The sequence below is a fragment of the Chrysochloris asiatica genome, unplaced genomic scaffold (genome assembly GCF_000296735.1).
Source record: "Chrysochloris asiatica unplaced genomic scaffold, ChrAsi1.0 scaffold00090, whole genome shotgun sequence".
NCBI classification, from domain to species: Eukaryota; Metazoa; Chordata; class Mammalia; order Afrosoricida; family Chrysochloridae; genus Chrysochloris; species Chrysochloris asiatica.
In genome coordinates, this window is record NW_006408608.1 from 9,999,446 (window position 1) to 10,059,701 (window position 60,256).

At 50.9% G+C, this 60,256-nt stretch overlaps 5 protein-coding genes across 5 annotated transcripts; 2 read left to right on the forward strand and 3 right to left on the reverse strand.

Annotated features, from left to right (window-relative positions):
- Positions 1-7,345: 7,345 nt before the first annotated feature.
- LOC102825628 (basic proline-rich protein-like) lies at positions 7,346-14,685 on the reverse strand. The gene is made up of 4 exons (XM_006866432.1): positions 14,676-14,685; positions 8,629-8,849; positions 7,577-8,494; positions 7,346-7,495 (listed from the first exon to the last, which is right to left on the reverse strand). The coding sequence occupies exons 1-4, from the start codon at positions 14,683-14,685 to the stop codon at positions 7,346-7,348; spliced, it is 1,299 nt and encodes a 432-aa protein (XP_006866494.1).
- On the forward strand, positions 7,939-24,433 carry MAD2L2 (MAD2 mitotic arrest deficient-like 2 (yeast)). Its single transcript, XM_006866384.1, has 9 exons — positions 7,939-8,146; positions 19,735-19,786; positions 19,868-19,986; positions 21,538-21,609; positions 22,099-22,199; positions 23,029-23,123; positions 23,571-23,644; positions 24,014-24,106; positions 24,343-24,433. Exons 2-9 carry the CDS (start codon positions 19,747-19,749, stop codon positions 24,382-24,384), a joined length of 636 nt encoding a protein of 211 aa, XP_006866446.1. The 5' UTR covers positions 7,939-8,146; positions 19,735-19,746; the 3' UTR covers positions 24,385-24,433.
- Positions 24,434-25,161: 728 nt separating this feature from the next.
- Positions 25,162-29,760, reverse strand: FBXO6 (F-box protein 6). Its single transcript, XM_006866433.1, has 5 exons — positions 29,496-29,760; positions 27,017-27,143; positions 26,344-26,439; positions 25,479-25,614; positions 25,162-25,365 (listed from the first exon to the last, which is right to left on the reverse strand). Exons 1-5 carry the CDS (start codon positions 29,758-29,760, stop codon positions 25,162-25,164), a joined length of 828 nt encoding a protein of 275 aa, XP_006866495.1.
- Positions 29,761-34,197: 4,437 nt separating this feature from the next.
- FBXO44 (F-box protein 44) lies at positions 34,198-39,240 on the reverse strand. Its single transcript, XM_006866385.1, has 5 exons — positions 38,955-39,240; positions 37,167-37,293; positions 36,925-37,020; positions 36,682-36,817; positions 34,198-34,585 (listed from the first exon to the last, which is right to left on the reverse strand). Exons 1-5 carry the CDS (start codon positions 39,217-39,219, stop codon positions 34,442-34,444), a joined length of 768 nt encoding a protein of 255 aa, XP_006866447.1. The 5' UTR covers positions 39,220-39,240; the 3' UTR covers positions 34,198-34,441.
- A 1,529-nt stretch (positions 39,241-40,769) lies between these two features.
- Positions 40,770-46,586, forward strand: FBXO2 (F-box protein 2). The gene is made up of 6 exons (XM_006866386.1): positions 40,770-40,791; positions 44,383-44,745; positions 45,191-45,320; positions 45,388-45,483; positions 46,112-46,250; positions 46,452-46,586. The coding sequence occupies exons 1-6, from the start codon at positions 40,770-40,772 to the stop codon at positions 46,584-46,586; spliced, it is 885 nt and encodes a 294-aa protein (XP_006866448.1).
- Positions 46,587-60,256: the final 13,670 nt, after the last annotated feature.

Sequence of the window (60,256 nt, forward strand, 5' to 3'; positions counted from 1 at the left end):
CTGGGTAAGGTGGAGGGTCAGAGAAAAAGAGGAAGACCCCCAACGAGATGGATCAGCCAGGTGGCATCATTGATGGACTCAGGTGTGGCGACGGTAGTGAGGTTGGCCCAGGATCGAACATTGTTTCTTTCTGCTGTGCATGGGGTCACTATGAGTCGGTTCCAACTCGATGGTACCTGACAACAACAACAGTCAGGTTGAGCTACATATTTGACGTATTTGGGGTGGGGATGGGGCACAACAATTCAGTCCATGACAAAGGGCCTCCCTGTTTTCAGTGTCTCTCTGCTTTACCAAGCATTACGTTCTTCTCTGAAAATACGTCCAGAGTACGTGAGAGAAAGCCTTGCCATCCTTGCATCTAAGGCGTTTTCTGGTTGGACTTCTTCCAAGACAGATGTATTTCTTCTTCTGGTAGTCCATGGCATATTCGATATTCTTTGCCAACATCATTCAAATGCATTGATTCTTCTTCGGTCTTCTTTATTCATTGTTCACCACTTGTCTGTCAGTTTGTTGGGCTGTGGTGGACAACTGGAATTTAAAGCTCTTGAGTAGTAGTGGAACTCAGTGTTTAGGACATATTTTGTTAGATGAAGGCATGACTTCTACTTTTTTTTTTTTTCATGGCTTCTACTTTTATGCTTTCAGACTTCAATGAGGATTTCAGAGAGATTTCAACTTGGACTTGACCCAGTCTCACTCTTCCCACTAGGGTTCTCATCTACCCAAGGACACTTTCTAGAATGGATGGAGTTGGAGATGACTGTCCCAGATCCCCAGTCTGCTCAGGCCACAGTGGGTCTACTCCAAAATCCTCTCCTCAAATCTTGAACTCTTGTTGGGATTTTAGTGTTACTGGCCCCTAAAAACAGTTCGTTGTCTTAATTGGTGGGGTTGATTCCCATAAAGCTAGACAATGGGTAATTCTGTATTCTATTAAAGTAGTTACATCCTAGATGAGAGTGAGGGAGACCACAAGAGGATTCTAAATTCTTCCTGGTCGGTTCCCAAGGCCAGGCCATTTGCGACTAGATTGTCCCTCTACCTACTCCCACCATTACACCTCACCATAAGCCTTAATTTTCTTGTCTAGAAAAGGGATTATTAGTCCACAGTATGCATATGTGTGTGTGTTGTGGACAGAACTCAGGGGACAGTGAAGAGCTCTCTGGTGGGGTGGGTAAGCCCTGCCTTGGTGGGTACTCACTGAGGTATTGATGCCCCAACAACAGTCCTGGACTAGTCCTCCTCATCTCTCTGCCTCCCTGTGGCTCTGTACCCTCAAAGTGCTATCTTCCCTATAGGAAGAGGCCTCTCAGCCCCCTCACCCACTCCTCCTCAGGGGCATCTTTGTCATGGAGACTGCAGACAGAGTCAAACCACTCTCAAACACTTACTAAGCCCCTCTGGAGGCAGGACCTGGAGGTCTACAGGGAACCTGCTCCTGTCTGAAGGTGAAGATTCTGATTCTGCTGCAGGACTCTGCCAGTCCGAGGGAAGAGAGCCTACCCCTCTCCCAGAAACTGCCAGTCAGTAGACACAACAAGCTTTATTCTGGGGAACTCCCAGTCTAATGGGGGTGGGAGGGGGCACGTAAGCCCTTGGTGCTTCATCCTGATGCAGCCCACAGTCTAACAGGGAAGACAGAGCTCCTGCCCCCAGGGATTTCCCAGTTGGACAGGAGAGACACAGCTCTGGCCTTGGGAAGTTTCCTGAACCCCTTTCCTTCTGGAACTTCTGATCTGCCCAAGGTATCCTTGCTCCAACAGAGGAGCCACAGACCTGGAGGGGAGACCATATGCCCATCGAAAGGCTGAGGCACAGACATAACTATTACAAATTCAGACACAGATGTCAGCCCAAACCCATTAAGATGAGCCAGGGGAGAGTCCTATTGAACAGAGTGGAAATAGCTGTGTGACCTTGGGCAAGTCACTTAATTTCTCTGAGTTTGTTTCCTTTTTAGAGGAGATAAAGGCACATAGTAAGTGCTTTATAAAAAGCTGCTGCTGGTTGTTAGCTTCACCCATGGAAACCCCATACACAATGGAATGAAACACTGCCCAGTCTTGTGCCATCCTTAGGATGCCTTGGGGACTGGATTGTTGTGATCTAGAGGGTTTTTACTGGCTGATTTTTGGACATAGATCACCAGGCCTTTCTTCCTAGTCTGGAATGTCTGCTGAAACCTATTCAGCATCATAGCAATGCACGAGCCACAACTGACAGATGAGAGGTGGCTGCACACGAGATGTATTAGCCAGGAACTGAACCCAGGTGTCCTGCATGGAGGTGAGAATTCTACCATTGACCCACCATGTCCTGCAATAAACAGTAGCTGATGCTATTATGAGAAGGGAAAAGACAGAGTAAGGCTTCCGGGGGAGAGGTTTCCTGAAAGCATTTGTGCAGGGGGCAGGTGCAGGTGGCTATATCCTTGGATGGGGTGATGGATGGCTTCAGTGGGTGGGACATGACAGGCTGAGGCGGGCCTAGGCCCTCAGCCACCCTTGACTGGCCAGAGGAGGGAGAAAACCATTGTCTCGGCAGATGAGGTTTGGCTTCCCTACAGGGCTGGCTCCATCTGCTATTATTGTTATGAACAGCAGCCTCCTGAGTTCCCACGCCTAAAGCCTCACACCTCAAAAAAACCTGTGTAGGGCTGTGAGGGAACTCCTCAGAGGCCCCATACTGCTCTCCTCACGCAATATTCCTCATCCTATCTCCTGAGCTTGAGTCTTGCTTGACTCTGTCTGGATTATGAACACCACCACCCTTCTTTCTCCTCTAAGCATTGTGCGGGGAAGGGAGAGACAGCCCTAACCCCCTCCTCTCCAAGCTCCATTATCTTGGTGCCCAGACAGTTTAACATCACTTGCCATTTGGCCAGAGCCACCTCTTAATCATCAAGTGACAAAACAACTGCTGTCAGAGGCTTTGGCAGAGGTCAGGTGTGAGTAGAAAGACACCTGGGATTCAGACATGTCTGAATGTGAAGCCTGGCTCCAACATTTGATAGTTGTGTGACTTTGGGCAAGCCAATCAATCTCTCTGGGCTTAAGATCCTATATTTGAAAAATGAATATGTTTGATTATCACTTATTGTTGTTAAGTGCCGTGAAGTTGATGCCAACTCATGGTGACCTTCTGCAGGGTTTCCAAGGAGCAGCTAGTGGGTCTGAACCGCCGACCTTAAGGTTAGCAGTCTAGTGCTTATCGTACAGTACCAGCTTACAATTCTAGGCCTAGAGCTTTCTATGCATTGTCTAACTTAACCTTTAACCTAACCTAACTTACTGCCACTGAATCGATACGATTCACAGTGACCCTGTATAGGGTTTTCAAGATTGTAAATTTTCACCTTTCTGCTGGGAACTTAGCCCTTAGAAGATATTTTTTTTCCTTCAGATAATCATAGTCACAGTGGTTCACATCTACTTTATGTTTACCATGTGCCAGTTGACGCCAACTCATGGAGACCCTGTGTCTGAGTAGAACTCTGCTCCACAGGGATTTCAATGGTTGGTTTTTTAGAAGTAGCTCATAGGCTTTTCTTCCGAGGCACCCCTGGGTGGACCTGAACACATGGCCATCTGACTCCAAAGCACTCCTCATACTACCACTGGGTAAGGAATACTAGCAAGGCTGCTGTGAAACTCAGGAAGACAGGTGCTGAAGGCCAACCAAGAGCCAAAGAAAGTACCTAAAAACAGGTCCTGCAATTAACTAATCATAGCTGCCCTGGGAAGACACCCTGGTGGTACAATGAATGGTTAAGCATTTGACTGCTAACTACAGGGTCACTGGTTCAAACCCAGCAGTTGCGCCATAGGAAAAAAGACCTGGTAATCTGCTTGTTGTTGTTGTTGTTGTTAGGGTGCCATCGAGTCGGTACCAACTCATACCAACCTTATGCACAACAGAATGAAACACTGCCTGATCCTGGGCCAACCTCACTATCATTGCCACGCTTGAGTCCAATGATGTTGTCACTTGGCCAATCCATCTCATTGGGGGGCTTCCTCTTTTTCTCTGACTCTCCACCTTACCAAACATGATATCCTTCTCCAGCGACTGGTCCCTCCTAACAATATGTCTGAAGTAAGAGAGACAAAGTTTGGCCATCCTGACCTCCAAGGAGCACTCTGGCTGCACTTCTTCCAACACAGATCTGTTGGTTACAGTCTAGAAACTCTATGGGGGCCGTTCTGCCTGGTTGTGGAGGATTACTATGCATCAGAAAGGGCTCAGTGGTAACACAACAAGCACAGCTGCCCTGAGAGGCTTCATTCCAGGAAGTTCTCCTCTCCTGTACCCCCAGGGGAGGTGTATAATGTCAGGCCATGGTATTGAGGTGTGAGAGTGGGCCAGTGAGGCTAGAACCTCTTCATGGTGGACAGAGCCTCCTATGGCTAGGATTCAGCCACCATCCATGTCTTTCCTGGGGAGAGTCTGCTGTCCCATGGGTCACAGACATGTGACCTCCACAAGGGCCCACCTGAGAAGAAGACTGGTGTAGGGGGTCAAACCTCCCCACGTCAGGGCCTGGAGGCAGCAAGAGAGAAAGGCAGGTCCTACCTGAATGATACAGAACAGGGATGCTCTGTGTGACCATCTTTGAGAACATGCCAAGGCCTCTCTCTGGAGAGAGTGCCTACTTGGTCCAGACTGTGGAGTCTGGGAGGACAGGATGAGGATCCCTACTCCCTCACAATCTAAGCTGGGACAAATGAGGGACTCTCCCTAGGTCACACAGATGCTGTTTGAACCGTCTGAACCGTTTGCCCAGCTCTAACCTTAGTGGTGACAAAGGACTTCCCGACCTTTGCGAGTCACATCCCTCTCTGGGTCTGTTTCCTCTTCTAGAAAACAGACATAGGAATCATGCTCATTTCGGTAGGAGCTCCATCTTCCGTCTCTCCTCCTTAGCCAGTTGTCCTTTGCTCTAGGGTAACTCTACCCCTGGCCTAGAGATCTTTGGGGATTCCGTAGCTTGCAGTTTTTCATTCATTTCTGTCTCCTTGACCAACGATTCCATCCAACACACAATGTGCACGCAGAGCACCTTTTGTGAGGCAGGCACTGGGACGATGAGAAGAACAAGACCCAACCCCCATCCAGGGAAGAAGATATCCAATCATGCTGGGAGATGGAGGCAAGTGGAACTGGAGGGCTTCCCATGGAGCAGACATTTGCCCTCAGCCTTCAAGGATGGGCAGGCTGCAACTGGACCCCAGGGCAAGGAAGACATTTCAGATGGAGGGAAGAACCCTAGCAAAGGCTCAGAGGAAAGCAGGGCATGGAGGTGTTTGGAATGGTGACCAAACCCACTGCCAAGGAGACCATTTCAGATCATAGCAAACCAATATGGGGTTTCTGAGAGACTGTAAAATCTTTCCAGGAGCAGACAGCCTCATCTCTCTCCCTCGGGGCACATAGTGAGTTATGAACTGCTGACCTTGTGGTTAGCAGCTCAACACCTAACACACAGCACCGTCTAGGCTCCTTCAGCGTGGCTGATGGAGACATGGTGGGAAGTAGGTGGGGTAGGTCTGAGCCTTGAGGAGTTTTCTAATTTAGAGGCAACAAGAAGCCATTGGGGGCATGGTGGCTACATATGATAAGCACCTGCCAGCCACTCCATGGAAGAAAAATGAGGTTTTTTGCTTCCTCAAAGATTTAAAGCCTTGGAAACCCTCTATACAGGGTCACTATAAGTTGGCACCGACTCCACAGCACTTAACAAGAAGGCATTGATGAGTTTGGGGCTGGAGAGAAGGGATGGATTGAAGGGAGGGGAGGAAGGCAGAGATGGTGCCATCATTTTCTTAGGAGCCAGAGGCAAGGAGGAGCTCAGCAAGGTTGCTAGAGCTTTCCGAGCCATGAAGCTGGCTGTGGGCTGAGAAGGCAGAGGGTCAGAGGTGGCAGGACAGCCTGGGCCATCAAAGCCAGGCCTGTCCACCAGGCAGAATCCTTAGCAGGAGAGTGAATGACATGATGTACAAGCGTGTGTGTGTGTGTGTGTGTGTGTGTGTGTGTGTGTGTGTGGTGTTCCCAGCCCCCTTCTTGCCTTTCTTAAGAGAAAGGCTCCAATTGCCAGCCCTGGCTGTGACTGAAATGAAAACTCAGCCAGGGGAACCTTCCAGGCTGGGACAAGATCCTCCATTTTTGACAGATGCCTCATTAAGCGACTTAGTCCACACCACTGCCAGACTCCCAGAGTCATGGTGTGGCACCTGTTAAGATGACATAGATGATGGTCAGGGGGCGTGGGGTCCAGGGACCACCAAGATAATCCCTTCAGAGGAAAGGATTTGTGAGTTAGTGCTGTTCCAAAAGAAATGAGTGCAAGACAGAGGTTTGGGAACCGGGGCTAAGTCCCACAGACATCTCAGGATGAATGGCTGGATGTTGGCAGTAGCCACACAGCACCCTGGTCTCATTTAGAAAGCAGAGACCTTTTTACCTCAATTTTCTTGACTCTGATTTTAGGGAAGCAGAGAGGAAGAGAGAGAAAAAGTGCTGGTAAGAGGGTAGATGCCCACTTGAACAGAGTGACAGGCAGTGTGATGGGAGAGAAGTCTGCATCTCTCCAGTGCCTCTATGCTTCAAAATTTTCATCCTTTTCTGTGGCGCACCTACCCAAAAGCCCCCCAGGGAATGTTAACACCCATCCTCCATCCCCAGTGCGGGAGCCATCGCTGTGGGCTAGCACTGTGATAGCACTGACATTCCAAAGACCCCTACTCAGTAAGTCCTACTATTGTCCCTGTTTTATGACGGGGACACTGAGGCTCAGAGGGGTGCATTCCTTTGTCCAAAGTCACGCCCAGAGCCAGGGTTTTAACGTCTGTTTGCATGGACCCAGAGCAATGGTGCTGAACCGGTACTAGGACACTTCTTCTTGTGTGACCAAGTCCTGTCTTTCCATGAGTAGGAGAGGCAGTCACACGTAGGCGAAGGCTAGAGAGCACCAAGTGCACGAAGGCAAGGAAGACTTGGCGCGAAACCCAAGCGCTCTCGCATCTTAAACCTCCCACTCGCTGCGGAGACCAAGGGTGAAGAAAAGCGGGCTTCAGGGCGAGCAGGGACTAAGCCGGAGTCCAGAGGAGGACGTCCATCGCCGTCTGGGGTGCTAGGGCGCGGTACTGGCCAGGAGTGCACTGAAATCCCACACACTCAGTCCCCTGGGAAGTCTAGAAAGGGGCAGGTGGGCTCTGCCCAGCTCTACCCAGGGCTCAGTGTATCCTCGAGGCTCCTTCCAACGCTGGTGGCACTGGGGTTCCTGGTCCCAGAGACCACTAAAAGACTCAGAGACACAGAGACAAAGAGAGACGCCGTCCTAGCGGAGAGAAGGTTGGGGCCAAGGAGGAGAGTGGGTGAAAGCAGGGACCCAGAGCGGGCGGCAAGGGCACGTGCGAGGCAGAGTCTGAGAGCGAGGAAAAGTGACTGTCCGGCGGAAGGTGGGCGGACTAGGAGGCTGGAGAGGAGCCTAGAGCCAAGGGGGATACGGTGAGGAGTGGAGGCAACGGACAGACGAGTCCGAGGAAGGGGAAGAAATCAGCATCCTCACCTCAAGCCTCAGTCCCCCACGAGCCCCGCCCCTGAGCGCGCCAGGTAGCCCACCTTTGTCCGGGCGCGCAGCCAGGTGTGGGAGGCGGGAGGGCGGGGCCAGGGGCGGGCAGAGGCCGTGCCTTACCTGTCCGGCCGACGGGGCGGGGGCCCAGGGGTTTGGGACTGTGCGACCGCGGGGACCAAGCGCAGTCGAGGGCCGAGCGGCGGAGCGGAGACGGCGCCGAGAGGTGCGCGGGCGGCAGAGGATGTGCCCAGGCTGAGTGGGGCGGGAGGGAAGGGGGCGGAGAGGGAGAGAGGAAAGGGGGCGGGAGCGCGGGGAGAGGGCGGGGAGGAGCGGCGGGGAGCGGGCCCGTCTGCCCCCCGCCGAGGGGGCAGCCCCAGGCCGGGCCGGGCCCCGCGCGCTCCCGGCCGGCGCGCCCTCACCAGCTGCGCTCGGCGTTCCAGGCCTGCTCCCCAGAGGCCTAGCCGCCTCCACCGCGAGGGCGCGGGGCAGACAAAGGAGGCAGACAAAGGCGGGCGCAGCCGGGCGGCCGTGCGGGTACCGGGCGAGGCCGGCCCACTCCTCCCGGTGCGTGAGAGCCGCCACAGTGCGGCCCGGGGCGCGCGGGACGGGTGGGGCACGGGCAGTGGTGGCGCCTCTGGAGCGGTCCGGCGGGTAGCGGGCGACAAAGGGCCACGGCAGGGGAGGGGGCCCCTGGTGGACCCCAACAATGGATCGAGGCTGCGCGCTCAGCTGCGGCCGCGTCTGGCCGGGCAGGGGCTGGCCTGTCCCCAAAAGGATTATTCCGCCTTGGCTGTCAAATGGGACGGAAGAAATGCCCCGGGCGGGGAAGGCGGGACAGGGCTCGGAGGTGCCTTTGTAGCTTAGGAAAGTGCTCGGAGCTGGAGGCTGGGGTCTCCGAGAGGTCGGTCTTCGCTGTAGGGGGCAGAGGAGGTCTGCAAGGCGTTACCGCCTCACCTGGGGCTCTAACAGCTGCTCCTGTGTTTCCCCACGACACACCCTGGGGGGAAAGTGAGAAAAACAACTCCCCACCCAATACACACACCCACACGCGGTCCGCTGCGCGCCACACCCCGTCCAAAGCCTCCTGCTGGGACAAAGCCCGCGTCCAAGATCGGCTCATCTATCACCGCGCGGGGCGCCTTGTCCCACCGGCCCTGGGAGTCTCGGAATGCTGGATTATGGCTCCCGCGGCCCCCATAACTCTTGGCGGGGTCAGTGGGGCCGCGGGCGTTGCAAAAATCAAAGAGCGATGGGGCGGGACCAGACCCTCGGGAAATGGAGGTCTCGCTGGGTTCTCAAAGCTCGCCCGCTGGCTTTCATTTCGACCGTTTTCTCCTTTTTTCAGAGTATGACAAATTATAGCTCTAAGGTTTACGAACAACGCTCTGGAGTCAGTCTAGATACCTGGATCCTTTTCTGGTGCCGTGTCCGCGTGACCTTGGGCAAGTTGTCCAACCACTCTGAGCACATCCTTATCCCTAACTCGCGCGTCTCCAGGATTAAATGCGATGCTGAGTGTAAATAAATAACTTCCCTATGGGCCTGGTTCATGGGAAATGCTTCAGGAAATTTAACCTCCATTGTTATTGTAACAATCTTAGCTCGATTGGTGAGCAGGCAGGTTCCAGTGATCCATCCCATAAATACCTTCTAAACACCTACTATGTGCCAGCCCTGCTTGGCATAGTAGTGAATAACATGAATAAAAATTCCTCCTCTCTGGGAAGTGCATTCTAGTAAGGGAGACAAGAAGATAGGCATGTGAACAAATAAATATATGTTATGTCCGGTGGTGAGAAGAGTTATGAAAAAAATAAGCCACTTTTGAAGGGGGAGGGGTTATTTTCCATAGCTTGCTAGACAAGGTCGCTTTGGTGAGGTGTTTCTTTTTGGCGAAGAATATGAGTGAATGAGCCATGTGCTTGTGGGAAAGGACTGATGTAGGCAGAGGAAAGAGCTGGTGCAAAGGTCTTGAGGCTTGAGTGTGCTTGGTGTGTTTGAATGAGGCGGGAGCCTAGTGAGTGAGGGGCAGTATTAGAGATGAGGTCAGGGAGGAAGTGGGGAGTATTAGAGATGAGGTCAGGGAGGAAGTTCCAGTAGGACCATGTGAGCTGGAGAAGGTCACAAAAAAGACTTGGGTGTTAGTCTGAGTGAAATGGGAGTCGTTGGAGGGATTTGAGCATAGTAGAGACCTAATCCAAATTTGATTTTAACTGGTTAACTCTGATTTCTAACGCTGAGAATAGACCACCGTAGGGTAAGAGCAAAATCAAGGAGCTCTTTAGGAGCAGAGTTAGTGGCAGAGAAGAGGTGATAGGGGATTGGACCTGAGTAGGGGGCAGTGAGAAGGATCCCTTCCAGATTGAAGCTGTGGCCGTGCAATCACTGAACCAGAACCCAAACATTGCAGGCGAGGGTTCAAATGCTGCTGCAGTGATGTCCTCCAGCTGGGTGATCATGTGACATGCTTGAACTCTCTGTTCACCAGCTTCTCCCAGAATGATGCTAAGGGAGGTCTGGATTCCTCTCTCACATGGATCATGGTGACATTGGGCCTCAGTTTCCCCACCTGTAAAACATGTACATTAAATAGCTAAGATGTGAAAACAACCTAAATATTCATTATCTGATGAATAGATAAACAAAATGAGGTCTAGCTACACAATGGAATTGAGTACTAATACATGTTGCAACCTGGTTGAATCTTGAAGACATTATTTTAAGTGAAAGAAACCAGACACAAAAGACCACATAGTGTATGATTCTATTGATTTTAAATGCCCAACATAGGCAAACACATAGAGACAGAAGGTAGATTAGTGCTGCCAGGGACTGGGGGGTCATGAACATGTTCTGGAATTAGACAGTGGAAATTGCACACCTTTGTGAACGTACTAAAAACCACTGGACTGTGTACTTTAAAGGGGTGAACTTTATGGTTTGTGAATACAGGTTTGTTTGTTTTTTCAATGTGAACATTGAGCTAAATCAAGGATTCTTAGCCTGGTTTCAGAGGTTGTTGTTGTTGTTGTTAAGTGCCATTGAGTCGGTTCCGATCCATAGCAACCCTGTATAGGGTTTTCAAGGAGCAGCTGGTGAGCTTGAACCACCGACCTTGCAGTTCGAACGGCTTTGCAGTCTGGTGCATTAACCCACAGCGCCATACCAGGACTCAGGTTTCAGAGGTTGGAATCCCTAAAATTGTATGAAATTTTTTGTGTCTTTGTGATAGTTCTCAGGGGAGAAGTTCCAAGTTGAAGAGATGATCAGCAAGGTCTCTGACCAGTGAGGTATCAGTGAGACTTGGAGTCAGCAGAATCCCATGGAGGGAATGATTGGAAGCAGCCCCTGGTTAGTAGCCTAAGGTCAGGGCTCCAGCTTGGGTCTGAGATCAGTGGAAGGCCAGACCAGGGAGGAGCTGTTAGTGGGCCATAACCCTTTATCTCTCGCCTTAAAGATGTGTGTCCTCTCCTAGTACACCTTGAGGGCTCTCTGCTGCCTTGAGAAATGGAAATAGTGAAGGGCACAACTAAAGAAGATTTGGGGTTATTGAAAAGCACTGTCCTGGCCCTTTTAGCTAGTCCATTGCGTAATGTGCACTGATTTTCATATATATGTATGAAAGATAAGATTGTGCATATATACGTTGTTGTTGTTAGGTGCTGTCGACTCGGTTCCATTCATAGCAATCCTATATAGGGTTTCTGAGGAATGGCTGGTGAGCTTGAGATGCTGACCCTCTGGTTCAAGCTGACCTTGCAGTCAAGCACATATAATCTTTTATTTTTCAAAAAATATACTCAGCAAAACATGCCAGTTCACTGTTTCCTACATGTACAATTCAGTGACAGTGATCATATTCTTTGAGTTGTATATCCTTTCTCACCCTCTTTCTGAGTATAGATCTGAATTGTTGTTGTTATTGTGAAATGGTAGGAGTAGTGGTATCTATTTGAAATTGTCTAACTTCAGGGGAGATAACGCAAATCAAGATCAGCCCAAGGCTGATTCTTATGAGTGGAGGTCAGACATTTCTCCACTCTGCAAGCTTTTTACAAGTTCTGACGCCAGCTATTCCTTCTCTACTGGGCTTACTAAGGAGCTCTGGTAGCGTAGTGGTTATAAATTGGGCTGCAAACCGCAAGGTCAGCAGTTCGAAACTACCAGCTGTTCCGCGGGAGAAAGATGAGACTTTCTGCTCCCATAAAAATTTACAGCCTCGGAAACCCTGTACAGGGTCACTATGAGTCGGAACTGACTCCACGGCACATAACCACCACCTCCACTGGGTTTACTAATTGTATGGCCTCACAGAACTCACACGCCGTACAGGCACTCAGGTGCTTTACTAGGGAACAGGGCAGAACTCAGGGTCAGGAAGCTTGTAGGCAGAATCTCCTGTCTTCAGTGTAGAACAACTCTCTCAGTTCCTCTCAGCCCCTGCAGGCCTCCTCTCAGCCCCCTGAGGACAGGCTCCCTTTGGCCCCCTAAGGGGGGCATCCCAGGACAGGTTCCTCTGGGCACTGCTGGCTCTGCTGCTGGATCCAATTCTAGGCCTGTCGCTGTCTTCAGTGCTACAGCCCTTGACTTATGCTAGAGTTCTTTTAGGAGGTTCCTTGTTTTTTCTGTCGGTCTGTCTCTGTGTGTATCTCGTCTGTCTGTCTGTCTCTCATCTTTCCAGTTCTCTTCTTGCTTCTTTCTGTCTGAAAAACCTCTTCAGGGTTGTCAATTTCAAGTCACAGCCCCTCTCAGTGAAAGAATGCACCAATTGATCAATTCTGTCTCTGTAGACCTCAGACACTCATTTGCATAATAAGCTACAACTCACATCACTTGTATAGTTCATTTACCAATCCCTTCAAAGTGCATACCAATCACAGGGCAGGCTGTAGTCTAGGATGAAACAAAACTATCAAAGCCAAACTTTGATAGTTGTTAACAGTTTGCCCAGAAAATGCCAGCCAACCTGGACAAAAGTAACAAACCCTCTGGGGTAAAAAACTAGGGCAAAGGTTAATTCCTCAGGGTTTAGGGAGAAAATCTTTCCGTCTGTTTTTCCAAATAACAGAGGCAGAAAGCCACAGAAATGAACTAATGTCACCACTGTAGCTATTAAGTTGGCCCAATTTAAGAACAAAATTTTGCCAAGCCGTATGCCAGGCTCATGCTCATTGCTTTGTTTGAATCCATTGTTGTGGCTTCTGTGTCCATGATCTGTCTCTCTGAGGGTTTCCCTCATTTTCTCTGACCAATCAGGCTGCCCGTTTCTAAGGATTGTTTTTTCCTGATGATCTGTCCAAAGTAAGCAAGATGAAGCCTCACCATCCTCGCTTCTAAGGAACCTTCTGACTGCATTTCTTCTAAGATGGATTTAGTTGTTTGTTATTCTTGCAATCCACTTTGTGTATTCAATAATCTTCACCAACACCACAGTTCAAATGCTTCCTTTTTCATTGTCCAATTTTCACATGCAAATGAGTTAATTATAAAGACCATGACTTTAGTCAAACATACCATTGTCATAATGGCAACAAATTGAGCATTATTATGCCAAGCATTCTGCACTTCATATTTTGCAAACATTATGTCATTGCTTTTAAGTCTATGCAACTGGTGCTTTCATTATCCCCACTTTACAGATAAGAAAAACTGAGGTTTAGAGACGGAGGGGTCTCAAATCTGGTTAAGGGGCAGTACTGGGGATGGAGTCTGTGAGGGAAACAGCAAGTTTTGAGTCTGTGAAGGAAACAGCAGGTTGAACTCATGAACAGGCTCTGGGGGTTGTGGGGAGCATTTCATAGTCCTTGGGTTGTGAAAAAAGCAGATAACTGTTCTTCACACACCCCCACCTGCAGCCCAAGTGCTGAAATTAGAGATCTTTGCACATCATCCATTTATTCAATGGGTGGCGTAAATGGTTTGCCCCAGGGCCTTTGCACTGTCTCTTCCCTCTGCCATGCTGCATCTCTTGTCTCTCACAGCCTCATGGCTTAAGGCCTCATTTTCTTTGCCTCACCACAGAGCCCTTTTCTAATAACCTTATGAGAAATAACACCTTCTCTGTTGTTGTTAGTTGGTATCATCAAGTTGAGTTTCAACTCCTAGTGATCCCATGTGACAGAATACTACTGCCCTATAGGGCTTCCTGGTAGCGTAGTGGTTACGAATTGGGCTGTGAACCTTAAGGTCAGCGGTTCGAAACTACCAGCTGCTCCGCGGGAGAAAGATGAGGTTTTATACTCCCATAAAGATTTACACCCTTGGAAACCCTGTACAGGGTCTCTATGGGTCGGAACCGACTCGATGGCACTTAACAACAACAACAACATAGGGCTTCCTGGACTCCTGGTGTGGGACTGCAGGATATGCAAGGTCGGTTTGAACTGCAAAGTCAGCAGTTCAAACTCACTAGCTGCTCCTCTGAAATTTTATACAGAGTCGCTATGAACCAGAACTGACGGCACTAACAACAACAAAATAGGTTCCTAGACTCAACATAGGGTTTCCTAGGCTGTCATTTTTATAGAAGCAAATGCCTGGTCATTCTCCAGAGGAGTGGCTAGGTGGGTTTCAACCACCTACATTTGACTTTCCTGTTAGCAGTTGAGTATTTAACCCTTGCCCTACCAAGGCTCCTTCTCCTTGTCCTTGTTGTTAGGTGCCATCGAACTGGTACCGACTCACAGTGACCCTATGCACAACAGAATGAAACACTGCCCAGTCCTGTGCCAACCTCACAACCATTGCTAGTTTTTGAGCCCATGGCGCTGCCACTGTGCCAGCCCATCTCATTGAGGGGTCTTCCTCTTTTTCTCCGACTCTCCACTGTACCAAACATGATGTCCTTCTCCAGGGATTGGTGCCTCCTGATAATATGTCTGAAGCATGAGAGATGAAGTCTGGCCATCTTGGCTTATAAGGAACATTTTGGCTGCATTTTTTCCAACACAGATTGCTTTGTTATTTTGGCAGCTCATATGACTTTCAATATTCTCCTCTTTAGTCTGCTGTATTTTTCTTCATAGTCCTTATTATCACCACCTGACGCAGTATATATTTATTTGTTCACGTGTGTATCTTTTGTCTGCCTCACTTGAATGCATGCCGTAAAAGCAGGAATTAGATCCACGTTATTCACAACTGTATTCTCAGTGCCCAGAACAGTGCTGGGGACTGCTAGTAGTCCAGTGCCAACTATTTCCTCCCTTAAACTGTCCTCCATTCCACCTTCCTGGAAGGTGTCTAATGTCACTACTGCAAACTGTGTATTTGCTTCAATCTAAAAGCTCTTTTCTTCCTCTTCTATTCATATTCATTTTGTGCTGCTAATTGGTGGAGGACTTGGAAACCATTCAAACACATTTTCTGTTGTTATTTGAATTGTGTATAAAGAAGGTCCCTGGGTGGTCCAAACAGTTTGACTACTAACTGAAAGTAGTAGTGTGTCAAACCCCCATCTCCACTCCCCCCTCCCCCCAACCATTGGCTCCTTAGTAGTAAGGCCTGATGGTCTGCTTCTGTAAGGTTTGTTGTTGTTGTTGTTGTTATGTGCTGTGGAGTCTTACAGCCAAGAAAACCCTATGGAGCTCACTTCTATTCTGTGACAGATGGAGGTGCCATGAATTGGAATTGACTCATGGCAAGGGGTTTGGTTTTGGTTTGCTCCTTATCCACACTAAATTAGGATTCAAGTCAAGCATGTGGCATGAGCCACTGGTGATAATTTTATTCCACCGCCATTTTTTTTTTTTTCTTTTTCTTTTTGTCATTCATTTAACACACAGTCATGGAGAACCTAAATTGGACCAGATACTAGGAAGGATGTTAGGGTGAAAGAATGAATGAAGCTGACTCCCTGCTCAGGGCGCATCAGGGTACCAGTGGAATTACCACTAGTCTATGTGTGGCTGAAGGAGCTCTGGTAGTGTAGTGGTTACGAATCGGGCTGCGAACCTTAAGGTCAGCAGTTCGACACTACCAGCCACTCCCTGGAAGGAAGATGAGGCTTTCTGCTCCCATAAAGATTTACAGCCTCAGAAACCCTGTACAGGGTCGCTATGGGTCGGAACCGACTCGACGGCACTTAACAACAACAACAACATGTGTGGCTGGTTCTCTGCAACTCTCCCCTCACTCAACAAGTTTGGTGTTCTGGGAACCTCAGACAGGGTTGGGATAGATGATGTGATCAGCCTAGCAGGTGTAGGAGGGGGTTTTGGGTGTCTGTCCAATTCTAGTTCATTGCCTGTGGGTTTGCCTGGTTCACTCCTTGTGTGTTTGTTCAGCCCCAGGAATCCGCTTCTGCCCCTTGGTACTCGCACACTCTGCAGTTTGCCTTCTCAGTTCGCATTTCAATGTCTCTTGGGAGTGATTTTCTTTTCATCCTCATTGCAGACCCTTAGGGACCCACTCCAGTTGGCAAATAAGCTCATGCTCCTCCTAAACATCCATCCTTCCCTCCCAGACGCCCTCCTACATATTGTCATTATGGTGAAAAATATGCAAATAACTTTGAAAAACAGTCTCCCAGCAAACGGGTATTCAAAAATGCAATAAATTAACCCTATAATGTAATCTGGGTGCCAGGACTATCCATCATGCTGATGTGATTAAGATATGAATAAACAGATGCCATAGAACCTGATGGAAATGACAGATGAGTCTTAACGTATTCCCCTGGGGCCCCATACTGACTCAGCCCTCTGCCCCACCCCCAGCTTTTTTGCCCCAATGGACACCCAGGCCCGCAGAGATTTAAGGAACATCTGGTCCTGCCTGTTCCTTTCACAAATGAAGAGGCTGAGTTCTTTTTGGGGTATAGGGGTCAGATCAACTTGAATCCTCCTCATCTGCATCCCAGTCTCACTTGCCCCGTCTGTCACAGGCCCTGAATCCTAAGCCCTAAATTCAGTCGTTTTTATCCACAGATTTCTAGTTGACAAGGTGGGTTCCCTGGTATCAAAAAAAGGCTCTTGGGATCTCAGTCTCAGAAGTGTTGAGTGGTATACTCTCTGAGGTTCTTTGGCTCTGTGTGTCAGGACACCTCTAGGTGGTTTGTCCTTTGACCTCCCCAGGCAGGACTGAGACTGAGGCATCATTGAGGGAGGACCTGGCTTGAGTCTCCCTGTCCCTCACACTGTGCACAGGGGGCCACCCCACAGGAGTAGCTGGGCTTGAATCTTCCCATCCAACCAATCCAAAGGAACTCTTTATAATGAAGTGCCCCCTGCTACTCTCTGTCGCCAATGAAATGCTACTTGAGTCTCCAAAGGGACAAGAAGGACCGTTTTACTCCAAGTGGCCAAAGCTTCATCAATGACTACATCTCAAGGAGCCAGGGGGACACCGCCTATAAGACAGTGAGCCGCTTGATTAGCTCTGTGTGGAAGTGGTCCTCTCTTATAGTGCATGACTTGGATAGGGTCCTGAGTCTTAAGAATGGTCTCTGTCCCCAAGATATGCTGTTAGGTGCTTCAGTTGCTTAAGTAAACCATCCATTCCTTTGGGTTAAGCATTGCAATCTTGTGAAATGCAAACATTCCCTGGGAACAACCTACTGCTGCAGGACTACCCATTGTGGTGATCCTCACATTTTCCTGGGCATCAGAGCCCCTGGAGAACTTATTAAAGGTCAGTGCCTTGCGGTGCATCCTGACTCAGTTCACTTGGCTCAGGGCTCCTCAGGGATTCTGATGTGAATTTCCAACGACTGAATTTTGAGAAATGCTTTGCTAGCATTCCTGGCTTTATTGGTCAGGCTATTTCTTCCCTTCCCATCCTGCTCCCCTTCACAAGTGGGTAAACGCAGGCTCAAATCAGCCGTGTGTGTGTGTGTGTGTGTGTGTGTGTGTGCGTGTGCGTGTGCGTGTGCGCGTGCGCAGGTTTCCAATACTGAGCCGTAAACGGTATTCATTGCTGGCTAGATCTGGGGGTAAATAGATGTGTGTAAATTCTAATTAGAACTGGCATCCCTCGAGGTCAGAGGTCAGAGCCAGGTCTCTTTGGTTTTGGCCATAGTTATGGCCCATCACTCTGTGGGCACGTCTCTGATCCTCGTTCTTTTTCCCCACCTCTCAAATGAGGCCAGCAGTTTGTTGTGGTGATGTGCCATGGCGTCGGTTCCAATTCATAGCGACCCTGTACAGGGTTTCCGAGGCTGTAAATCTTTACGGGAGCAGAAAGCCTCATCTTTCTCCCGCGGAACAGCTGATAGTTTCGAACTGCTGACTTTAAGGTTCGCAGCCTGATTCGTAACCATTACGCTAGAGTAGAAGCCCCATAATCAAAGCTGGATCTGAATTTCAGCTGTGTGATCTTTGTGAATTCCAGAACATCTGTGGGGCTCTTGTATCATTTATAAAGTGGAACTGGGAATGGGTACTTAGCTCCTAGTGCTAATACAGGAATTTAAAAAATCAGTGTTTGACACACAGCAAGAACTCAATTAATGCTAGTTATTACTTTAATATTGTCATCATCACAGAGAGACTTTTTAGCTCTTTCAGATCAGTCCTGACTTCCTGGGACACAAGAGCAGTAAAGAGGATGCACAAGGGCCCTCTACAGCTCCGCCCCTCCCCTCACTAGCTGTGGCCCAGGCAGGGAACTGCACTTCTCTGGACTTTATTTGGCTCATTTGTAAAAGAAACAATCACAACTACTATTTCATGGAACTGTTTTGAGGACTCGATGAGCTAATACTCGGGCACATAGTCCAGTGCCTGGCACACAGCTGGTGCTCTAAAGAGGCCAGCTATTAGTACTATGCATGTCAGCTTGGGGACTAAGGTGAGCCTGACCCAAGCCATGATTTTCAATAACCTCATATACATGGGAGAGCTGGACAGTGAATAAGAAAGACCGTAGAAGAATTGATGCTTATGAGTTATGGTGTTGGAGGAGAATATTTAAAGTGCCATGGGCTGCCAAAAGAACAACAGATCTGTGTTGGAAGAAGTGCAGTCAGAGTGCTCCTTTGAGGCCAGGATGGCCAGACTTTGTCTCTCATATTTCAGAGAGCTTGTCAGGAGACACCAGTCGCTGGAGAAGGGTATCATGTTTGGTAAGGTGGATGATCAGAGAAAAAGAGGAAGACCCCAGCAAGATGGATTGGCAAAGTGGCAACATCAATGGGCTCAAGCATGGCAACAATTGTGAGATTGGCCCAGGACCGGGCAGTGTTTCCTTCCGTTGTGCATAAGGTTGCTATGAGTCGGTACTGACTCGATGGCATTTAACAACACCAATGGGGTTGGTTAGTTGTGCCTTCCGACACCCCTGTCCTCTATGTCTCCACCCCGGAACTCGTGAGTTCGCTTTGTGTTGGGCAGTTGAGAGTCTAGAGATGGTGACTTCAGAGTTTACAATAGATGTTACTGACTTAGTCACCCGGCCCTCACTAGCAACCCATTCCAGTGTCCCTAAAAAGACAGGAATAAGACGTAGAGATCTGTCCTGGAAACCAAAATTGTCTTGTTCCTCTCCACTCGAGGTAGTAAGGAAGTGGCATGATCAGCAAATCAGAGGCCCAGGGATCACTTCTCAGGCTCACCCAAAGCCCCGCCCCCGAGTCTCGGTGGGGCTGGGCGTGGGATGGGCGTGGTCGTATGGGCGGGCACTAGGACCCGCCAGAGCGCCGCCGACGTCAGCGAGCTGCGCCGAGGCCGCAGGTTGAGCCGGAGGCACAAGTGTTGCGGCTGGTGGCTCCCGGCTGCAGGCCGGGCCGTAATCGAGGCCGGAGGCGGTACCGGGGAGGGGAGAGGGGCGGGGTTTCCGCCGGAGAGAGGGCGGGGACTCAGTCTAACCTAGTTTCGCTTTTTGGGTGGCCCGCTGTGAGTCCCAGCCCTGCACTTCCAGCTGTGTCCTTCGGCGCCCACATCTGGCTCTTTTGCGGGCAAAGCGCGGGCCTTTCCTTCCCCCAAGACATCGCGGCGAGAGGGCGCGGGCGACCAGTGTACAGAGGCTGTTCCTGCGCACCGGATGCCCTCCAGTTGCGACTCCAGCGTGGAGGGATACCGCGCAGTTGCTCTGTTCTGTGTGAAGGGGACCGTCCTGCCTAAAGCACTCCCGACAGAGGGGAGAGGACAGGAGGTGGAGGCGGGCCCTGCCACTGCCTGGGCCTTTGGAACTACAGCCTGCCCCTGCCTCACCAGGTGGAGGGAAGGATGACCACACTCACGCGACAGGACCTCAACTTTGGCCAAGGTAGGGAGACTGGGTAGGGGGTATGGGCCGTCGGGCGTCTCTGAGCGTCCCTGAGCGCACCGGCTCCTGCCCTTTCTGCAGTGGTGGCCGACGTGCTCTGCGAGTTCTTGGAGGTAGCTGTGCATCTGATCCTATACGTCCGCGAGGTCTACCCGGTGGGCATCTTCCAGAAGCGCAAGAAGTACAACGTACCGGTTCAGGTGAGCCCCACCAACCGGCTAGGGCCACTGGAGGGCACTTTACACTTTACACCCCCCATGTTTAGCGGGTCGCCACAGAATCGCCCACCAGGTAGAGGATTTTTTTAATCCTCTTCCATCTTCTAAGGAACCCTGGTGGCACTTAGACTGCTAACCACAAAGTTGGTGGTTCAAACCCACTAGCATCTCTGCTGGAGAAAGATGAGGCTGTCTGCTCCCGTAAAGATTTACGGTTTTGGAAACCCAATATCGGGTTGCTATGAGTCGAATCGACTTACCTTGATACTACTAAGTTTGATTTTTGGTTTTCCACATTCAGGCCCAGCCCCCTTCACTCCCTAGAGGCTGCCCAGGCCTTTTAGTGCTCCCAGCTGCAGAAAGTTCATCAGCTTTCCACCTTTCACTTCTACAGCATTGTCTTACCTCCTCTCAGAACCTGGAGTTCCCCCTACCAGAAGTTGTTGAGCGCTGCCCAGTAGGTCTGACTCATAGTGACCCAGGATAGGGTTTCTGAGGAGCAGCTGTGGGTTAGCAGTTCAGTGCAACACCAATGGGTGTCCAATTCAAGTTGCCCTGGGGGCATGGTTGCATTTTAAAGTGTCCCCTTAAGGCACTGGTTTGGAGAGGGTTTTTTTTTTTTTTTTAATAACCTCTAGCACTTTCTCCTTCTTACTCATTCTGAACTGTGATGGGTGATTTTAGGTTAAAATAACAGACAAAGCAATCCTGCTCTATCCCGAGTCTCTAGAGGTACCTGCCACTCAGCAGGTACTTAACAAATGCCAGGATAAGTGCCTGAGTTTGGGATGGTGGGGAAACCTGGTGTGACACTGCAGGTTAATGCACTGGACTGCAAGGTCCGTTTGAACCACGAGGTCAGTGGTTCAAGCTCACTAGCCACTCCTTGGAAACCCTATACAGGGTCGCTATGAGTCGGCATTGATTTGATTGGCACTTAACAATGCTGTATCAAATGCTAGTTCTGAGGTTGAACCCTAATTTCCCAGCTTCTATTCCTTAGGGGTAAATTCACCGGATTTAACCTTATTATGGGGTCCTGATGTGGTGTTATGATGGGTTAATGCGCTGGACTGCAAAGTCAGTTTGAACCTCAAGGTCAGTGGTTCAAGCTCACCAGCTGCTCCTAGGAAACCCTATACAGGGTAGCTATGGGTCAGAACTGACTCCACGGCGCTTAACAACAAGCCTTATTTCAAGGAGCCCTGGTGTCACTGTGGGTTAGGTATAGCACTGCTAACCACAGCACAGGGTCGATGGTTTAACTCATCAGCTGCTCTGTGGGAAAAAGATGAGGAGGCTATCTGTTCCCATAAAGATCTGTAGTCTCAGAAACCCCATGGAGCGGTTCTATCCTGCCCTACAAGGTTCCTATGAGTCAGAATTGACTTGATGGCAGTGAGTTTGGTTTTGGATTTAGCCTATTATGGCAAGCTGGGGTTCTCAGACTAGGGAGCCCTTAGGGAGTTGCTGGGTGGTTCCCCATCTGTGCTGTGGGTCTCACCAAAAACTAAACCCATGGGTTGTGCACAGATGTCCTGCCACCCGGAGCTGAACCAGTATATCCAGGACACATTGCATTGCGTCAAGCCGCTCCTGGAGAAGGTAAAGGCATCAGGCCCCTCCAGCTCACTCAGCCCCAACCTGCTCCTTCCCATTCACAGGCAGACTCCAGGATGGGGTGTTGCTGAAACCCATGGGGCTTCCATGGCTCCAACACTCAGAAGTCTAATCCAAAATCTGGAGGCCACCCCCCCCCCCCCCACCAGGGACAGACCTTGGGACATGTGGACCATGTCCTGGTACTCTCCCCCTTGCTTCCTCTAGTTTTATTTGGATTTGGCTCCTCAGGGTTCCTGTCTCCTATCTTATCCTGGTCCATGAGACTCCTGGGACCCCCCCCCCCCACACACACACACCCAGGCATCTCTGTACCACGCATGACTGGGGTGCCAATTTGACCTTCTTAAACTTTTCTGAGCCATCAATGCCCCTCAGCCTAGAGGCTGAGCAGAGTCAGTACCATGCTGTTCCCATCCTTCCTTAGGAGTGGGGTGGGGTGCTGGTTTTGGAGGGTGATTCATATCTTTGCAGAATGACGTGGAGAAAGTGGTGGTGGTGATTTTGGACAAAGAGCACCGTCCAGTGGAGAAATTCGTCTTTGAAATTACCCAGCCTCCCTTGCTGTCTATCAGGTGAGTTGCTTCTCCCTCTCCTGCCTCTGCTAGCTGGTGTGAAGTTCCCAGGGGCACCCACCTCTCCTGGCCCCCACCGTTCCTGACCAGAGACCTAAGAGAAATGGTAAGATGTGCGGCCATAACAAGACTTTGGCTTGTAAGAGGCCAAGATGTAGCAAGCGTCTGTGGACGGCTACACATACACCTTCTTTTCTCCCACTGGAAACTTCTAGTACTGGTGACCCTACCTCTTTTTATAGCTGAGAAAGCAAGGTCCAGAGAGATGACATGAATTGTCCAGAGTCACCCAAGTCTGTGGCGGAACCAGTTTCCTGGCTTTCCAGGATAGCACCCAGCCCATAAATAAAACTAGAAGTTTTTTGGGCAGGTTTGTGCGAGGTCAGGGCCCTGAGGCCACCTTTTTTCTGCCAGTGGGTTGCCCTGTGGCCTGGCTTTCAGGCTCGGCTGCACAGAGTCAGAGAGTTGTCAGTGGCCTTTCTTATGGGGCATCTCTGGGTGGGCTGGAATCTCCGACCTTTCAGTTAGTAGCTGAGCCCTGAATTTTTTTTGCACCACCTAGGAGTCCATTAAAATCACCTAATGAGTCCCACCCATCCATCCCACCCCACCCCCATTCTGATTGAATTCCGCTGGGTTGGGGCTGGGGTGGGGTTGAAACTTCCCAGGTGATTCTAACTGTACTGACTTTAAGTAGCCAGGCTCTTTGACCCAACCCTCTCAGAATCATTGCAGGGACTCTGACCCCTCAGATTGCTTCCAGGGTTGCTTACTTGCGGGGGTGGGGGGAGTTCCTGTATGGTGAGAGACCCTCCTCTCTTGTTCCCAGCTCAGATTCCCTGCTGTCTCATGTAGAGCAGCTGCTCCGAGCCTTCATCCTGAAGATCAGTGTGTGTGATGCTGTCCTAGACCACAACCCCCCAGGTGGGCTCCACCCCTTTGCCTTGGGTTTCTGTAGTCCCCTGGGGTTGGTCTGTGTTCCCAGGTTCCTGTTTGGCTGCACTGTCTCATCTCTTCCTTCCTGCCCTCAGAACCCCTCTGAAAGCCCACCTCTTCCAGGAAGTGCCCCTGACTGAATCTTCCTGGCTTTGGTTTCCCCTCTGCATTTCTATAGCATTCAGTGTGGGTTCTGTCCTGTGAGGCTGAGGCCCAAGTCTGGGCTGCTGGGCTACCTTGTTGTTAAGTGCTGTTGAGTCGGTTCCGACTCATAGTGACCCTGTATAGAGTTTCCAAGGAATGGCTTGACTGGTGAGTTTGAACCAGCGACCTTGTTAGCCCACAGCACCACAACAGGAGAGGGAGGTGGAAAGAGGCTATGCTGAGGGCCTGGCTTGGGGCAGCCCGGCCTTGACTGCCCTGTCGCCTCCCCAGGCTGTACCTTCACAGTCCTGGTGCACACGAGAGAAGCTGCCACCCGCAACATGGAGAAGATCCAGGTCATTAAGGTGAGAGGAGACTGCTCTGGGGGAGGTGGTGGGGCAGACAGTGGACAGCCTGTCAATACCTAGTGCCACAGTCCCAGCAGGCTGGGACCCACACCACTGCTTACAGCTGGGCCTCCCTGCATGGGAGCTATGGGGCCACATGCCTGCCACTGACCCATCTTGGAGCAGAGCTGAGAGGGGGCCGAACCACCTGCTGGGGCTGCCTTCTCACTCTGGCTCCTCGGAAGTGGGCCGGCTCCTCAGGGAGGGGGTGTCAGAAGTGGTGCTTGTGGCCTTGTGAAATCACAAGGCCTGGAGAGGGTTGTGATGTGAGGGCAGGCCACTAGTGTCCAGCCCCTTTCCGTCCTCTCATTCTGTCCCCCTCCCCAGGACTTTCCTTGGATTCTGGCAGATGAGCAGGATGTCCACATGCATGACCCTCGGCTGATACCCCTGAAAACCATGACATCTGACATTTTAAAGGTGGGTTCTGGGAAGCTGGTGTAGGGGACTGACTTGAGAGATGGGGCCGGTCCTGAGGTCTTGCCAGAGGGTCTGAGGATCCAGGGTTGGTTGGGGGTGAGGGGGAGAGGAACTCTTAACCTCTGGCTCTGGCTACCCCACTCTTGGCAGAGACCTGTTTGCTGGGGGCTTGGGGACCCTCCAGAATAGGAGTCCTGGTTGTCACCCTGACCATGGCCATTTGCTCCTTCCATCAGATGCAGCTCTATGTAGAAGAGCGAGCGCATAAAAGCAGCTGAGGGTGTGCCGGCCACCCCAATGATGTCACACCTGTTGGACTTGGGGGGACCCCAGCCTAGGGCGGCACTGCAGGCCCCCTACTCCAAGTGCTCTTATTGCCTCTTTGGCTGGACTACTTACTGCCCATGGCTGCGCCTCATGGACTCTGGGAGGGCAATGGAGGGGCTGGGCCCTCGATTTCCCGGCCTTCTGCAGCTCAGCTGGCCAACTCTGTCTGTCTCCAATACTGTGCTGTGAGCTGTTTCAATAAAGGGGCTCTAGTAGCGTAGTGGTTACGAATCAGGCTGCGAACCGCAAGGTCAGCAGTTTGAAACTTCCAGCCGTTCCGCGGGAGAAACATGAGGCTTTCAGCTCTAGTAAAGATTCACAGCCTCGGAAACCCTGTACAGGGTCGCTATGGGTCAGAACTGACTCCACGGCACACTACTACCATCAAGGGCTGTGTGGGGCTGTCAATCACCGGAGTGGGAGGGACAGACAGGTGCAGCCAAATTAATCTGGGCAAGGGGACCTCCTGCCCCCACCCCAACAAACTCCAAGGCTGGTTTTCTGTAAACATTTATTGTGACAAAAAGTTTAAACTACATGACAGTTAAGTTACCACAAAATGGTACGTTTTCCCCAGGTGGGAACTGGGCAGTAATACCTGGAACTGGGCCTCACTGGCCCCTGCAGGCTCACCTCTTGCCTGGAGGTGAACTCTGACCCTTGGCTTGCCCAGACAGAGGGCAGATGGTGGGGTGGTCAGTCAGATGATGTAAGGAGAGGACAAGTGGTCAGCTTTCTCCTGCCCCTGCCTCGTCTTCCGGATGAGTTGACAGTGAGCCCGGGTTCCTCCGGGTCGTCGTATGGCTGATGATGATGCTGCTGTTGGTGACCCGGGGCCCGTACCAGCCTGCCCAAAACTGGGTGTCCTTGCCTCCATGTTGGAAGAGGATGTGGCGGACGCCTGGTGGGTAGTCTGAGAAGGTGTAGGAGACCTGGGGGTGGGGAGAGTCAGTGATTACTAGGACGATGAGGTAGGAGGCCTTCTGCTCCATTGGAAGGAGAGCGAGGTCCCATGGGCAGGGCAGGCTGGTAGGTGTGGGCTCACTTCTGTCCACTGGGCATCGTTCCACTGGTGGATGGTCACGGGCGGCGGCTCAAAGGAGGCCAAGACAATGTAGTCGGCTGAGGTCAGTTGCACTCGGAGGTGATAGGTACAGCCACAGTCAGCTCTGGCAGCGAACCTGGGGATGGGCTAAGCTGAGCACAGGGCTGTGTTTCTTTGAGCTTGCCTGGGGCTGAGTGTCGAGGAGAGGTCTATCCCATCAGAGAAAAGGGGCAGCTAACTCTCAGGTGGTGTAGTGAAGATGCCACCCCAAAGAGTAGAAAGAAGGGTCTTGTGGCTCAGTGATGTCACTTGCCACCCTCCTGGATTGGGCTGTGGAGATTCCAGGGGTATGGCCTATGTGAAAGGGGTGCTCTGTGTAGCCCTGTATACCCTCAGATCCCACCCTTCTACTCTCTGAGCAAATGGCCGGAGCCCTGGCTACAGCTGAGCTGCCTTCTGCTATGAGCACCAAGCCATAGCCCTGCAAGCTCTGTGTACGGTAACTAATGGAAAGAGGGTGAGGAGACAGGGAGGCAAAAAGGCAAGTGAATGTCTCTAGGTTCCTGGGAGGGCTGGGGTCTTGGCTGTTTGTTGGACCAGGGCCCATTTGTGACAGCTCCTCTGTAAACCTCAGTCTCTCCAGCTGCACACTGGGCTGATGTTTTCATGGTGTGGTGGGAGGCTGAGAGGTGCTGCTTGAGGAACAAGTGCTGGGTGTTGGCAGAGGAAGGCAGGACCAGGCCTGCCAGGCCCAGGACATAGCTGGGCATAGAGTGGGTGCTCCCGTGGGTTTTCTCACTCACTGAATTGCAGGCAAAGAAGGGGGAAGGGTGCAGAGTGTGGGGACACGAGGGGCCCCACTCACCAGTCCTTGACCACAATGTCAGGCCGGAACGTGTCTAGCAGCTCCTCCCAGTAGCCCTCGGCCTTGAGGTCTATCAGCTGGGACTTGAGGCACATGCTGGGGACAGAGAGAAGACTTGCAGCCCTAGTTGTGCTCTGCATGGCTCTGGCCAGGCCCTGGCAGCCCCTCTGAGCCCAGGGAGGCAGTCTGTGGGCTAGCTCCGGGCGATCACCCTGGTGGTGTCCCCTGACCACTCAGGACAGGCACTAACAGTGCTGTTTCCTGCTTGCTCTTCCCTAGCGGCACAGGCCTGTGAAAAACATGGGCAGGAAATCCGACCCACTTGTGCCTGGGTAGCATTTGATCCTGGACTGGAAGGGCAGGATGCAGGTCCCATGGCAGCTTTCTGCCTCTGGCCCAGGGCACCGGGGAGACTTTGGGGTGTCCTCTGTGAGCTCCTGATTTACCTGGCAGTGGGGATCCTGGCTGCCGGGAAATGATCTTCACCTCAATTGCCTGCTGACCCAGCCACTGAGTTTACTTCTCAAGGCAGCAGGTCTTGGAACCAGCTCCCCCAAGCTTCACAGAGAGGACCTCACTTATTAGGACTGAGATTTGGCAAAAGACGATGTGCTTCCCTCTCAAAATACTGCCAGAGTTGGCCCACCTGCCTGCTTGGTTCGGCGTGGCTCACCCGTAGGATGTGACAAAGTACTTCTTCACTTTGGGGTCAGGAAAATCTGCCCCATGCTCTCCTGGGAGACTCTCCACCTTCCAGTTGTTACCGCCATTGAAGTCAATTCGCCAGGATCCCATCTCCTCTAGACAGAACAGATGCTGAGGTGAGTGCCCCATCAGGCCCCGGATGGAGAGGGGAAAGTTAGAGTTCCTCCTAAATGCAGGGCTTGCTTCTGCTCTAAGATCTTTGGGGCTATTATCATCTTGCTTCCTAAGTAACCCCAGGCAGTACTTCAACTTCCCAACCACTGACCATGGATTCCCCACTCCAAAGTTCCCTTCCTCCACACATTCCCTCTTCTCCATATCCTTTTTGACCTGGGACCTTCTCTCTCCCATTTGGTCTCCAACTGGCTTGACATGAAGCTGGAAAACAGTATTTCCAGAAATATACAAACAGACGTTGTTGCTCTCCCATGTTTCTCTGGAGCTCTGGGAAATACTCAAGCCTCTGTTGTCCAAGAATTAAATTCATCAGGGCCTGTGATGAGGGCCTTGTTCATGGCAGGTGTGGGTTTGTTGCTGGATGAGCTGTCCTATGTCCAAGAGGGAGGAGCCCGGAGCCCTTGGGTAACAGACCTGAGCAGTCGGAGAGGCTCTACAGATGGGTTTGCTATGGATGGTGGGAACAGATCTGTCATTAGGACTCAGAACAGGCAGCCTCTGGGTTGGGGGTATGCTGTGACTGTATTTGTGGAAGGGTCGCTTAGCACGTTCAAAGTTGCAAAGCTGTCTTGCCCGGCATTCCTTTTTAGACTGAACTTGGTGGTGGTGGAGTGCCATGGAGTCACTTCCAATCCAGAGTGAGCCTGCATAGGGTTTCCAAGGCTGTAAATCTTTATGGGAGCAGAAAACCTCATCTTTCTCCCGTAAATGGTTGGTAGTTTCGAACTGCTGCCCTCGAGGTGAGCAGCCCAACTTGTAAACCACTACACTACCAGAGCTATGTTCAGGTCTAAGACTGAACGTAGACTATATAACAAATAGTTCTCTCCGAAGGCTGTCCACGATTATCTAGAAGAGTTTTCCAAATTACTCCCTGGTTGCTCTCCCACCTAGTCTCCTGCCCCCACCCTGCCAGGAGCCCACACCTCTTCCTGGGGTGCTGTGGGGTCGGGGTGGCCTGGTGAGAAGTGGAAGAATACAGAAATCCAGCAGCTAGGCTGGCACCATAGGTAAGCCTAGGGTGGGAGCAAGGCCGGGCTGTGGGGTGCCTCTGTAAGGGCAGGGGACAAAGCTGAGCTGAGCAGGACTGCCTGGCTGGGCAGCTTCTAAATAGAATCTGGGCCAGGAAGAGAGATTCAGTATCTAGGGCATTGTCAGTGGGGCCCAGCCACACAGCTGGGCAGTTCTGGGTCTTTGGAGACTCCTCTTGGAGTCTGAAGCTTCCCATCTATAAAACAACCTTACTTGTTCAACTAACTCCCAAAGTCCTTGTGAGGACAGAGAAAAAATATAATAGATATGAAAGTGATTCTAAGCACACAAACTCTGCCTCTTAATCAATCACTGCAGGGGGCCCCAATAAGTAGCAGTGTCTGGTGCAGAACAGGTGCTGACCAAATAAAGGGGAAACCCTGGCAAATACAGAAGGACACTGCACGAGCCAAAGACGGTCCTCAAACTCTGATCACAGTCGACTCTCAAGATCCTCATTTTCTTTCTCTGTACATTGAGGCTAACCGGAGAGTAATTACATTTGTGAAGGCCTTGGATGGGCAACAGTTAATGCACTCAGTTGCTAACTGAAAGGTTGGAGGTTCAAGCCCACCCAGAAGTGTCTTGAAAGAGAGGCCTAGTGATCTTCTGAAGCAGCAGCCACTGAAAACCTCTATGGAGTACAGTTCTACTCTGATCAATGTGGAGTCTCCAGGAGTCAGGATCGACTCAACAACTGGTGTTAATGACCTCTGTAAAGACTTCAAACTAGTCCAGTGCCTGGCACAGAGGGAGCCCTGGACAGACAGTGAGCAGTGTGGGCTGAACTAACAAGGAAAGGTGGATCGGCACAGAGCTCATACAGCAATGTTTCTGCAGCATCTGCTGTGTGAAGGCACAGTTGCAGGTGCCAGGTACAGAGTGGCAAACGATCCATTAGGTCCGTGGAACTTGAAAGTTTGGGGGCAGAGAAAATAAAAAAAGTAAAACACTTCATTTCAGGTTGTGAAGGTTCTCTGAAGGAACTTAAGGTGGGGGGGTGACACGACAGGTGTGGGAGCATTTTGATGGGGGGTGGGGAGGGCCAGGGCATACCTCTGAACTGAGACCCACCTGGTGGAGGAACCAGCCAGGCAATGCCAAGCAGGGGGTGCTGGGTGTTGTGTGTTTGGGAGAATAGTCCAGGTGACATGAGAACAGCAAGTGTAAAGGTCCTGAGGTTCAGGAAAGGGAATTGGGTCACTAGCCTGCCCCCGTACCCTCACCCCACAGCCCACCTTCTGCACAGGGGTTGCGCAGGAGATTCCGGCGGAGGCTGCACAGGAAATAGAAGATCTTCCAGTCGGCTACGGGTTGGTCCCAGTCTTCAGTGATGAAGCCATCACGCAGGCTCTTGTGCTTCCAGAGGGTCACAGCATCAATGAGGTCACGCCAGAGACTACAGACTAGGCGGCAATTCCTCAGCAGCTCATGGGCAGGCACATGGGTAAAGAGTTCCAGGAGGGTGTTTTCCGGCAGCTGGTTGATGTTGATCAGGGGCATGGCTGTGCACACACAGGCCTGTAGGGGGACAACAGTGAGACTCATCCTCAGCTGCTTTTGTGACCAAAAGGTTTAAAAAAGGTTTCCAAGGGTCCTTCCCTTGTGGTTGTTAGTGCCGACCAATCAGTTCTAACAGCAACTCTGTATAGGGTTTCCAAAAAGTGGTTGGTAAGTTTGAACTACCGACCTTGTGGTTCAGTGCTTATCTCACAGTGCCACACCAGGATTCCAGCACATGGTAGAATGCAGAGCAGTTTCACATTATACATATTTGAAAGAAAGCAACATAAATATTAATAATCTTTAGGGACAATTTCTTTAAACTACCTCCCACCTGCCCTGTCCCACTCCCATTAAGAAATTGTGTGCCATTGAGTAGGTTTGGACTCATAACCCTGTGTAAGGCTCCCAAGGGCAGCTGGTGGTTCAGTGCTGAACCGACAGCGCTGTAAGAATTGCTTACTTTTGGAGCCAATGGGCCAAGTGAATTGTCTGTCAGCTCTGCCAACTTCTGCAAGGGTCTCTGGTGACCACTGTTCTGCTAATGCTGCAAATTTACTCTTAAAAAAATTTACAACCCAAGATATCCTTCAATTGTCTATTAATGACATCTGCTGTTAAGTACCACTGAGTCCGGTCCATAGTGACCCTGTATAGGGTTTCTGAGGAGCTGCTGGTGAGCCTGAAGCACCAACCTTGCAGTTCAAACTGGCTTTGCAGTCCAGCGTGTTAACGCACAGCACCACACCAAGATTCCAAGAGATGGAGCTAGTGCCAAGAAATGACCCCCCTTCCCCATATCCCATGCTTCAGCCTGGAAGTGAATGAGATACTGGAGGCTCTCAGCTCCTGGCTGGCTGCACTGGAATGTCAGGCCAGAGCCCACTTTCAGATGTTCAGAGAACAAACAGCAAATTAAAGATGCTGGAGCCAGACTGTACAAATTCTGGTCTGCATGAACTGGCTAGGAGGCTCAAAGGAGATGGGAACTGACCTCAAAAAGAAAGTTCGTACAAGTAAACCATTTAGTGGTAGTGTTCTCAGCACACATTAGCATCATTGTGAACACCCCGAAGGTGGGTGGTAAGCAGCCCAGGTAGCATAGTGGATTATGAGCTGGGCTTATAACCACAAGATCAGTAGTTTGGATCTACCAGTGGCTCCAAGGGAGAAAGAAAGGCTTTCTACTCCGGTAAAGATTGACAGCCTCGTTAATCCAACACAAGGTCGCTATGAGTGGGAACCAACTCCTTGGCACATAAACCACCACCTTGGTGGGTTGTGGCTGCGTAATAGGTCAGTGGTTCAAATCCACCAGCCGCTCTGAGGGAGAAAGACGAGACTTTCTGATCCCTTAAGAATTTACAGCCTCAGAAACCCGACACGGGTGGCTGAGTCCAACGGACTCCACCATACACAGCAGCAACAAGGTAGCTTGTCCCAGCCTGCTTTTTAAATTGCACAAGGGTTTTGCAAAAGTTCCAGACCGTAGCACAGCCCTGGTGTGAATCTGTAGCTGTACATACCCCAGGTGGGTTGGAGTGGGCCGGCAGCTGTATTACTCAGGTCTCATCTGCTCATGACTCATCACTGAGAAGAGAATGCTGACTAAGGCATACATGTACGGAAACGCCCAGCCTCTTCTCATTTTCCAAGCACTTCCAACCCCGAAAAAGAATGTGAGTACTCCACTTGGCCATACACTTAGGCACCTGCCTGGGCACTTTAGCGTGGCAGATTAAAAACATGCACATAAATAAAATAGGTTGTGAATGTACTATGATAGGGTAAAAAATAGGCCCAACATAATCAGGTGTTCTGTATGTCAGGAACAATTGTAAAAAAAATATATATATACAAAATGTCCATTTTTAAATGTTTCCAACTTCGAAAAACATGTATGTCTAGACTAAATACCGGTGGTAGGCTCTGGGTAAGAGGCATCTTGTTTACAAGAAGCTCCTGCCGCGGCCTTAACTCTGGCTCCAGCAGCATTTTCTCGCCCGCCCCAGCCAACGCCCCTGTTTCCGCTGTTCCTAGGGAGAAGCGTGACTGCGGGAAAAGGCTCGGTAAAGGATACCCTAAGGGATTTTGCCGCGAACAAGTCAACCTCAGCTCTAAAACATTCCGCACACTGCTTAAGTTTCCCACATACCAGACCTTTCTTCGACCCTCCCAACCCCTCCAGACACTGTTGTTAAGGCGTTCGGGGGAGTGGCCTGGTGAACGCGGAAGCCGATCTTCGGTCTGGGCGGAAGCGTGACGGAACCCCGGCAGGAGTAAGGCCCGACAACCCGGGATGCCGCACAGTGCGTGACCCGATAGGAGCCACCAACCCGCGTCCCCCGCGCGCCGCCCGGAACTCCGCCCCTACCGCCCGGAACCCCGCGTCTGCGGGCTCAGAGACCACCCGGTGCTCCCACCCTGCTGGGGACGCAGGTCCCTTACCTCGCTGCCTTTCTCCTCCTCCTGGCTGGGCCGAGACCTGTGGTGCCGGGCGGGCGCCCGTACAGCACGGGAGTTGGGATCCGCCTGGAGTCAGCTGGCCTCCGGTCGCCGCCAGCGCTCAGGGCTGGCTGGTCACGCCCTCTACGGGTCTGCTCCGGGACCTGCTCGCCACGCCCAAAGCGGGGCCCCACCCCCACGTCCACATTTGGGCTTGGCAGCAGGAGCACAACACTGAAGGGAAGGTTTGGGCCTCCGGACCCAGGACCCAATGTGGAATACCAGGCACTAGGGCCTCAGCTTGGTTCCTGAATCACTGTCTTTCTCTCCAGATGTGGGGCAACTCAGCAGTAAGGACTAACTGCCGTAGACTTCCCACTTATAGTGAACCCTGTACAGGATTTCCGAGGCTCGTCTGCTAGGTTTGAACCGCCGATTTTGCGGTGAGCAGTCCAGCACCATACTAGAACTCCACTACTGTGGAGTACTGTTGAGTCGGTTCCAACTCATAACTACCCTGTATGTCTTTTCCGGAGCAGAAATCTTCATCTTTCTCCCGTGGAGCGGCTGGAACTGTAGACCTTATGGTTTGCAGTTTAGTGCTTATTCTACAGAGCCACCACGCTTCTCAGGACTTCTGTTCTTCAGAGAGAAGCCCGGTGAGTCCCCACCCAGGCAAGTCCTGCCCCTTCGCGGCACCTTCTTAGCCCTCCTATCACCTGGTCCCACTTCAATGCAGGTGGAGCCCTTTCCAGCCCTGTCCCAAGGGCTCCTTCCTTATGGTAAGGTTTGAGAGCTGACTTTCTGGACTTGAACCTGGCTATGTGTCTCATGGGGTGTGTGACTCCAGGCAGGATTCAATGAACTCAAAGGTAAAAACCTCTCTGACTTTTGGCCCGGAGTAAATTAGTTCATTCCCACCTTCATTAAACAAATATTTATGCAGCACCTACTTTAGAAAACTACATGCAGTTATGCAATGCACAAGGGCATCTGGCCCAGGTCAAAAAGGTAACTGCAGCTAAGGCTGCATCTTCAAGACACACCTTTTCTCTAACTTGGTCCCTGCACTGACCCCAGGCCAGGTCCTCATCTTACCAAGTGACATAGTTGCATTTAATGAATTGAGTACCTACTGTGTGCCAAGCAATATTCTAGATTCTTGGACTTTATTGTCTACAGTAACCAGTGTTTATGAAGGCACCTCTGACCCAACATCCACATCCACCTACCCCCAGCATTGGGTCAGACCTCCTCAGATGTTTGGGAAGCTCTTTATAAAGGGTCTGTCCCCTAGATCCTGTTCTGTAATCTGCAATGAGAACCTCTCTGTGAAGTGGGCACCAGTCACAAGCTACATCTTCTGCCAGGCCTGGGGCAGGGCTTCCTGCCAGGTCTGACTTTTCTCCCAGAAACCACAGCGCACCATCTGGGCTGGAGGCACTTTATTTGGCTACATGCAGCAGGGGTGGGATCAGAAGGAGGTACTGCTGTACTTCCAGCAGGAACGTGGGGAGGTCCTGAAAATGGCAGTTCTAAAGGTGGGCTGGGGGCCTGGAACATCTCCAGGTCACCTGTGTATGGAGGTGAATGGGTGGTCCTTGGCAAGCCCCCATCCACTCATCCAGGGCTCGCTTGCCCCAGTTCTCAGAATTGGAGCTCAATCCTTTTCGCCATCTGCTCTGGGTCACCCTGGGCAGGATTCTGGGGGTCCCCTGCCTCTACCTGATACCCATGTAGCTTCTGGGGCTACAGTGAGATGAGGACAGTTCATACCCAGCCTGGATCCCTCCCCACACAGGGCTTTCCCTCAGCTGTGTCTCAGTGACATGGTAGCTTCAGAACGCCTGCACTATCCACGTTCACCAGCCTGCCAATCTCCTGGGTCCGAGGCCCTCCAGACAGCACAGAGAGAAAGGTCCCAAGAAAGGAAGGCAGAGATGCAGATCTAGGTTGGAGTCCCACTCCCAAAGAAGCCTGGGGTGGGGAAGTCCCTGTCTATTAAAGGGGCCCATGCAGGCCTTCCTGCCACCATTTAGGCCAAGAACTCAGGTGGGTGGAGGGCTGGTCCCAATAAGAGGTGAGGGATTCACAAACCAAGAGGTGCCACAAGAATCAGGCAACTGTGGGGCAAGGGTGAACTACGGGGCTTGGCCCCCACCTCTCCTTCTCAAGCCTGCTCCTTCTTTGACAGCAATTTACCAGTAAGGGTCTGGCAGGTGGGAACTTGGGGGTGTCAAGGCAGTGGGGGCCCAATGGTGATGCTGCTGTTGGTGACCCTTGGGCCGTACCAGCCAGCCCAGTAGCGAGTGTCCACGCTGCCGTGCTGAAACCAGATGTAGCGGACGCCGGGTGGGTAGTTGGAGAATGTGTGGGAGACCTGGGAAGGGGGCAGGTAGAGGGAAGGAGAAAGGTCAGAGGAGCTGACTCTAAGCAGGACAGTACTGCTTGAAGGGGCAGGGGAGTGGAGAAGGGGCGGAGCTCCTAGTATTGGAGAAAGAGCGCTGGTAGCTCAGTGGCTACTAATCGGGCTGCTAACCTCAAGGTCAGCAGTTCGAAACTACCAGCTGTTCATGGGAGAAAGATGAGGCTTTCTGCTCCTGTAAAGATTTACAATGGAAACCCTATGCAGGGTCGCTATGAGTCGGAACCGACTCCACAGCACGCCACCACCACCACTTGATTCTCTAGAGTCCTGGTGTGGCGCTGTGGGTTAATGCACAAAGCCGTTTTAACTGCAAGGTTGGCGGTTCAAGCTCACCAGCTGCTCCTCGGAAACCCTATACAGGGTTGCTATGGGTCGGAACCAACTCGACGGCACTTAACAACAACTTCATTCTCTAGGCTTCAGTTTCCTCATCTGTAAAATGGAGCTAAGTCTTGCTACCTCCGTCTGTTGGACAGTATACAGATCAATGGAGCTGAAAATTGCCAAAGGGTATCTAGACCTGCTGTGTCCAATATGGTTGTCACTGGCCAATGAGGCCATTTAAGTGAATTAAAATGAAAAATTCAGCCCCCTACTCAAGAACTGCCTTTTATAAAAGGCTCAGTAGTCACATGTGGTTATTCCTATTCACTGCTGAAAGTTCTACGAGATAGCGCTGGTCTAGACCAGGGACAGGTAAACTTGGGCCAGTGGAATAGCTGCTGGTTCTTATAAAGTTTTACAAATTTCATTTACATGTTGTCTAAGCTTCCTTTCATGCTGAAATAGAGTTGAATCACTGGGACACAGTATGGCCCTTTAAGAATATTTTGCTGATCATGGGGGCAATAAAACAAAGTGACTGGCTTGCAAGTTTTCAAGAGGGAGTTTAGTTTCAGAGTGTGCAGGGAAAAGTAGAGTCCCCACTGAATAGTTTTCTTCTTGTCAACATGGGTCTGGTGGAAGGAGATGGGGATGAGATTCTTATGATTCAATAGTGAGTAATTGTTATCATGACTAATTGCAATTGCCACAATTGTAAAGGTAGAAGTTTTGTAACAAAAAAGGGGGAGCAGTTAATCTTACAGTCCAAGACAGAGGACCCTAGGACCATCAAAGGAGAAGAGCACGAGTGGAATGTGGGACCTTATCCAGAGAAGCACCGACACCAGAGCTGAAGGCAGAGATGAAGACATGGAGAGGTAGAGCAGCTAAGGACTCCAGACTCATGGAAAGAGAAAGGCTGTGTGCTGGAGGCCAGGAAGCAGGCTTACAGAATGTGCCCTTTGGTTTTTGTGTACATTACAAACACAGAATAAAAGAACATACTGTTGAATGATGATGTGATGCATGGAGGAGATTGTAATCAATGCAATGAAACGATGGTGTAAAGCCGACGTTCTCCCATGTAAGCTATCACTCAATTCACAAAAATAAAACAACAAAAAAATACTTTGCTGATCCTTGGTCTAGAAAATGTTGTGTTAAGTGTCGCCTAGTCGGTTCTGACTCATAGCAACCCTGTCTAGGGTTTCTGAGGAGCAGCAGGTGGATTTGAACCGCTGATCTTGCAGTTCACACTAACTTTGTAGTCCACTGCATTATCCTGCAGTGCCACACTAGGACTCCTGGTCTAGAAAATGGTAATAATATCAGTAATCAATAGTGGGAGTTCTGGTGTGGCACCGTAGGATAAGTGCAGGACTGCAAGGTCAGTTTGAACCACAAAGTCAGTGGTTCAAACTCACCAGCTGCTCCTTGGAAACTCTATACCGGGTCACTATGAGTTGGAACCGACGACTCAATAGCATTTAACAACAATCAATAGCAGTCAACCTTTTTGAACATTTCTTTGGGCTGTTTTACCAGCACCATCCCACTGACTTCTTTCAGAACTCACTGAGCTCTAAGGATGAAGAAACTAAAACTCAGAACAACTGAAGCCCAGATGAGAAGCAGCAGAGTTGGGATTTGAACCCAGACTTATCTGATTGTAGTCTCAGCCTTGAGAGATAGATGTCCCTCGTCTCCATCCTCAGCCCACACACCTCTCTCCACTTGGCATCGCTCTTCTGCTGGATCATCGCTGGGTCTGGCTGGAAGGTCCCCAGAGGTGCATGCGCTGATGACAGGAGCTGAACAGACAGCTGGTACTTGGACCCGCAGTCTGGCCTGGCTGCGAACCTGCAAGCAGAGGAAGGGTCCATCAGAACCTTGGAGGTGGGGGGCAGGGTGGGGATGGGGCACCAGAGTGGCAGGCCCCACCCCAGACCCTCGCCCCAGGCACTCACCAGTCCTTGACCTCGATGTCCGGCCGTGTGGTATCCATCAGTTCCTCCCAATACCCTTCAGCCTTGAGGTCCACCACCTGGGACTTGAGGCAGGTGCTGGAGGCAGGTGGAGGGATGGGAGGGGCTGGGACTCACCTCTAGGGCACTGGGGTCTGGGACTGTCCCTCCCGGGGGAGGGAGAGACCCCAAGGGGAAGTGACTTGGGCTGCCCCCACCCTGAGACTATGGGCCTTGGATCTTACTAATAAGAAGTCACGAAGTATTTCTTGACCTGGCCACTGGGGAACTCCTTTCTCTGGTCTCTAGAGAGATCCTCCACCTTCCATTCATCTCCGCCATTCACGTCCAGGCTCCAGAACTCAAACCCCTCTGGAAGAAAAGCAGACTTCATATGAAAGGAAGCCCCTGCTGATCACCTTCTCTCAAGTGCCCCCTCCTCCTATTTCTCTCCCTAGATCTCCCCAGGTGCCCTGAGCCTTGTACCTTGGGACATTGTAGATCAACAGTCCTCACCTCCTACTAAGGAGTCCTAGTGTGGTGCTGTGGGTTAATGCGCTAGACTGCACAGTCAGTTTGAACTGCAAGGTTGGTGGTTTAAGCTCACCAGTCGCTCCTTGGAAACCCTCTAGAGGGTCACTATGAGTTGGAACTGACTCGATGGCACTTAATAACAATCTGCTAAACACCACGCTGAGTGATTGCCAATGGGAATCCAGAGATGTTTGATGACAGAAAATCACACCTGTTCCTTTCCGTGACGGGGTATGTTCTAACCTGGGCCAGACAGACCTGAGTCCTATTTCCAGCTCTATCACTGATGTGCTGAGTAATCTTAAGCATTTGACTTTCCCTCTCTTAACTTTGGTTTTCTTCTCTTAAACTGAGCTCAAGAACAGGGGTTGTAAAGGGCCAGAAAGTAAATATTTTAGGCTCTACAGATCATATAGGAGTCCTGGTGTGGCGCTGTTGGCTAATGCATCAGACTGTAAAGTCATTTGAACTGCAAGGTCGGTAGTTCAAGCTCACCAAATGCTCCTCAGAAACCCTATACAGGTCAGAATTGACTCGATGGCACTTAACAACAGATCATATGCTGTTTCTATCACATAATCTTTATTTTCAACCCTTTAAGAATGTCAAAACTATGTTTAGAATTGGGTTCAGGGACCACATTTTGACAAATGCCAGTCAAGAACATGGTTCTTGGGAAGTCAACTGAGACAAGGCATGGGGTGGACTGCCTTGAGGGGTTGTTTTATCATTTTGTTCCAGAATTTGGTCATGTGGTAGAGGACTAAGTTCTGAGACCCTTTCATTAGAGTGTCCAGCTGACTTCTGACAACCCAGTAGGGGAAGGAGGTTCTGATGGCTGAAGAAACTTTGACTGTGGTGGTAACATGGCAGAAAGAAAACTGTACCTCTCTTCCATGAGCAAAGTCCCCTTTGCCCTCAGGGATGGTCTCAGTAGGTCTAATCCTGGAATCTGGGATCCAGGTCAACAAAATATGATTCGGACTTCCTGGTCTTGTGTCTTGGACACAATTAGTCCCAATCAGCCAAATTTTCCTCTTCGTGGGAAATATCTTATGAGTGGAATAAGAAATGCCACTGTTGGCCTTTTTGTGCAACTGAAGAAAGGGTATACTTAAAGTAACTGCCTTTTAGAGTTACTGAGAGATGATTAAAGTTTAACCATCCTAAGTACTTAGCATGGTACCCAAACCCAAACCAATCTGTTTCTATTGAGTTGATGCAGTGATTCTTGGTGACCCCACGTTTCAGAGTAGAAAAGTGCTCCATTAGGTTATCAAAAACCTAATGGAGATCTAAGGATCTATCAGAAGTAGATCCTGGGACCTTTCTTCTCAAGTGCCTCTGGGTGAATTGAAGCCACGAGACTGGTTAGTAGCCAAACACTTAACCATAGCTGTCTGCACCACCCAGGGATTCCACATACAACTCAATAAATATTAGCTGGTATGACTACTGGGCATGGGGGTGGGGACATATCAGATTCACTGGTACCCCACCTTCAGCACAGGGGTTGTGCAGGAGGTTCCTATGGAGGCTGCGGAGGAAGTAGAAGATCTTCCAGTCGGCCACGGGTTGGTCCCAGTCTTCAGTGATGAAGCCATCACGCAGACACTTACGTTTCCAGAGGGTCACAAGGTCGATGAGGTCACGCCAGAGGCTGCAGACTAGGCGGCAGTGTAGCAGCAGCTGGCGGGCAGGCACATGGGTGAAGAGCTCCAGGAGGGTGTTCTCCGGTAGCTCATTGATGTTCCCCACAGCCATGGCTGGTGGCTTCCAGACACTCTCCTGAGGTTATTGAAAAGTTCCATTAAAGGTCAAACCCTTCCCCCAGGACCTTTGGTATTTGTAGCAACTTGTGGGATGGTGGTCCTTATCCCAGTTTGGCGTTTACTAACTCAGGAAAGTCACTGTGCTTCTCCAAGCTTTGGTTTCCTCCTATGTAAAATGGGACCCTGAGCAGTACTCGCCTCGCCTCTTGGGCTCAGTGGGAGGGTTCAACAAACCAGAGACACAACAGGTGCTTAATCAAAGGAGAGCTCTCATTTTTTCACTGCACCTCATGGTGGCCACTGGGGCCGGTAAGAGGGCCTGGAGAAATGCCCAAGGTCACAGAGGCAGGGACAGAAGGTGGTCAGGAGCCCGGTGTGCTCTGCCTCTGGAGTCTGCCTTTTTCCATGGGTGCCGCTCTAAGGTGAGACTAACAACGCTGCAGCTCGGCAGAGCACCCCAGCTTGCCCGTACCATCTCTATTGTCTCCGTCCTCAAGACGTGGTGAAGGGATGGGCAATTGTGGGCGAGGGGATAATGATCATAGTTTTCGATGGAGACTCAAAGGGGTCAAAGGAAAATCTCAAACTCACAGGGGGAAATAATCTGCCAAAATCGAGTGGTGGGCGCTGGGAAGGGCCTTTGCTGTCCCACCTCCGCTCCCGTGGCTGGGCTTCAGTCCCAAGGCCCCCAGCACGCCTACGACCCCCCCCCCCCCATCCGTTACATTATGTTTTTAACACGTCCCCAAGGTTGGGACTTATGCCCTTGAGCCTTGATGGGGCGACCCCAGACCTGGTTCTCGCCGCCTTGCTGTTCGTGGCCGCAGCGCAGCCTGAAGAAGCGTGGCGGCCTGGGCTTTGCCCGCGCTGGGCCTCTCTCTGTGCACCGCGGAACGGCTGGGAACCGATGAGCTCGCTGGTCGCCCCACCGGGCTGCGCCCTACTCCGGCGCCCCCGCGGTCCCTTCTACCGGTCACCTGCGCTCGGTCTCCGCTGTACGATCCAGCTCGGGGCAGGGATGTTCAGCTCCAGGCTCAGCCTACTGCCGCCGGCGTTGCAACCCCACCTCCCCTCCCAGGCACCGCCCCTTGCGCCGCGCTGAAGAACTCCAGGCAGGGGATGCACCCCCAATGGAGAAGTAGGAAAATTACCTGGGGGGCGGGAGGAAACTCCGGCCCTCCCTTCCTCCGCTCCCGCGGTAGGTCCCGCACCCTCTCTGTGTGACCCAGACTGTGTCCCCCGCGCCATCTCCTCCCCGTAGCCACCCCAGATTAGCGCTGGAAGACACCTTCAATTGGCCACCCCCAAATACAGAAAACCGACTTGTGACCTTTCCAAGCCTCCTGGGTCCGCAGTCTCGGACCGACAGTTCGGACTGCGGGGCGTCCAGGCGCCGAGCCAAAGGTGAGGCGGGGCCGGGCAGGGCGGGGCAAGGCAGCCTTAAAGAGGCGCCGCCAACCGGACCTAGACGCTAGCAGCGCCTGGACTCGCCACCGCAACCCCGCAGCGCTTCGGTTCCTCTCGCGACCGCCCACTGCAGCGATGGACGGAGACGGAGACCCAGGTAGCTGCCGCCGCCCGGACCCACTCGCTCCAGCCCGGGAGGGGAGACTGGCAGGCAGCGAGCGCCGCAGAGGGGGGTCATCCGAGAGCGAGGGAGCCCCCCAAGACCCAGCACGACAAACTTTCGCCCAAGCAAATCGTTGATAGTACAATCCTGGTCGTTACTTTGGGATCTTGGTATGACATGAGGCCCCAAGAGATGTCAGGCTGGAGGGGAGGATGCGTAGGCCCCAGTTACCCATGAAATAGCATTGGAGTCATCCCAGGTTCTCACCCCCAGTTTCCCAAGGGCTGGGTTATCTAAGCAGCAGAAGCCCAGCGGAGATCAGGTCAGGGCTGAGGGAGAGCTGGAGCCAGCTCTTGGCTTATGCTCAGGACCCTCTGAGTCTGCCCAGTCATCTTCTTTGGAACCAAAGACACCCGCTCCTCAACTCCCTCTGTGCCCACAGGTGTTGCCTGCCGAGTCAGGGTGGGACCAACTTCACCCCTTTCCCCCAGGTCTAGCTGAGGGTGGGCACTGCTTGGGGGAAGCACTGTGGTACTGCCGGCTCCCGGTCTCTTCCAGCCCTGAAAATTCTGCATCCCAGGCTCCTAGTCTGTGGCACCCTTGCCACATCCTATTTTTTGGGTACCAGAATCAGCTCCTGCTTTTTCCCAGGGTCCAGCTATTCCATGGACTCTGGGCCCAATCCAGGTGGGTGACTCAGCCTAAGAGTCAGCATCCAGGGGCCAGATAACTTTCCGACAGCAACAATGTGGGGAGTTGTGTCCACAGGAGAGGGGGTGGGGGCTGTAATGGGATCTGGGGCCTCCAGTTCCAGGCCCTGGGCCAGGAGAGGGTACTGGGCGAGGTGCACCTTTTGAGAGCATCAGGTGTCTGCCGGGGCCAAGATAGGGATGGGGGGGGGCAGGGTGGAGAGATGAGGACACTGGGCACAGCTCCCTAGGGAGCTGTGGTGGTACATAGTTAGGTGAGGTAGCTTCAGGAGCTGCCAATCCCCTCTTTACCTCCCCGCTATTCTGCTAAATCTCTTTGGGCCTCAGTGTCTTCTTCACAAAAAGGGAGGGGTACTTCCTCCATCATAAAGATGTGGCAAAAAATACAGATACACTAATGAAGAGAAACTGCTCTGTTTCATAAAGAGATTCCATTAGCGTTTGCTGCAGGGCTTCAAATGGCTTCACTCTGGCTTGATTCTGTAGTGATGATTGGCTCACCATCTCAGATATACTGAATCACAATCTACAGTTTCACAAGATTCTCAGGTGATTCAGATATATACATCCTGTTATAAATGTAGATTCTGATTTAGTACATCTGCGATGGAAAGGCAAATTCTCATCAGGGGTTGAATCAGTTGGAAGCCTTGATTTTCTGAGGACTCACTATGTGCTGGGCTTCACCCCAACTGAACCCACTGCCCAATGAGTCGATTCTGACTCAGCAATCCTCTAGGACAGAGTAGAACTGCCTCATAAGGTTTCTAGGACTGTACATCTTATGGAAGCAGACTGCCACAATTTTCTTCCGAGGAGCCGCTCGCTGGTGGGTTCAAACTGCTGATCTTTCCATCTTTCAGGTAGCAGCTGCACATTTTAACCACTGTGCTACCAGGGCCCCGGCTGGGCTCCAAGGAGGTGGTTGACACAGACCCAGGCCTCTAGCGGGGCTGACTATATGGGAGAGGCAGAAAATGTATGTGAGGAGGCGCAGGGCTGGCAGGTGGGGTCCTGGCGGCACCTGGACTTGGGCCTAGGTGCTGCCACCTGCCCCCTCCCTGAGTACCTGACCTACTTCCATATTCCCCCTACCTCCTGGCTTTACAATGCCCAGCCTTCAGGATTCCCTGTCCTAGGTCTGTGAGCGGTGGCCTCCCCCATCACCCAGAGTGGCTCCATCCTTTCCCCACTGTCCACTCCTTCCCTCCCCCCAATCATTAGGCATGGAGTATCTGCTTACTCAAGGCTGTGATGGCCCAGCTGGGATCCAGTACACAGTTCCACCTTTAATGTCTCACATCTGCCCATCCGTACAATCTACAATGCCCTTGTACCCTCTTTAGGGGGTTAGAACACTAGTCCAGTTCATGTAGCCTGGCATAAAGATTACACCCTCATTTATAGATGAGGAACCTGAGGGTCAGGGATGGGAACACAGAAGGGTAAAGAAACCATCCTTTCCCAAGCACCTGTTAGATATACATAGTCTTTCTCAAAGAACTTCTTGTCCTATCTCCGGGTCGCACCACAGTGGTTGTTTGGGGGACCTCTGCTGCATCGTGCCTCCTGCTCTTCCTCTCCCAGTCTCAGATCCCATGTCCTCTGCCATAATACTAAGAGTGACCTTCACAAGTCACTGTATACTTCTGAACCTGTGTGTTTTCATCTGCAAAATCATAACAAGGCCTCCTACTTGGATGATTATCAAAGCTGCAGTTAAAGGTGGCTCGAGCTAGCTGCCTGGGCTCAAATCCAAACCCAGCCACTTACTAGCTGTGTGATCCTGGGCTGTTTAACCTCTCTGCCTCAGTTTCCTCATCAGTGGCATAAGGACAGCATGACAGAACTAGCCGTATCCTCAAAGAGATTTTAAGTTCTCACAGATTTAAGGAGTAAATAGAATTGAAATGCTCAGACCAATGCCTGACCCTTGCTAAGTGCTCAATAAACAAAGCTGTTGGCAGCGTACCAGGCAAGATGCCAGATGCCAGGTGAAGCAGGGAGTTTCCAGTCCTGGCTCCTGCCCATGGAGCTCCATTTAGTAGGGAGAGGTGTTCATCAAACCATCTCACCGTAGGACAAAAGTTAGTGAGGGATGGATACGGGCTGTAAATGGAGGGATCCCAGGACAGCTTCCTTGAGGAGGTGACAGAACTGAGTTCTCATGGTGGTTAGAAGGATTGAAGGAGTTCATGTGTGAAACGTACCTGAATCAGGCCCATCTACTTGATTCCAGCTCATGGTGTCTCCATAGTGTTTTCAATGGCTGGTTGGTTTTTTTTTTTCTGGAGGGGGGGCAGTAGATTGGCCTTTTTTCTGAGACGCCTCTGGGTGGACTGGAACCTCTAACTTCTTGGTAAGCAGTCAAGCACATAGTCCAAGTGCACCACCTGTTGTTGTGGTTATATGCCGTGGAGTTGGTTCCAACTCATAGTGACCCTGTACAGGGTTTCCAAGGCTGTGAATCTTTACAGGAGCAGAAAACCTCCTCTTTCTCTCGCGGAACAGCTGGTAGTTTCAAACTGCTGACCTTGCTGTTCGCAGCCCGATTCATAACCACTATGCTACCCCGGAGCTCGTCTAGAGGCTCTGAAACAGTCGTTAGGACAATGCTATAGGTGGATGTCATTAGAAGCCATATTACCATTGCTGCTATCTGCTCATGTAAGTGGTTTTTTGGCCCCAGAAGGTGAAACAGTCTTCTGAAACTCCTCTTGGGACTTAATGCTGGCCCTTTGGGCCTCTACTGGGCACCAGTCTGGGGGTAGTCAGAGGAAGGGGAAATGGATTCTAATGAGCACGTTGTGAGTCTGGGGTGAGGAAGAGAACAGTCTGTGAGGAATCGCAGCTACCCACTCACTCCCACCCACAGAAAGTGTGGGCCAACCTGAGGAGGCCAACCCAGAGGAGCAGACGGAGGAGGCGTGTGCAGAGGAGGGAAACGCAGAGGAGGACCAGCCCGAGGAGGAAGAGAGCGCGTACTTGGAGGAGCTGCCAGAGCCTTTGCTGCTGAGAGTGCTGGCTGAGCTGCCGGCCTCTGAGCTTGTGCAGGCTTGCCGCCTGGTGTGCCTGCGCTGGAAGGAGCTGGTGGATGGCGCCCCCCTGTGGTTGCTCAAGTGCCAGCAGGAGGGGCTGGTGGTCGAGGGCGGCACAGAGGATGAGCGCGACCACTGGCAGCAGTTCTACTTCTTGAGCAAGCGGCGGCGCAACTTGCTGCGCAACGCGTGCGGGGAAGGTAAGGGACTACCCCGTGGTTTGCTCTGCCAAGGGCGCTCAGCTGCTTTTCTGTAAAAGTGGACCATCTCAGGACCAGTCTGTTTGGTTTTGGCACATTACTTAGTACAGAGTTGTTAAAAGTGCCTTCCAGTCGGTTCTGACTCTCATAGCCACCCTGTATAGGGTTTCAAGGTTGTAAATCTTTGTGGGAGCAGAAAGCCTCATTTTTTTTCCTGCGGAGCAGCAGAGTGGCTCATGGGCTCGAACTACCGATCTTGTAGTGCTTATCCTACAGAGCCACTGCACTCCTTAAAAACCCTATACCGGGTCGCTATGGGTCGGAACCGACTCGCCAGCACTTCACCACAACAATTATTGCCCTGCCCACCACTCAAGTACTCAGTCTCTACTGCCCTGCCCACAGCAGGCTAGGGTGAGCAGTGTGGACTGCTGTTTCCCTACAGATGACTTGGAGGGCTGGTGTGATGTGGAACATGGTGGGGACGGCTGGAGGGTGGAGGAACTGCCAGGAGACTGTGGGTCAGAATTCATCCATGATGAAAGCGTCAAGAAGTTCTTCGTCTCCTCCTTTCAGTAAGGAGAAAGGGCTGGAGGGGTTGGGGTTGGGGTGTCCACTCTGTCTTGACCCCAGTTCTCTCAGGTGGTGCCGCAAAGCGCAGATCGTTGACCTGCAGGCAGAAGGCTACTGGGAGGAGGTGCTGGACACGACTCAGCCAGCCATCGTGGTGAAGGACTGGTGAGTGGCCTTGGGGCCAGAGCTGCTCAGAGGGGTGGGAAGGGGGCAAATTGGAGCTGGTGCCCTGCCTGAGGAGCAGCTGCCCCTAACTCTGGGTTCATGCTCACGTGGGCCTTTGAGCAAGAGTTGACAGTGAGTTTTCAGGAGCAAGTAGAAGTCTACCCCTTTCCTCCTGAGATTTAAATGTTGGCAAATACATATGGTATATTAAAAATTAAAATAAACCTGCAGTTCAAAAAACATGTGTGAGCTGGCTTTGGCCCTGAGGTTGTGTCTGGTGGACCTGGGTTTTAGTCCTAGTTGTTGGACCCAGAAGGAACCCTGGTGGTTCTATGGATTAGACATTGGGCTGCTAACCGTAATTTCGGGGGTTCAAATCCACATGGGAGAAAGGTGAGGCTGTCTGCTCCCATAAAGATTCACAGCTTCAGAAACCACAAATACGGTGGCTGTAAGTAGACAAACACCCCCTATGGCAGTGGGTTTGGGTTTAGTTTGACCTTGGGACAGTCACCTTCTTTCTCAGACCTTGTTGGGCACACAGGACATCTGTGGAAGGCCCAGTCTATGGTCCGCGCCATCTGGACTGAGGCTGTGCCTTCCGCGCTCCTTTCTTCCCTGGGGATAGGTACTCCAGTCGCAGCGACGCCGGCTGCGTGTATGAGCTCACCGTGAAGCTGCTGTCCGAGCACGAGGACGTGCTGGCCGAGTTCAACAGTGGGCAGGTGGCTGTGCCCCAGGAAGCCGATGAAGGGGGATGGATTGAGGTGAACTGGAGGGGCTGGGGTGGCGGAGTGGGGCGGGGCTTAGACTCCAGGGGGTTGAGAGTCTGTGGAAACTCCGCCCACAGTGGGTGCAGCCGGCATCTCGCACCGGTGCTGAGAACACCCTTGGGGATCAGCGGTTGGACAGGAGGACACCGCGGTGGGGGATGCCACCCAGCTTGACCCCCTTGCCTGCCTCCCCAGATCTCCCACACTTTCACCGACTATGGGCCTGGAGTACGCTTCATCCGTTTCGAGCATGGGGGGAAGGACTCCGTCTACTGGAAGGGCTGGTTCGGGGCTCGGATGACCAACAGCAGCGTCTGGGTGGAACCCTGACTGACCCCTCCCCTCAGCAGTCCTGGAGGGGGATAGATAGGCCTTACTGTAGTCCTTGTAGCATCCTTGCCTCCTTCACCCCACTCTCCCATCCCTTGCCCCAACAACAGCCCTCCTAGGCATAAAGCCTACATATATTTGCATCTCATTGGCAGCCCACAGCTAGAATGTAATAGAATGTAAGGGTTATGAGGTCATGGGCCTGGGCTGGCTCTCACTGCTTCTCCCCCATCTCCTGCACCTAGTGTAGTGCCTGCTCTAAGTGGGTGCTCAATAAATATTTGTTGAAGGAATGAATGAACACATGGATGAATGAATTGGCCCTCCCCTCCCCCCTGCTCCCTTCCCAGTCTCCTGAGGGCACCTGGCCCAGGCTGGAAAAATACTTGGTGGGGCTCCAGCTGCTCCGGTTTCCAGGGCCCATGGGCCTGTGCAGAGCCAGCCCAGCCAGGGCCACAGGGCTGGACAAAGGCCGGGATTGTGAGGGCCAAGGAGGGGCCAGTGGGGCCTGGCGCCTGATGACATCCAAGCTGCCCAGGACTGGGTAAAGGAGTGGAGGGTGGGGTGCCCTCCAGGTCTCTCTATCCAGTGCTTAGTTCCAGCCTAGCTGCTGCTCAGCACCTTCAGAATGCAAGATGATGGGATTGGTGCTAGGTCTAGGATACAAATTCTCCTGGCATTCAGCAGTGAAAGCAAGTGTAGGAGAGCACACGAAGGGGTCAGCTGGGTGTGTGGCCCTCTTGGTTCAGGTCCACTCATGCTGCCTTCCTGGCTTGGTATTGGGTTGGACAGTAGCCAACAGCATCTGTCCTGCTGTTGGTCAGTTTCCAAGCTCTGTCCAGAGGGGTCCTTCACATTTTGCTAACCCATGGATGGGTTCCTTTAGGCTGGGAGAGAGTGCTGTACCTGGCTCTGTCTCCCAGCAGTCCTCAGACTCAGCTCCTTTCCTGGACTCCAGCTGCTGGCCCTGCGGGTGGTCGAGGGCCTTAAACTATCCACCATCTAGGTGCTGTGGGATAAAGCACTGGACCACAAGGTCGGTTTGAACCACAAGGTCAGCAGTTCAAATTCACCAACTGCTCCTTGGAAACCCTACGCAGGGTTGCTATGAGTCGGAACTGACTCAACAGCACTTAACCCCCCAGATGGTGACCCACAAAATCATGGTGCCTCTCCTGCTTCCTATGTGTCTAAGCCTAAGACGGCTCAGGTGGGGAGTTGTAGGGTTTGGGCTGCTGGTGCCTGCTTGTAGTTGTTCATTAGTTCATTCGTTCACTCATGATTCCTGAAGCCCCATCCTCTGGCCTGGTCCTATGGAGGTGGGGTGGGCTGTTGAAACTATAGGAGTAAGATAGGACTAGTAAAGGTGGTCTCATGAGGATGGAGCCCCATTGGAAGGGATGTATCCGGTGCCTTAGGGACCCTCCAGCCCCTGCCCTAGCACATCCTAGGCCTGCCCTCAGAGAATTCCTAGTCTCCTCAGTATCTTCCTTAGGTATTTCCCAGTGTGGTACAGGGACGCACAGCTCACATTCACAGTAGTTACCAGTCAGGGAGGCACTGCCTTATTCTGGGGATTCAGTGTGAGGAGTCAAGAAGGAAGAAGTCCAGTCTTTATCTACCCCCCTCTACCTCCTGGAAGCTCTGTGTTGACGGTAAAGGACAAGAGCTAGCATGAGTGTGTTGGGGAGAGCCAGAGCCTGTATTGGCCTAGTGCAGGCTGCTTGTCTCTGACACAGGTGATGTTGATGGCAGTGAGGGTCAGGAGTCTGGGTGCTGTCAAGGGCCTGATGTCAGTGTTGGGATGTGGGAGCCGTCATAAGCTCCCTAAGTCTGAGGTGCCCTGGTGGGTGGGTTTCTGAAGTTAGGTGCGTGCTCCGGCCTGGAGATGCAGACCTCGCATCTGCAATGTTGGGGGTAGCAGCCAAGGCCCAGGGTACTGTGAGTGTCTGGGAGCAAGTCTAGATTAAGGCAGGAGAAGGTTCATAGAAATGCCAACTTTTGAGGCTAGAATGGGGGAGGCAGAGCAGCCAGGATGTTGAGGGTTAGGTAGGATGAAGCAAGCTCAGTGAGGCCATTTCTAGCCAATGTCTGAGTAAAGAGCCAGCTGTCTAGAGGCTGTGGTGATTTCTCTTCAGGGCACAGAGCCCACAGAGGAGAGATGAAGGGCTTGGGGGCAGGACAGGTGGACACTCCTGTGGTACTTAGCTGGGGAAGACCAGGCATCTGCTCCTGAGTCGCTAAAGGGCTGAAGCTTCCAGAGATATGAAGGCCCACTGTGCATTGGGAATGCCCTGTCACCAGAGGCGCATCTATGGAAAATAGTGCCAGTCGGTGGCAATTAGGTGTAAATTGCTGAATGATCTCTCACAGCTGGTGATGGAAACTTCAATGGTGAAAAAAACTGCTCATTGGTGCCCCACCCCCAAGTAGTACCCAGGGCACATGCTGTGTCTGCCATACCTTCTGCTTGTCATCATAATCCATTGAGGAGTAAGGGCGGAAAGGGGACACTGTTATCCCTTCTCTGCACTGGAGGAGACTGAGGACAGTTGGAGAAAGCAGAGTTCTAATCTAGGTGCACCTGGCTCCAATGAGCATGCTCTTAGTCTCTCAGCTTTGTTGCTCTGGACCCCAGAGGGCAGAGTCAGACTCTCCTGGAAACCAGTTTTCGTCAGCTTGATCCTGACCCATGGAGATCTCATGTGAATCACAGTAGAACTGTGCTCCATAGGCTTTCAATGGCTGCTTTTCAGAAGCAGAGCACCAGGCTTTTCTCCCAGGTTCCTCTGGGTAACCCTGAACAGCCAACCTTTCTGTTAGCAGTAAGCACATTAACGGTTTACATTGCTCAGGGAATCTGTGAACATTATAGCCTAGCCCCTATCAGCTTCCTTTAAAGCACAAATGATGTACTGTCCAGAAGAGGGCACCCCAGGCCCTCTCAAAACAATGAGATGGCATCTCAGTCATTTACACCTGTCAATGACACCCAAATGTCAGCTGGGTAGAGGCCTGCATATCCCTAAGAGCCTTTCCAGTCAATCAGATATTTATTGAGCAACTATTATGTACTCTCCTGGAATTTACATTTTAGATAAACATATAAACACAAATCAATGAACAAGATAATTACCAGTATGATATAGCCCTTAGTAAATATATTAGGCTTATGTAATAATAGCTTTTTATATATTGAATTTTCATAAGAACCTGATGAGTTGGAAACTATTCCATTTTTACAGATGAGAAAACTGAAGCACAGAGAGGTTAAGTAACTTGCTTGAGGCCATCCTTGCCAAACAGGGCTTCTACTTAGGCACTTAACCTGTGTAGGTCTAGTAAATGAAATGGAGAGAAGGAGGGTAGGGGTGTTACTTAGGGCAAAGTGACCAGGAAGAACCTCTCTAAAGAAGTAACCTTTGAATAGAACAAGGAGAACCCAGTCCTGCAGAATACCTGGGGGGAAGAGAATTGCAGGCAGAGGGTCAGAACGAGTAAAGGCCTTGAAGTAGGAATAGAAAGGCAGTCAGAACCACCAGAGCTCAGTGAGCAGGTAGGGTGAGTGGTTTGGCATGAAGTTGAAGATACGGGTAGGGAATCCTAAGGGTTTTCTGAGCACTTGCTGTGTGCTTGGCCTTGGGTCTGAAAGTAAGCAGCCAGATAACAGCAGCTTACAGTCTAGTCGATGAAACCAAATTTTCTGAGATGACAATGACGACAACAAGAGGCATATGGGGATCAGCAGTTAGAAACTACCAGCTGTTCCGTGGGAGAAAGATGAGGCTTTCTGCTCCTGGAAAGATTTACAGCCTTGGAAACCTTGTTTAGGGTAGCTGTGAATCAGAACCAACTCCATGGCACATAACAACAAGCCCCTTTGTTAAGTGCACAAGTTAATCTGTTCAACAGCCCTCTCTGGTGGTTGTTAATTGCAGTTGAATTGGTCCAACTTACGGTGTCTGTGCACAATGGCTGGAAATGCTGTTCAGTCCTGTGCCATCCCTGTGATGGGTTGCAGATAAGATTCTCTTGATCCATTGGGTTTTTGTGCACTGATTTTCAGAGGTAGGTTGGCAGGACTTTCTTCCTAGTCTGTCTTAGTCTAGAAGTGAAACTGAAACATGTTCAGCATCACAGCAACATACAAACATCCAATGACACATGGGAGGTGATTGCCCATGAGCTGAATGACTGGGAATTGAATCCAAACCTCCCACATGGAGGGTGGGAATTTTACCCCAGAGCTGCCACTGACCTTGCCATCTCTGCTGGATACAAACATTCCCATTTTCTAGGTAAGAGAGCTACGACTTGCCCAGGGCCATACAATGAGTAAGTACTTAGTTGAAGCAAAGTTTTCAGTTTAAGGTACACAGTGTTTCATTATGGTACAGAATCAAGAAGGGCAAGTGTCAGGGGACAGAGAAAGAGCAGAGGCTCTGAGGCGAGAAGGTGTGGCGAGTGTTGGCGATGACAAAGAGGCATTACAACTCCCATGCACAGTGTTACTCCACTCAGAAGGGTGTTAGGTGCTCTGAGACATTCTCGTTAAGGGGAAGTGTAAAAATACATCTTCATTTATATTTCTTAGTGGTGGGGGTGGTGATATGCCTTAGAGTGGGTTCCGACTCATAGCGACCTTGTACAGGGTTTCTGAGGCTGTAAATCTTTACAGGAGCAGAACGCCTCATCTTTCTCCCACAGAATGGCTGGTAGTTTCCAATTGCTGACCTTGAGGTTAGCAGCCTGATTTGTAACCACAGCGTTACCAGAGCTCCTTATATTTCTTAGTAGAAATAAGAAATATATTTCTTAGTAGAAATAAGAAATATATTTCTTAGTAGAACCCTCTTATTTAACCACTTTTCAGTGGGTAAAACTTTTTTTCCCCCGTTTCCTGATTCATTTACCTTGTGTATCTGGATTGTCATTGTGGACAGCGGGAAGGGAAGATCAGTTCCTACAAGAGCCACTAGGTGTCAGAATTGTCAAGGGAGTACAAGGCTGGTCTGCTTCTGCCCAGTTCTCCTTAGAGGGATGGGTGGGGGTGGGGGGTAGTGGTGTTATATTTTGAATTCCAAACCTTCTCTTTTTCCATTGCTTAGGGTAGAGTCTCGGCTCGTACAATTTGGGTCCTCTGCTTTGATTTGGGGTTGCCCTTTGCCCCCAGAAACTCTGGAGAAACATTTGTTGTTGTTGATGTCAGGTGCCATAGAGTCGGAACTGACTCATAGCGACCCTATGCACAGCAGAACGAAATAATGTCCGATCCTGGGCCAACCTCACTACCGCTGCCACACTTGAGTCCATCAGTGATGCCACCTGGCCAATCCGTCTCGTTAGGGGTCTTCCTCTTTTTCTCTGACGCTCCACCTTACCCAGCATGACATCCTTCTCCAGCGACTGTTTCCTCCGGACAATATGTCCAAAGTATGAGAGATGAAGTTTAGCCATCCTGGCCTCCAAGGAGCACTCTGGCTGCACTTCTTCCAAAACAGATCTATTGGTTCTTTTGGCAGTCTATGGCACTTTCAGTATTCTCCTCCAACACCACAACTCAAAGGCATCAATTCTTCTACGATCTTCCTTATTCACTGTCCAGCTTTCGCATCCATATGAGCCTATTGAAAACACCATGGCCTGGGTTAGGCGCACCTTAGTCCTCAAACTGACATCTCTGCTCTTCAACACTTTAAAAAGTTCCTGTGCAGCAGATTTGCCCAGTGCAATACGTCGTCTGATCTCTTGGCTCCTGGTATTTGGAGGCTTGAATCCTAAAAGAGTCAGATGGGTTGCCCTACTTGGGTCTGGAGTCTTAGTCACTCCAAGCCCCTCCACACCTGAGCAGAGCCCTGGGCATTCCTCCAGGCCCCTTGCCTGCAGTGATCTGGTGAGAAATGACTTTGCTATTTCATCTGTAAATTAAACCTAATCTTGTGTTGACTCTGCTGAACAAGGAGAATAATGAAGAAGATTAAGATGAGATGGTATTCATTCTTCTCCAACAAAAGCCAATTAATTGTCAGCAGGATTACCGCCTTGAGCCGAAGTATAGGCCATCACACTGCAGACTGGGCAGGGCAGGTCTGAGCTGGCTCCCCTAGTGCTTCAGCGGGGGCCAGCAGGAGATGCAGCAGGAGTGATTTCAGTTAGCTGTAAGGATGGACTGTCTGGATGAGGAAGGAGGCTACCACCAAGGAGGGTAATGGGCAGAGCTTGGAATCAATGTTTGCTGAGACACAGAGGGAGCTCCAAGGGAGTTCCTGGTCCCCTGCACTCACTGGAGACCCTGAAGCCCTGGATCACCCACCTATCTTCATTCCAAGCCACCTGGAACCCTCCCTTGGCCCTTCCTCAGAGGCATCTCTCCGGGACTTTCCCAGCTGTGTGGGCTCCATTATGGTGTCACTTTTAGTAATTGAATCCATAGGCAGGGGCTTCAGTTTCCTCTTTGCCCCTCTCTCCTTCCTCCTGGCCTCTCCCAGGGGTTAGGAAGCCCCTTGCCAGGGTTAAGAGCATGGGTTTTAAGACAGAGACACTTGGGTTGCACCTTATCTGCAAAAGGAAACTGAAGTCCCCATCTGCCAACCTGTTTCGATGCTCCTAGGAGTGAAGACACCTGAGACCCAGCTTCAGCACCGACCTGCTGCTCTGCATGGGAGGGTGGGTTTACAGTGCGCAAACACTGCTGTTGTCTAGAGGTCGGGGGGAACAAACCTTTGCTGAACTCCAGTTCCAGCTACGTGATCTCGACTCTCCACAGCAGCAGTCTGTGGGAGGTGCCTCTTTTTGTCACCCCAATTTACTGAAGAGGATGCCAAGGCTCTGAGATATGGGGACCTTAAGTCAAGGTTACCAGTTGCAGAGAGCTAGCTGGGATGGGGCCTGAGTCCGAGGGGCCCCCAAGCTTGTGCCTTTCCCCAGCATCAAGTCACTTCATGTCTGTGGAACAAACAAACAAAAAAAACACCCCAAAAAACAAACCTGCCATTGAGTCGATTCTGAATCCTAGCAACCCTGCATAGGGTTTCTGAGGCTGTAAATCTTTACGGTAACAGACTCCCTATGAGTGGCTGGTGAGTTTGAACTGCCAACCTTGTGGGTTGGCCATCCAGTGTTTCTCCTACAGTGCCCCCTGGGTTCCTTCATGCGTGTGAAGGCAGTCAGTAATACTGGCTGAATGAATGAAGCGCTCATCAAGTGGTATTTCTGGTCCAGTAAGTAAGTCTCTATTTCAGACTCTCCCACATCTTAGTAACTTCCACCAGTCAATGGATCACGTGTGATTTGCAAGATTTTTCTTTGTAATTCTTGGCAACTCATCCTTCTTACTATTGCTATTAAGGAAGATCCACCCTTCCATTCAGATCACAGAACTTGCTTCATTTACTTGGCTTGTAAGGTTTTTTTCTTTTCAGAGCCTGCCAATGTATCCCCCAAGTCTGCATTTTATAGTCCCTGATGTCTCACCCCTGTTGAGGACTCCGATGTGCTTTTGTCATTGTTAGTGCCGATTAGTCAGGTCTGACTCATAGAGACCTTATATAGGGTTTCTGAGGAGCGGCTGGTGAGTTTGAACCACTGACCTTGCAGTTCAACCTTGGGTCTAGTGCTTATCCTATAGTGCCACACCAGGCATGTGCAAAGCGCATTTGTGTGTTTTATTTCATTCTCTCTGCACACTTACATGATCATTTCTATTTTAGAGATGCTGATGAAACTGTGGCTGGGATCCAGCTGGGATCTGCCACACTCCACGAGGGTTCAGTTTTCTGTCTCACAAATCCTACACTTGTGAAAACACTTAGCATTCACTTAGCATTTATTGAGTACCATCTGTGTGCTAAAGAGACCCTGGTGGTGCACAGTTCAGTGCTCCATTACTAGCTTAAAGATTGGCAGTTTGAACCCACCCAGAGGCACCTTGGAAGACAGGCCTGGTGACCTGCTTCAGAAAGGTCACAGCCTTGAAGACTCCATGGAGGCATTCTATTTTACACACATAGGGTCCATGTGAGGTGGGACAGACTAGATTGCAACTAACAACTTTCTATGTGTTAGGCACTGAGTATATTCTGAGGCTACAACTGTGAACTGGCCAGGACCTTTGCCCCCTGGGAGTTCACCAACTAAATGGGGGGACTGCAGACCTGCGTTCCCAGTTCTGACCCTCCCTGGCTGTGTGACCTTGGCTAGCTCACTTAATAAGTTGGTGCCTCAGTTTCCATATCTGTAAAATGGGGATGCTTAGAGGACCAAGCCCATAGAGCTGTTAGGAAGATGAAGTGAATTAATATTTATAAAGCACTTAAACAATGTTAAAGAAATAAAACATTCCCATCATAAGGCATGATGGGGGAGCCAGTACTAGACAGTACTCAGGAAGGCTTCCTGGAGGAGCAGGTGAGTGAACAGTAAGTGGCTTACCTGACTAGCTCTTAGCTTCCTGTGTTGTGAGTCAGAGGAGCTTTGGTCCTAACTGGTCTCTTCCTGAGGCTTATTGTCATAATTTCCCAACATGCTAAGCACCATAATCACATCTGAATTCAAATAGAAATTTCTCCTCGGGGACCCGTGACTGAGGACACAAGAAAGAGCGTCCCAAACTGCTCCAGATCAGGAGAACAGGACTTGAGACGGAGTGGGCAGGACATGAAGAAGTCTGGTGGTGTAGGGTGTAAAGCGGCCCTCCAAGTCTGTGTAAAGACAAAGATGTCTTTGAAAAGAAAAAAAACAACAAAAAAACGGAAGAAGGAAGCAGGCAAGGAAAATGATTTTCTTGCCTGGCGTTTCTTGGGGAATTAAATCTTGTTTTTTGTCACTACCGACTGGAATAATCCAATATATTAAAGTGGAAACTCCCCGCTCTCCCATTTATTGCTGTGACTTTGACCTGACAGTCTCAGGTCTGCATTTAGAATCTAACTGTCCCAGGGTGGGAGGGAGGACGGGAGAGAGGCACCAGTATCCTGGATCAATTATTCTCCTTTCCAACACTGGAAAAATGAATTATTCCCCGAAAAGCAGGCTCCTCATCTGATGAATTCTGCACTGCAGAGCTGGCAGAGTTGAACCAAATTGAATTTGGTCTTTGAGAGACATTTAAAACCAGGTGGCGTATGTGTATGTGTGTGTGTGTAAGTATGTGTGTTGTAGGGGTGTCTGACAGACTTCTATTGGTTGGGCTGGGGAACCCCCCTGCTCTCAGTTCTCAGTCATGGGGGTGGGGGCAGGGGAGAAACAGCTGTCTTGTCTGCCCCAGGGGCTAACTGCGCTCTGCATAGGGAGACATGTTGTCCCCAGCCTGAGGCTCAGAGAGGGGAGGTTGCTTGTCTGCAGCCACACAGGGAGCTAATAACTATGACAACTGATTCCCTTTTTATCTTTTGTTCTCTAGGTCATGCTGGACACTTCCCTGGGTCACCCTCATTCATACCTGGGGAATCCCAGGTGGGACAAGTTGGGGATGGGAGTTGTCCACTCAATAACACTGGTTCTGCCCATTCATTCCTTTGTGATCTGGTGCAAAGGAACTTAACCTCTCTGGACCTCAGTTTTCTCATTGGAGAAATGGTGTTAACAAACATCCTTGTGCTGATTGCCCCTCTGTAAGTTAGAAATGCCAGCAATATAATTCAAAGTGGCTTAGTCAAGAAGCAAATTTTGGGGGCTCACATAATGGACAAGTCCAATGTCCTTTTGTTTTAAAATGCTCTTTCAGGGATGACTTGGCTCTAGAACTTGGCTTTCAGCTCTGTGTGGCTTCACCATACACAGAAGAGCAATTTCAGGACTACATCTTTCCAGCATTAAGTCGGGTGGGCCCACATGTCTACCTCTCAGGCTAGAGGGATGCTCACTGATGGGCAAAGACTGGGGTACAGCCACCTAATCAGTACTGCTGGACTGAGAGAAAGGGTAACTGGTGTAACTGGGAGAAGGGGCACTAGCTGCTGGGCAGACAGCACAGCACAGAATCCCATCTTCCACATACCCTGATGGATGAGGGGTGCTTGGCACAGGGGTTCAGCACTCAGCCAATCCAGGCATCCTCCTGGTGTGAGGGCTCTCCTACCTCTCTCTGCCAAACACATGGTCTCCGGCTCCATCCGCTTCCTCTGCCCATCTCCAGGCTACACCCCAGACTCTGGCCTTCTGCCTGGCTAGGGGTCCCCAGGGAAGGGGGCACTCCCCATCCCAGTCTGGGAGCTGCAGACCCTGCATTTTCACTAATGATGTGGAGAAGAGAGATAAAAATTAGCCTGAGATGGAGCTATTTTAGCTGCAAAGCCCTCCCCCTGGAGTTGAGCAGGGTTTTCAGGGCTAATGAGCTGGGTCTGAGGGCGTTGCAGGGAGGTGGGGCTACTTCTGCTCCAGGCTCGGCTTCTGAAGGGGCTGGAGAGGGGGAGTTCACCCCACAGTGGCATTGTTCACACTTCATTACCTCCTCCCCCGAGGTCTCTCCCACAGTCTGATCCACCCCAAGTAGGAAGTGTCCCCAGTGGTCTGGAGGAGCTTGGCAAACTTGTCATCTCTAGCGTATATTGTGAAAACGCTGGGTATCTTTGCTTTTTCCCCAAATACAAAGTCTTACCAGTCACTGGAGAGGGATATCATGTTTGGTAAGGTGAAGGGTCAGAGTAAAAGAGGAAGACCCCCAGAGAGATGGATTGGCAAAGTGGCAACAATTGTGAGATTGGCCCAGGACAAGGCAGTGTTTTGTTCTGTTGTGCATAGGGTCGCTATGAATCAGTACCGACTCGATGGCATCTAACAACAACAACAACATTATAAAATTACAGTCACCTTTTCATGTTACAACCCTTCATACCCTCATCCAGAGAGATTCTGACCTTCTGGCATGATTCTGTCCCTTTGGGTGAGTATTTACTCCCAGGGGTCAAAGGAGGAGGAGGAAGAGGCTAAGGAAGAGGATTGTTTTCTTTCACACCCACCACTGCCTTCTAGAAGGTTCAGTGTGTGTGTGTTTCATTTAAGGCAACACCCTGTATCTTTCCAAATACTGATGTTGGTGAGGGAGTCAGCTTTCTCCTATGTCCTGCTACCTCAGTTCTGGGGCCAGGTTTGTGGACAGGGTATTTGGGGAGTGGGGCAGCATCCCTGCCCTATTTCCTTGGGTGCAGAAGAAAGACTGGGAAGAGAATTCAGGCTGCAGAGGGAGAGTAAAAGTGTACAGAAGCTCTGGAGCTGGGAGGAAATGAGGTCGTAAGTAAGCAGATCTGGCAGAGACATGGCTCCCAGGGGCCTCAGGGACTTGAGCTGACTGCCTGGCCTTGCCCTCGAGGGAGCCAGAGGAGAGCGGTGGTGAGCACACAGTGACCAGCTGGAGATCAAGGCTGTATGAGCTCAGACTGGCTGCAGTTCTGTTCCTTCCTGCCTGTGACTCAGGGCGAGTCTCTGGACCTCTTTAGTGTTCAGTTTCCTCATCTGTCGTGAGGACAGAGATCCGCTGAGCAGTCAGGAGAATGATACTGGATGGTACGTGGAAAGCATGCAAAATGGATATCAGATTTTATTAGCATTTAAGGAGTACAAACGGTTAAGCAATTGCCTATAAGCCAAAAGGTTGAGAGTTGGAACACACCAGAGTTGCCTTGGAAGACAGGTCTGGTGATCTGCTTCTGAAAGGTCAGAGCCTTGAAAACCCTGTGGAGCAATTCTACTCTGCACATGGGTTAGAACCAACTCCATGGCAACTAGCAATGACGTATTATCCCTTAACAACAGACTACTCCATGGAAGAGGGGCCTCAAAGCCTTGCAAAGGCCATGGGCGGCTCCTGAGGCCCACAAACCCTTGCCCATCCAGAGTCCTATGAGAAAAGGCCTTGGCCCTTGAACTCTGGCTGGACCATCTGATATTTGGGGGTGCTATTCAGAGAGGGGGAGTCCTGGTGTGGCACTGTGGGTTAATGTTCCAGACTGCAAAGCCATTTGAACTTCAAGGTCGGTGGTTCAAGCTCACCAGCTGCTTCTTGGAAACCCCATACACGGTCGTTATGGGTCGGAATGGACTCGATGACACTTCACAACAACAACATCATTCAGAGAGGGAGGACTTCTGGTGTGGTGCTGGAGGATAAACACTGGATTGCTAACCACAACACTGAAAGTTCAAACCTACCAGCTGCTCTTTGGAAACCTTATACAGGCTTGCTATGAGTCAGAACCGACTCGATGGCACTTAACAACTTCAGAGAGGGGGAATCATTTTCTTTCTTTCTTTAATTTGTTGTGATTTGTGTGGAAATTACAGAGCAAATTAGCTTTCCCTTCAACAATTTATACACATTTTGTTTTGTAACATTAGTTGCAGTTCTCAAAATGCACTCTTCCTACTTCCTTCCTAGGTTCCTGGTACACGTTTGTCCTTCTTTCTGCCTCTTCCTGCCATCTGCACTTTGTTTGAGGGCAAATGCTGCCATTTTGGTCTCAGAAGGTGTGGCTAATTGTTCAGAGGTGCAAGTACACTTCTTGCGAGCATTACTGTTCATTTCATACACCTATTTGTGTTGCTGGAGACCCCCTTGGGTGGGTTCAGCTCCAGGTTTGAAAGGTGTGCAAGGGCCACAGTCTCAGGAGGTTCCACCCATCTCTATCAGAACTAGAGGTCTGGTCTTTTCTATGATTTTGAATTTTGTTTAACATTTTCTTCCATTCTGTCCAGGACCTTCCGCGGTCCCGATCAGAGTATCTGGGCACGGTCTTTGAGCTCTTCTGGTCTCTGGGTAGTGGAGGCTGTGTTTCATGGGGTTCATTAGTCCTTTGGATTTGTGGTTTCCTTGAGTTTTGTATTTTCTTCACTCTTCATTACTCCAGGTGAGGAGAGACCCATCGATGCATCTTAGCTGGCTGCTCACTAGCTTTTAAGACCCCAGTCACTACTCAAACACACTAGGATGTAGAACACTGATTTTGTAAACCATGTGATGACAATTGGCCTAAATGGCTCCTGAGACTATGGCCCTAAACTTGTTGTTTGTTGTGGCTAAGTGCTGTTGAGTCAGTTTCTACTCATAGCAACCTTGTATAGGGTTTCTGAGGAACAGCTGGTAGGTTGGAACTTGTGGTTCGAAATCCAGTGCTGATCCTACAGTGCCACACCAGGAGTCGATGGTCCTAAGTTAGGGGGTCATTTTCACTATGTCTGGGCAAGGGTTGTTGAAGAAGTTTGAGGAGGTATATATATCAGGTGAGAGAGAGATGGAGGCAGGGTTGGAGGGAGGATGTAGGGCAGGGGTGGGGAACAGCCGACCCTTGGACCCTATAAAGCCTCGAAGTCATTTGGTCTGGCCCTGCCAAGGCAACCAAAGATCCAGTCATCATATTGTTGTTGTTGATGTTAAGTGCTGTCGAGTTGGTTCTGACCATAGTGACCCTGTATAGGGCTTCCAAGTAGCAACTGGTGAGCGTGAATCGTGGGCCTTGCAGTTCAAACTGACTTTGCAGTCCAGTGCCACACCAGGACTCCAGTCATCACATTTGTTGTTATTGGGTGCTGTCAAGTTGGTACCGACCCATAGCGACCCTATGCACAGCAGAATGAAACACTGCCAGATCCTGGGCCAACCTCACTACTGTTGCCACGCTTGAGTCCATCGATGCTGCCACTTGGCCAATCCATTGCGTTGGGGGTCCTCCTCTTTT

Excerpts from the sequence above, each read along its gene's own strand:
- LOC102825628 (XM_006866432.1), bottom strand. Across the intron at positions 8,495-8,628 it reads TGGCGCGCAGCGGACCGCGT|CGAAGACCGACCTCTCGGAG; the intron begins GTGGGTGTGTGT and ends TGCCCCCTACAG. Across the intron at positions 7,496-7,576 it reads GTGGGGGACTGAGGCTTGAG|GCTCCTCTCCAGCCTCCTAG; the intron begins GTGAGGATGCTG and ends CCTTGGCTCTAG.
- MAD2L2 (XM_006866384.1), top strand. The coding sequence starts at position 19,747 with ATGACCACACTCACGCGACAGGACCTCAACTTTGGCCAAG. Across the intron at positions 19,987-21,537 it reads AGTACAACGTACCGGTTCAG|ATGTCCTGCCACCCGGAGCT; the intron begins GTGAGCCCCACC and ends GGTTGTGCACAG. Across the intron at positions 23,645-24,013 it reads AGAAGATCCAGGTCATTAAG|GACTTTCCTTGGATTCTGGC; the intron begins GTGAGAGGAGAC and ends CCCCCTCCCCAG.
- FBXO6 (XM_006866433.1), bottom strand. The coding sequence starts at position 29,760 with ATGCCCCTGATCAACATCAACCAGCTGCCGGAAAACACCCTCCTGGAA. Across the intron at positions 27,144-29,495 it reads GCGCAACCCCTGTGCAGAAG|AGGAGATGGGATCCTGGCGA; the intron begins GTGGGCTGTGGG and ends TGTTCTGTCTAG. Across the intron at positions 26,440-27,016 it reads TACTTTGTCACATCCTACGG|CATGTGCCTCAAGTCCCAGC; the intron begins GTGAGCCACGCC and ends CTCTGTCCCCAG.
- FBXO44 (XM_006866385.1), bottom strand. The coding sequence starts at position 39,219 with ATGGCTGTGGGGAACATCAATGAGCTACCGGAGAACACCCTCCTGGAG. Across the intron at positions 37,294-38,954 it reads GCACAACCCCTGTGCTGAAG|AGGGGTTTGAGTTCTGGAGC; the intron begins GTGGGGTACCAG and ends CTTTTCTTCCAG. Across the intron at positions 34,586-36,681 it reads GCGATGCCAAGTGGAGAGAG|GTCTCCCACACATTCTCCAA; the intron begins GTGTGTGGGCTG and ends CCCCCTTCCCAG.
- FBXO2 (XM_006866386.1), top strand. The coding sequence starts at position 40,770 with ATGGACGGAGACGGAGACCCAG. Across the intron at positions 40,792-44,382 it reads GGACGGAGACGGAGACCCAG|AAAGTGTGGGCCAACCTGAG; the intron begins GTAGCTGCCGCC and ends TCCCACCCACAG. Across the intron at positions 46,251-46,451 it reads ATGAAGGGGGATGGATTGAG|ATCTCCCACACTTTCACCGA; the intron begins GTGAACTGGAGG and ends CTGCCTCCCCAG.